The sequence below is a fragment of the Abramis brama genome (assembly GCF_963993115.1).
Source record: "Abramis brama genome assembly, chromosome: 1".
In the NCBI taxonomy this organism is placed as follows: domain Eukaryota; kingdom Metazoa; phylum Chordata; class Actinopteri; order Cypriniformes; family Leuciscidae; genus Abramis; species Abramis brama.
The window spans coordinates 7,440,848-7,508,339 of NC_139963.1; the positions used below are offsets into that span (position 1 = coordinate 7,440,848).

General features: G+C 35.9%; 5 protein-coding genes across 5 annotated transcripts in view; 2 read left to right on the top strand and 3 right to left on the bottom strand.

The window, feature by feature from the left end:
- Positions 1–615: 615 nt before the first annotated feature.
- Positions 616–4,433, bottom strand: LOC311066733 (uncharacterized protein). Its single transcript, XM_084088063.1, has 6 exons — positions 4,381–4,433; positions 4,224–4,279; positions 3,908–4,004; positions 3,578–3,715; positions 3,004–3,104; positions 616–788 (listed from the first exon to the last, which is right to left on the bottom strand). The coding sequence occupies exons 3-6, from the start codon at positions 3,959–3,961 to the stop codon at positions 698–700; spliced, it is 384 nt and encodes a 127-aa protein (XP_083944189.1). The 5' UTR covers positions 3,962–4,004; positions 4,224–4,279; positions 4,381–4,433; the 3' UTR covers positions 616–697.
- Positions 4,434–17,988: 13,555 nt separating this feature from the next.
- Positions 17,989–28,435, top strand: LOC311079378 (5-hydroxytryptamine receptor 3A-like). The gene is made up of 10 exons (XM_084108752.1): positions 17,989–18,071; positions 18,171–18,233; positions 18,361–18,497; positions 19,008–19,052; positions 20,862–20,968; positions 21,436–21,608; positions 21,726–21,850; positions 25,565–25,775; positions 27,498–27,653; positions 27,859–28,435. The coding sequence occupies exons 1-10, from the start codon at positions 18,059–18,061 to the stop codon at positions 28,206–28,208; spliced, it is 1,380 nt and encodes a 459-aa protein (XP_083964878.1). The 5' UTR covers positions 17,989–18,058; the 3' UTR covers positions 28,209–28,435.
- An 18,260-nt stretch (positions 28,436–46,695) lies between these two features.
- Positions 46,696–50,586, bottom strand: LOC311090424 (Golgi apparatus membrane protein TVP23 homolog B). Its single transcript, XM_084125678.1, has 7 exons — positions 50,498–50,586; positions 50,145–50,215; positions 49,874–50,018; positions 48,708–48,797; positions 47,734–47,859; positions 47,494–47,622; positions 46,696–47,422 (listed from the first exon to the last, which is right to left on the bottom strand). The coding sequence occupies exons 1-7, from the start codon at positions 50,507–50,509 to the stop codon at positions 47,396–47,398; spliced, it is 600 nt and encodes a 199-aa protein (XP_083981804.1). The 5' UTR covers positions 50,510–50,586; the 3' UTR covers positions 46,696–47,395.
- Positions 50,587–52,549: 1,963 nt separating this feature from the next.
- Positions 52,550–53,980, top strand: amn (amnion associated transmembrane protein; the record flags this gene model as incomplete). The annotated part of the gene is made up of 1 exon (XM_084138199.1): positions 52,550–53,980. One exon carries the CDS (start codon positions 52,550–52,552, stop codon positions 53,978–53,980), a length of 1,431 nt encoding a protein of 476 aa, XP_083994325.1.
- An 8,318-nt stretch (positions 53,981–62,298) lies between these two features.
- Positions 62,299–67,492, bottom strand: part of ush1ga (Usher syndrome 1Ga (autosomal recessive)) — a gene marked incomplete at its 5' end in the record, with an annotated part of 7,928 nt that continues 2,734 nt past the window's right edge. The window contains 2 exons of the mRNA XM_084135198.1: positions 62,299–64,055; positions 64,606–65,056. Of these exons, the coding sequence (XP_083991324.1) occupies positions 63,246–64,055; positions 64,606–65,056 (1,261 nt within the window). The 3' untranslated portion in view covers positions 62,299–63,245. The remainder of the gene's footprint in view (positions 64,056–64,605; positions 65,057–67,492) is intronic.

Below are 67,492 nucleotides of genomic sequence, written 5' to 3' on the forward strand. Positions count from 1 at the left end.
TTTAGATTTATATTTAGATTTAACATTTAGATTTAACATTTAGATTTAGATTTAGATTTAGATTTAACATTTAGATTTAGATTTAGCATTTAGATTTAACATTTAGGTGTAACATTTAATATTTAGATTTAACTATTTAAAATATTTCTAAGTTGACAAATATTGTTGTAAATGTGGTAAAAAGTGACCGTCAAAAATTCATACCAGTTTTTTAAACATTGTTTGAAGCTAAATGTGACAAAATGTTGCTGTTATTTTCAGCGTGAGCCGCTTTACAAACGGCGCCCCATATGTGAAACCCATGAGCTCACATGTGAAACGTAAAATTCCCATGTGAAACCTATAATCACATGTGAAACCTATAATCACATGTGAACCCCATGAGATCACATGTGAAACGTAAAATTCCCATGCGAGACCCATGGAATAACATTTGAAACCCATCAACAATCTATGTTAAACCTACACCCCATGTAAACCTGCAACTTCATGTGAAACCCATGTAAAAATCATTAAGCAATATACCACAGACAACGGTAGGCCTACCATGTTCTTTTGTAGGGCCTATAGCCATGTTTCCCAACATTAAAACAAATAATTCAAATTAAGCTTTTATTTCATTTCAAAATATGCAATACAAATTGAATGTTTAAAACAAAGCAAAACCAAATTAAAATTATACATTAAAAAAAAGCCTCTAAAACGATGATGTATAAGGGCGTGTGTGTGTGTATTGTGTGTTTGTGAACGTGTGTTGTCTCAGTCCTCTGTCTCCTTCAGCAGGCATCCTGTTTTGGGATAGAAAAACAATCAAAGATTAGGGCAGTGCAAACACTATCAGTCTATCCTGATAAACTAAAATTTTCTTTCTTTTCTTTCTGGATTTCAGGATTGTATCTGTTAATTTCAAGTGATGACTGGTCTATGTATATTGGCTGTAGCCAAATATATAAACAAGCAGATCCTACAGCATGCCCTCTAGAAGGTTCAAAGGATTACACATTTATTAGTATCTTTGTAGGTTGGTTGGTGTTTTAACGGCATGCCAGCCAAGGTTCCTTGGCATGTAAGTTGAAATGCTATAAAAGAGCAATAAAAAAAAAATAAAAAAACGTATATAAGGTCTTAAAAATTTCCTTTGGATAAAAACCTTAAAATGGATTTAGTGTCATCGGTATCTTAGCAATACCCAATCCTGTGCCCAATTATCAAGCATTTCTGAAGATCTTAATGAGTTGGTTCAATAAGTTCATAATGAGTTCATAATCGCATTAAGAACATGGATGTAAACGTGCTCTTATTCCCTAAAAGTGAAAGCAAAATGGTCCTAACTTTTGGCATCTGTCTCTTCATTAAAGTCTGCGTGAATCGGAAGTTGCAACCGACTTTATTTCAGTGTTGTGAAGCATTTCCAAGTGAAACGGAATATTGAACAGAGGGCAGGGTTTTACTTTAGCGCTCCTCCTCTCCATCTCTGCTCATAGCAGACTAACGGTTGGAAGGGAGGGTTAAGGATGTTCAAACCCAACTCGTCAAACAGACGTCATCAGAGAAGGGACGCCATTCCAGGGCGAAAGCAAATTTTCAGATTTTGATTAATGATTACCACGACAAACAATTTGTTTTCTGTGTATTAACTTAAACAGATTAATTGTTCACCTCAAGACAAAGTAATGTGCGCTAACAAAGTAAATAGGGTCCATTTTGATTTCATGATATACATTTTCTTTTAAGGCGGTGTTTGAAGCTGCTTTTGATTTTCACAGATGACTGTGTTGCTGTGTTCGGATCTAAAGACCGTTAGCTATTAAGCCTATATATTTTTAGTGATATTATTATTATTATTATTATTAATAATAATTTGTAATTGTATTGTTATTAGTCAGTCATTAAATGTTTTGTGAATATGCTATGGAAACAAAAAATGCTGGCGAACAGCAATGTCGTTTTCATCTTGGCTTAAACAACTGTATAAGAGTGATGCGTCTTTTTTATAAAAAGCACTATTGACAATTTGTGAATAGATCACAAAATAGACTGAGGAATAGACTGATGTTGGATCATCTGAAGATTACCTTTCTGCTCGTCTCCTCAGATCTTTTAACTTTTGTGCCATGCAGACCTTGATCTCAGTGCCTCCGATGTGTCTTTTTGACATGGTCTGTAAAGAAATGAGATTGATCATTTTAAAATTTGAAAACAAGTTTGGAATTAGCTGCCAAAGAGGCCCTAAATAATCCAATAATCCATACTGTGTAAAAAAGATGTCAATGATTCATCAAAAAGTGCAAAAGTATTATTTTCATTAGAGTATGACCTCTCTTTAAATTGGAGACGTGAAAAAGAACATTTTTGTGTGCTAAAGGAGTCATGAAATGGATAATCAAAATATTCTTGATATTTACACATTTAAGAGGTGAGATTAGAAAATGATCACATTTACAAACATTGGACATTTTTAGCGCAAAACACTTCACAAACTTTATGAACTCCAGGAACAAAGTATAAAATACTGAAACGGCATTTAAAGCATCAACGATTTAAAGTGCCAACGATTTCGATTTTGCAGCTGACCACTAAGGAGCGAATGTACAGTGAAGTGACAACGTGACATTAGGGGTGTCGAAATTAATCGTTTCAACGATGCATCGCGATGCAAACGAGGACGATTCGGTATCGGTATAGTAATAGACCATAACCAATTATAATGTACTGACACTTTTCTGACGTCATTTGTCGCGTACATGCTTTGTCGCGGTAGCACTGAGGGAGGCGAGACGCGAGTGTAAACGCAGCCATAGTGTACCTTTAATTAAAGTTGTATATTATTTCCATGAGGATAAAGATGTTTATGTCAGTGAGTAGTCAGTGTGAAACAAAGCAAAAGGCGATACATGTTTGAATGATCAAATTAAAATTGTTCACCCAAACATCTAAATTTTCACATCACTTTTTTTTTTGCAAAATGCAGTACAGGTGGAACTGTAAAACTGAAATGCTTACCCTCTTGCATTTGAAAGTTTAATTTTCGCAAACGCCTTATCTCCTTTTCCTTGGTTTTTCAGCCTCTCCTCAAGCTCCTTTACATCATTTTTGTAGTCTCTCTATCAGTGTAGAAAGAGGAGAGGTATACAAGAGAAAGAAAATAGATAAAGCCACTTGAAGTGCTGAAGAACTTTCTAGAATCTCAGATAGAGACAACTAATGAATTGTGTTTTGTTTTCTCTCACCATGTACTGCCTTATTTGGTGACATATGTATGAAAAATACACTTTTGCCAAATACTCCCCTCTTCAGTTACAAATTGTTCGCAATGCATTAAAACAGATCCTTTTAAATCCTGTGGAGTTTGTCTACTATGTTTGCAATTTTTGTGCGTTTTAAAAGTTGATAATATATTTGTTTCAAATGTACGGTTTGCAAAAGGGCATGTTACAGTCTCATGTTGCTTTAGATGGCTAAACTATGTCTTTTCCTCACAGATGTCACTGAACTCACAAACTGAACAACTGAATGTAGAAAACTCTCTTGCTTTTTTTTCCAGAGTGAAATCTTGCCAGATGAGTCTTTAACGCACCTTTGGTTTTGAATGTATGTAAATGCAGTGAAGTGTTCTGGTCACGTGCCAGTGTTTCATTAGATCTTGCTGTAGGAGAATTGACTGGCTTTTGTCAGAAAACTTGCAATGACGACAGAGCATCACTTTGGCCACACCCTGATGGAGAAATAAAAGTACAATTGATCACAAAAAATAAAAGTACAATTGATCACAAAATAATAATAATAATAATTTGACGCTTATAAAATAATTTAACATAACTATAATAGTTAGGCCTGTTTCCTTAAATTTGTGATGAAACCGGAGTTGCAACCAATTTTGCTTCTGTTATTTAATGAGCTTCCTCACCTCACCTGTGTTTCCCACTTCTCTGGCTGCAGCTTTCTTCAGAAATGTTGACATTTTGGAGCTTTCCTCTGTTGTAGAGGGATTATTTGTGTTGCTGCTGAAATCACAGAACAATTTTTATCAATATTTGTTTCAGCAATTTTTAAGCACTCCATGTAAGTGACGTCACCGATTAACAGTACGTTTACGTTAAATAAATTAGCTCACGTCCAAGCAAAATCTTTACAAAACTATCAAAACCTCTCATCTACACATAAGATGTGATTAAAGGCCCAAACTTTCATAAACAAAAGCTCAAGCTATAAAGTTAGCCTACCTCTTCTGAAAACGGTTGAGATAATAACGGACTTTTTCGAAGACACTAAACCATTTCTATAAAGTAAATATTCAACAGAAGCGTGTCAATTACAAGTAAGATAAGTGTCAAGAACAGTTGTGTGTATTATTTGTGTGATTTTAGAGGCTAAACTCACCTGAAAGCAGTGAAAACAACAGCGAGAGACTGAGTTTTGCTGACAGTTGCAGTAAACAGTTGCCGTTTCCATGGCAACTCATCTCCGCTCCAGTGTTTGAACTTGAAGGCGGCTCGAGTGTTCACGCGCACGCACATTAAAACGCGTCAAAGTCACACAGCATTTACAAACATAAACATCTAGAATAAGAACCTTACTTGAATAAAAATCTCATTATTAAATCATGAATTTAAAACTCATTTTGAAGTTCTATGACCCATTCATAGGTGCAAATTACCACTACTGCACGTGATAGTATTAGTGGGACAATTGTGGCTTTTTTATCATTTCAAATTTTTTTATTGTTGTTTTTACGAACACTCAAGCCCCATATTTCATTTGAACGCGTGCTAAAAATGCTCATAGGCAGTATTTTTTTTATACCACCAACACTTTGCTTTTGATATTGCTACAGCTATTAGGTCAGTTTCACCATTTTTTTTTTAATTCTGTGCTTTCAGATTCTTTTTAACTGTAAAAAATAAATTAAAACAAATATACATTTATAAATTAAAGATGTCCTGTAAGCGCTCAGAAACACGTGGACCGACTATCGGCTTGCCACCGGTGTGTTTCAATTAAAAATATTTGACACACATTTTCATTATAAAATGGATATTCAATAATCCATATTCACCTTTCAGATTTCACTTCCAAAATATTCATTCTGTTTAAACAATACAACCTATAATATTCGACAGGAAATTTTCGGTCCATTTCGGTTCATTTCCATTTCATTTTCGGTTCATTTCGGTCCAATTTTTAAATATATATATTTTGGAGAACTTGGATAAAGGAGAAGAGGAGAAAAGTAGTAAAGTGGCCTTTGCTTACCGCCTAGACCGATTCTGCTTTGGCTTTTTTCTAAGCATCTACATACTTTATGTCATAGTCATTATTAGCATCACCCGGACAGATATTTGTAAGGTTAATAATCTAAACTTCTGGGATAATTCTAACCAAGGAGATGACAACTTTGACTACTCGGACACAGACACGACCTCCATCACTTTGCTGTAGTTTGAACAGAACCTCTCAGATCTGCTCTGTTTGCTGCACGTCATCTGTAGAAAACTGGCAATGATCAGAATAAGTTCATATATTATGCATTTAAAAACCTTGGGGATGAATGAAAACAAGGCAAACCACACAAGATAGCAAAACTTGTAATTCTATAAGTAAACTTAGTGCTTGCTGTATGAGATGAGATGCCAAACCACTATATTCAAAGATAGAAGCATGAATTGTAAACAATAATACAAATATATTATTTTGATGATCTCCTCTTAAAACTATTATTAATGTGTCTTAATCTAAACTGGCATGAGGAAATAGTGTCATATGTGACTACATAATGTACTAATGATGTAATTAAAATCTAAATTGTATGTTGTGGATGATTTATCAGTGCATGTTATTCCAAATAAATGACAGAATTGCTAAAAGAAGATCTGTTAGTGTCTTTAATTATATAAAGCAGTCTCTCTTAAAATCGGCCCACATTTCTCGTGACTTGTGTGCTGTTATGACCCTGGTTTCTGGTGGGCTGTTAGAAGTAATTGTCTTAACGTCTGAGGACATTATTCCTATCCCAACCACAGCTTTATCAAGCTAGTTCACAGTCCATATATATATATATATATATATATATATATATATATATATATATATATATATATATATATATATATATATATATATATATATATATATATATATATATAATTGACTATTTAACCATAATTTCACTGTATATCATTAAGTTGACATTAAGCACTCTGGACAGAACATGCTTGAGGCGAAATCTAATGTACACAACTCTCCAATGAGTATGTTTTCTTATAGAGGAAAGCATGTGTAATCTGAGAAGATTGATTGTTGTTGACAGCTGTCATAACACGATTAAATGCACTATTGTTCCCTTCATTATCATCACACACAGGAAAAACACTCACTGACATAAAGAGTTAGCAAATATCAATCACCTGTTCTGATCTGTCCTGTGAATCGGCTCTGTTTGGAGGAAACGGCTGCTTGGCTGGACTTGGATGTGGCCAAATGAGCCATTATTGGCATTTACAGTGAAAGCTTGATTCACCCTTGAGTCGGTCCAAACTTGAGACTTTCTTTTGGACACACAAACAGAATTTTTTAAAGAATCAACTAGTGTTTTTTCCCCTCTTGCAGTTATAATGAATAGGGACATATTTTCTCCTTGTGCATTCAGAGGGAGGCATACACCATTTTTTTTTAGTTGAAATATTCCTTTAACAGAGACCTGAAACTACTATAAAACAGTGTATAAATTAAGATTAAGAATATGCACAGCAAAATCACAAGTCTTAAATTAACTCTGCTCAGAGTACATATGGTCCCACTCTACAAAATGTTGAAGTAGCACTGAATCAATTTAACTGAGTTAAAGTTAATGAGATAATTAAGTGATTATGATTGAGAATTAGTGATGAACACCTGCTGTTAACAAGCAGAATCGCTGAAGGAAAGAGAAACACAAGAACTACAACTGACTTCAACCACAGCCTTAGATCAAATCAACTGAAGAGAAAAGAAGACATTAAATCTGTGAAGATCTCAGCAGAGGAGGATTAAACAACTCCACAAACAGTGTTCCAGTTTCACATATTATTAACCAGATCGGCTTTATTTCTTTCAGATGTCCACAGAAGGTCTTATTGAGTGTTAACCGAGGTTTAGATATTGATGTTTTATCGAAAATGTTTGGTCACCATTATTGTGATCAGTGTCTGATTTAGTTGGTCAGTTTGACTTTTGACTGTGGTCTTTCTAATAGTGTTTATCAAAGCACATAATTTGTTACAAAGAGAACCAGGAACAAAGATGGCCAGGTGACAATAATTTTCAGCATCACAAAGAAGAATAAAGCACTAATCTTATCCCTGACCAAAAGTGGTTATTTATTTTTAATTGCTTATATTCAACTAAAATACTTTATTGCAACAGATCAAGGCAAGGCAAGGCAAGGCAAGTTTATTTATATAGCACATTTCATACACAGTGGCAATTCAAAGTGCTTTACATAGAAGAAATTAAAATAATAAAAAGAAATAAGAATAATTAAAACAGTTTAGAAAAATAAAAAATAAAATACAGTACAGTACAAACAGTCGGACGAACATTGGCACAGTGCTCATTCATTAAATGCATAGTTAAACAGAAGTGTTTTGAGTCTGGATTTGAATGTGACTACTGTAGGAGCACGTCTGATCTCCTCTGGAAGCTGGTTCCAGCTGCGGCTGGCATAATAGCTAAAAGCGGACTCGCCATGCTTAGAGTGAACCCTTGGTATTTCTAGCTGATATGATGGGAAAAACCATGGGTTGACAAAAATATTCGTGCTGCAGTGAACAAACGCACGGAGACATACAACGCTGGTCTTCTGTCAGGGAATATGAGCGATTACAAATCAGCGTGCTATGCTCTTCGCCACGCAGTAAAAGACGCCAAACTCCGCTACAGGGATCGTGTGGAGTCTCACTTCCAACTAAATGACTCCCGACGCATGTGGCAGGGACTGAGGACCATCTGCACCTTCGGAACCAATTCCTCCACAGAGGTGAGAGCAGATCCGTCGCTGGCTGATGAGTTAAACTCTTTCTTTGCTTGCTTTGATTGCAATCGCGGAAGCGCAACTCTGCCTCTCGGCGCGCATGAAAGCCAGAGCGGCGACAACCCTGCAATCACCGTGTCGGAGGACGAGGTTAGGCGGGCGCTAAAGCGAGTGAATGTCAGGAAAGCAGCCGGTCCTGATGGCATCTCTGGTCGCGTTCTGAGGTGCTGTGCTGACCAGCTCGCTGGATTGTTTACATCTATCTTCAACGAGTCCCTTGCTACCTCCGTGGTCCCCTCATCTTTTAAAAAATCTGTCATCATTCCTGTGCCGAAGAACAATAAACCCTTATGCCTGAATGACTATCGTCCAATCGCCCTCACATCTACAGTCATGAAGATATTTGAGAGACTGGTAAAAAACAACATCTGCTCCTTCATACCTGATACACTGGACCCTCTTCAGTTTGCCTATCGGCCAAACAGATCTACTGAGGATGCCATCTCTCACGTCCTACACTCCTCCCTCACTCACATCGACAGCAAAAATGGGAACTATGCAAGGCTGCTTTTCATCGACTACAGCTCAGCCTTTAACACTATAATTCCCAGCAAATTAACTTCCAAACTCCTAAATCTGGGTCTGAATTCTTCCCTCTGCAAGTGGATTCAGGACTTTCTTTCATATAGACCCCAGGTAGTGAAAGTAGGCCGGTTCACCTCCGACTCCATCACCCTGAGCGTAGGAGCACCACAGGGCTGCGTTCTGAGTCCCCTACTTTACTCTCTCTACACACATGATTGTGTGGCTTCTCACAGCTCCACTTCTATTGTCAAATTCGCTGACGACACAGTGGTTCTGGGCCTTATCTCCAACAACAACGAGACTGCATACATGGAAGAGGTTGAAAAATTAACATCTTGGTGCCAGGACAACTGTCTCTCTCTGAATGTGACCAAAACCAAAGAGCTGATTGTGGACTTCAGAAAGAGACAGCAGGCCTTTACTCCTCTCATGATCAGTGGGACACCTGTGGAGAAGGTGAGCAGCTACAAGTACCTCGGTGTGAACATCTCTGAGGATCTTACTTGGACTTCTCACATCCATACACACGTGAAGAAAGCAAGGCAAAGACTATACCATCTGAGACAGCTGAGAAAATTTAAGGTATCACCAACGATCCTAAAAACGTTCTATACAGGGGCCATAGAAAGCGTTTTAGCTCAGTGTATCACAGTGTGGTATGGGAATAGCTCTAGTCACGACTGTAAAGCACTTCAGAGAGTTGTGCGCATCTCTGGGTCCTCTCTTCCACCCCTGCAAGACATCTACCATAAACGCTGCAAGAGTCGAGCCAACAAAATTATTAAAGACTTCAACCACCCACATAACTGTCCCTTCAATTTGCTGCCATCTGGTAAGCGCTACCGCAGTGTGAGGTCTAAAACAGAGAGACTTAGGAGAAGCTTCTTCCCCCAGGCCATTAGGCTCCTAAACTTGGTCTCTTAACATCGTCTGTACTCTGAACATTGATACCTGCACTCAGCACATTAATATCTGCACTCTGCACTAACTGCTCTTTATTGTAATGCAGCTACAAAACTGCATCTTCTTGCACTTTACATTGCTGCCATGTAACCCTCGTTACTATTTGTTTATATACTAATATTTATTTTTGTAAATATTCTCTGTTTAGCATACAGATTTTTTATTATTAGAATATGTTATCTTTATATTGCTTATATTGTTAATTATTTCTTAGTGTTTTATAATATTGCACTATCTTGGAGTTGACCCTATTTACATTTCACTATTGGTTGTATATTCTGTATATAACTGTGTATGTGACAAATAATAAAATCTTGAATCTTGAATCTTCTTGAATGATCCTAATGATCTGAGTAATCTGTTGGGTTTATATTCTGTGAGCATATCTGCAATGTATTGAGGTCCTAGGCCATTGAATGATTTATATACCAGTAATAATACTTTAAAATCAATCCTAAATTTAACTGGGAGCCAGTGTAAAGACCTGAGGACTGGTGTGATATGTTCATATTTTCTGGTTCTGCTCAGAATCCTGGCGGCAGCGTTCTGTATGAGCTGCAACTGTCTTATGGTTTTTTTGGGAAGGCCAGTGAGGAGTCCATTACAATAATCCACCCTGCTGGTGATGAAAGCATGAACAAGTTTCTCTAAGTCTTGTCTGGAAACAAAGCATCTAATTCTTGCAATATTTTTTAGATGATAGTATGCTGATTTAGTTATTGCTTTGACATGACTACTGAAACTAAGGTCTGACTCTAGTGTCACACCAAGATTCCTGACTTGATGTTTAGTTGTTTGACCCCTAGAGTGAAGGTATGCGTTCACCTTGAGAACTTCATCTTTGTTTCCAAATGCAATGACTTCAGTTTTGTCTTTGTTTAACTGAAGTTTAACTAGTTCCATATTAAAAGCATGGATGCAGTCTTTGTAGATGTTATAATGGACTACAAGTTTTGTCTTCCGCCACATGCGCTCTGCTTTTCTGCATTGTCTTTTCATATTTTGCACTGCTGTTGAGTTTCTCCAAGGTGCTTTTTGTCTGCCACTCTTCTTCCTGACTTTAACAGGAGCAATATCATCAATTACAGTTTTAACTTTTGAGTTAAAGGAATCAAGGAGAAAATCAACAGAGTCTGCAGATATGCTTGGTGTTAAGGATATAGCCTTCATAAATAGTACACTAGTGTTCTCATTTAAGCATCTCTTCTTGACAGACACAGATCTAGCTTCAGTGGCAGGAGAGATCAATATATCAAAGAAAATACAGAAATGATCAGACAGTGCTACATCCTTAATAACAATCGATGAAATGTTTAGACCCTTACTGATGAGTAAATCTAGAGTGTGTCCACGATTGTGTGTGGGTCCATGTACATTAAGGTGGCCCTTATTTTTCAAGTTTTGATTTATAAATGTCTGACCCCCTCAAGCTCAAGTTGTTCCAATACATGAAAAAATAATTCAGGCAAAATATGAGCTCATTTGAACAATATTTAGAGGTGGCTCGATGACGTTGAAATTTTGTATAATCAGTTATTATGCTCAATTTGTGATAATTACCACTTGCCTAATTTTATCTAAACTATTTAAATTACATACTTGCTTATTTAATGGCAATTCTGAATTTACACCTATTTTGCACAAAATATATTCTATGCATTTCTTGAAGAAGCATAAATTGTGTTAACGACGGGCTAACGAAGCCACTTTCACAGAAATGTGTGGTGTTAAGAAACTCTGAACTATTGACTTTGAACTGTGCAAACTTAGTCCAGGCAAAGTAGCGTTTTACGACAGACTAACTGTAAAATAATGCAGCTTAGATCATTTCTATGAGGTGTCCAGAACAACATACTAAGTCCTAAGAAATCCTAGTTGAGGAAATATGTTAAATTCTCACCAATCCAAGATGTGTGCCAATAAGGCCAGGCAACAATACACCCCAATGGGGTTATTTTTTCTTTACTCCTATCAAAATGAAACTTTACACAATGAAAGTACCCACCAGGGGTATACTATAACCCCCACTGGTATAGTCTTCAGGGTCGGTAACAACAGGTAACAACAACATGGGGAGGTTTCTTTTTGATTTTTTTTTTTTTTTTTTTTTTTAACTAACCTAGATATTGCTGTTGCTAGCTTCTCATAACAACTGCAAAGCTACTTTACAAACGGTGGAAGTCTGATGTGTGGCCCGCCTGGTCTGAAATACTTGCTAACTACAAAAAGAGAAGCAGTTTTGGTGTCTGGCAAAATTATTTTAAAGAGCTGTAATGGAAAGTGTGTCTATCTGGTTTTTCATCTGTCTTCTGTGTGAGAGTGAATCGTTTAGTTGGTAAGAATGACTTCTGCCTGTAATCTCGTAATCTTACCAACAATACCAATCATTTGTAAATATACCAGCCCAAAATTTAATCTCACCACATAACTAATGACTAAGATGGCTATTCTGACTTTCTTCTGATGTTATCTGTGGGGGAATGTCATTAGGTAAGGCTTGTTCGCAAAAAAAAAAAAAAGAAAAAAAAAAAGAATTTAGAAAGCAACTGGAGGCAAGATTGTGCAATCAATTCTTAAGGTCAATATAAGTCTTTTTGTGGCAAGTGACCCAGGTAAGTGTGGCAAGTGACTTCAAATTTATCGTGTTTATGCATAAGTTAACTTACTGAATGGACATGAATGTGTTAGTTATTTGGCCCCTGTTTTTTCTACTTGTGACTGTTTTCTTGGCCATAAGTCAATTAGGCCTAGTGTTGAGCTCATTTGCATATTTAAAATAGATTTTTCAAAGAAACTTGTAAAACAAAAATGTTACTTTTCATGTACACTTTCACTGTGTAAAGTTTTATTGTGGTAGAAGTAAAGGAAAAAATTAAGCCTATGCGGGTGTATTTTGGGTAGCCTATATTTGATTAGTGTGTTGCTCATTTGCATATTCAAATTCATTTTCAAAGAAACTTGTAATACAAAAAAATTGACTCTTCATGGGTACTTTCATTGTGTAAAATTTCATTTTGATAGGAGTAAAGGAAAAAAATAGCCCCATTGGGGTGTATCATCTCGGATGGATGAGAATTTAACATATTTCCTCAACTAGGATTTCTTAGGACTTTTAGTATGTTTTTCTGGACACCTCATAGAAATGATCTAAGCTGCAAAAAATTATTTTACAATTAGTTCTATTTTTGGCTCCAAAATTAGTTACTTTGCCTGGACTAAATGTGAAAAGATGCGTATCATCAGTTATCTTACAATAGTCAAATGTATGTTGTGTAAGATATATTTGGTTAAATAATTAATATAGTACTCACGTTGAACTGTGATCAAGTAATAGGCTATGTGATTTGATGCATTCTGCAAACTGTGTATAGTATTGAATACAATGCTCAATGCTAAACGTTTTAGAATTAAGAATTTTGCTGACTTGTAGAATTGCCTACAAAAACAGCGAACTTTGATGTGCTTGAGCTACCTCTAAATATTAATATTTTTGCCCCATTTTTTTTCTGGGGTGTTTTTAGCATAAATGGAACAAATCTAGCGGGTCAGGCTGCAGAAAAACGGAAAAAAAATGTTTTCGTACATTTAAGGGCCACCCTAATGTACATGCTGAGTCAGATCAAAAGTTTTTAAAACAGTATTGATTTCTTTTGCCATATTGGTTTCTGCATTATCTATGTGGATGTTTAAATCTCCAGCAATGGCAAAACAGTCAAACTCTGAGGTAATTGTTGATAACAGTTCTGTAAAGTCCTCAGCAAAGGCTGGAGAGTATTTTGGAGGCCTGTAAATAATGATAAGTAAAATGCGTGGAGCACCTTTTAACACAATACCCAGATATTCGAAAGACAAGTAATTCCCAAATGATATTTGCTTACATTGATAGATATCTTTAAAAAGAGCAGCTAGACCCCCACCTCTCTTAACAGCTCTGCAGACACTCATAAAAGTAAAGTTCGGGGGGCTGCTTCATTGAGGATTGTTGCACTGCAGCTGTCTTCTAGCCAGGTTTCATTCAGAAGCATAAAATCCAGATTGTTTGTGGTTATTAAGTCGTTGACTAGAAGTGATTTATTTTTAAGTGAGCGGATGTTAAAGAGTGCTAACTTAACAGACTTACTTTTCCCCACATCAATCTTACTTTGACGTGTAAGAGGCACCAGATTAGTTAGGTTTGCTACACGGCTATTGAAGGCCTTAGACTTTCTATCTTGTAATAGAACAGCAATAGAGAAAGATACAGGCACACTGGGTTCCCGTTTGTTCTGTAAACATTTGAGAAAGTTACTGTTATCAAAACGGGGACCCGACACATATCACTGAGAGCTGGTATCAGTTGTTTTTGGTTCACCTCGAGCTGATGGAGGAGGGTGTGGGCCCTGGCGTTGTGGCAGAGGCCGAAGAGCTCTCACAGAAGGAGGGGGAGGGCGAGCTGGGCCCGCAGGCTTGGGTGGTAATGGTGCCTGTCTTTTTTTTGGTTGGTATCTGGGGGCTCGCAGCAAAAGAGTGGGATAGTCTGGTTCCAGCATGCACTAGTTCTTCCATTTTCTGTGAGAAGCACAGAAGTGGCGATGCTGATGCTGGGGAGAGGGAGAAAGTGTCTGGTGAAAGGGCCTGTTGGTCTGGTGTTATCGGAGGCTGTAATATGCTGTCCTGGCTTCCCTGGCTGTTTTCCAGGAAGTCGTCCTTGGGTGTTGAATCTTCAAGCAGTTCTGATATGTCTGTCTGTGGTGAGCTCTGTTGGCAGAGCTCAGCTGAGATTGTGTCCGTGAGCAGAGGTTGTTGTGGCGGAGTGGTGTTATCATGTCCATTTTGCTGCTGAAGTGAAGTCCCGTCGTCATTCATACTGTGTCCAGGTGTGTGTGTGCCGTTCAGATTGAGTGGATTGGCACACACTGCAGAAGGATGATTGAGGGAGAAGTAGATATTGTCCTTTAACACTCTTGAACCAAGTTTGTTTGGGTGATGGCCATCCCGATGAAACAGTTGTCTCTGACTCCAGAAAAGATTGAAATTGTCAATGAAGTTCACTGCTTTTATATTGCAGGTTTTTTGCAGCCACGTATTAAGCCCAAGCAACCGTGAAAACCTGTTTGTTCCTCTTGCTGGGAGTGGTCCACTGATGAATGTTTGAACTTTCAGTCTTTTAAGTGTTTCAAAAAGTTCATTGAAATCCTTCTTAAGGAGTTCTGACTGCTCTTTATGAATATCATTCTTCCCCACATGAATGATGAGTCGATTTGCAGTCTTATGTTTCATCAGAATGTTCTGAAGTTCCCTGTTTACATCAGAAGTTGTTGCTTGTGGAAGGCAGCATGTAGTTGTATCCCTGCCGCTAATGTTTCTGATTATGGAGTCCCCCACTATCAGAGTCCTGGGCTCGGCTGCGCTCTGAGCTGAGTGCCGCTGTCTGCTCGACCTTGAGCGCCAGTTAGCATCAGTGTTAGCCACTGGCCCATTCAGTCTGTGTTCGATCACATTCATCACATTTGGGGATTCCTCATTTACATTCATTAGCACTTCAAATCTGTTCTCAAGATGTATAGGCGGTGGTGGGAGACCAGTGTTTGCAATCCTTGTCAGAGCTGTATCTGGGGTAGAGGATGCTACTGCGGCAATATGTGATGCTCGTGACAATCTGATGTCTCGAGTGCCTTTGGGTCTAGCTCCCTGTGTGTGCCATCGATTAGTAAGTCGATCGGCTTGTTTCTCTACCTGTCGAGGAGCACTAGTTTCATGGGACTCACCGGAATGCTGAGGGTGTCCATGACGAAGCTCTGTTGTGTGTTCCGTCTGGTTTGGTGGTCCCGTAAGTAACTTTGTTTCAAGAACTGCAATCCTTTGTAAAAGTCTGTGGCAGTTAGTGCAGCAAGTAGATTTCAGAAGAGGCATTTTCTCTCTTATACTTGTGAGTGTAGGCAGTTGTGTTTTCCTTTCCCGGAATATAAGCTGGTTGGGTAAAAGAATTCTCAGTTTTTGTAGTAATCCAAACTTTGTCGTCTGAGCACTGTGCTGATTTGCTGAAGTTAAAATTAGGTGATAAAAGGAAATAAAATAAAGGAAATAAAATATATAAAAAAATAGGAGATAAAATGTAAAAGCGATAGAGCAAAGCGCGGAGCAGTAAGCAAGAGCGTCCGAACAGTAGCTGAGCAGGAAGTGACATTCTCAGACATTCTGAATGTGATTTTTTTTTAAAGATTATGGGAAAGAAAATCTTTAGACACACAGACATCAAGAATCAGCATATGAATCTCAACAAAGGTGACATGTTTTATGCTGCAATGCATGCTTGGAGCCACCATAGTATAAAACTCTTGGCTCCCAGCATGCATTGCGGCATGAAGCATGTCACCATTGTTGAGATTCATATGTTGATTCTTGATGTCTGTGTGTGTTTTTAAAAAATAATTTGCCAATATCTATTTAAAAATCTAAGTTCAGAGTGTCTGGTCTGTTGCAAGAAAGTATTGTTGTTGAATACAGTATATTAAAACAAATAATCACTTTTGGTCAGGGATAAAAGCTACAGCACCTGATCATCTTTGTTTCTGGCTTCCTTTGCAACAAATTATGTATTTTGTTAAACACAGTTTTACAAAGACCACAAACTTACATAAAAAGTCAAGAGTCAAACTGCCCAGCTAAAAGAAACACTGAACACCATAATGGTAAACATTTTTAATAAATCAACAACTAAAACTCTATTAATTCTCTATAAGAACTAGCAGATGAATGGCAGAAATAAAGTCAAAATGTTTATTAATAAGTGAAGCTGGTAATGCTGTGGAGTTGTTTAATACTCTGCTGAGATCTTCAGAGATTTAGGGTACGTTTACACGACAACGATATGCTTAAAATGGAGAAGTTTTTCCTTTGAGTTTTCCGCGAACAGGCAACACCATTGTCAAAACAATCCCCATTCACATGGATCCACGAAAACGACTAAAAACGCTGTATTCTGCTGCCAGGCCAGTAGATAGCGATGAAACACTATAGACTGAACACGTAATACGCATGTGCATGATGTCATCGGAGATTCTTCAGAGATTCACGTTTTTGTTGTTTACACGGAGGCCGTTTTCAAAAATGTGCACTTTGAAACCGTTTTCAAAAGTTTGTGTGTTCTTTGTGTGTTCAGTCACCCAAAATGCCGTTATCGTGTTTAACGAACGTCCAAAACGCATAAAAAGTTTTTAGTTGAAAATGGTGTCGTGTAAACAGCCCCTTAATGTCTTCTTTTATCTTCAGTTGATTTCATCTGAAGTCAGTTGTAGTTCTTGTGTTTCTCTTTTTTTTGTTCTTGTTGTTCCTCTTTCCTTCAGTGATTCTCCTTGTTAAAAGCAGGTGTTCATCACTAATGCTCAACACATAATTAATCACTTAATTATCTCATTAACTTTAACTCTGATTCAGAGTTACTTCAACACTCTTTAGACGGGGCCATATGTACTCTGAGCAGAGATAATTTAACTCTGGGGATTTTGCTGTCTAGCATAATTAAACCGCACCATTGCTAATTTGCAAAAGGATATTTATTTTAAATGTATCCAGCATGCATAAACCTAAAGTTTGCAAAGTTGATCATACTTCACATGGATATAGATTAGCTTTGTGCATAATGTTTAAACTCGTTTGCATGAATATTGTTTCATTATTTCATACATGTGGCTCTTATAAATGTAAAAAGGAATGGTTTCATATAAATTAAAGGCAGTTAATGCTTTGTCATTATGGCGTGTAGATTGATGTTAAAGAAACATGAATATTAACGCATGTAATCATAAGGTTGCAACCTAACAAAATATGAAAAAATGAAGGGGGTTGTAAGTGTTAACTTAGTTATCGATATGATGTAATTGATTAATTAATGTACTACTCATTTGTCCTGCATTCATTCCCGTAGAGTTACTGATTATGTATGAAACTGAAAATATAAGATTCTGCATCTGTGCAATCTATGTAAGATTGAAGATCTATGTAAGAATCTATCTACGCAATTTAAGCATCTTCAGGTAATAAAACCTCTTCTGACTTTTAAAAACAGTTGGGTTTACATACAAGTATGGCTCAGTGATTATTGTCTTTGTTAACATCAGGCACATCTAAAAGCTCCGGCAAAACAAAGAGCTTGCAAATGAGGATTACAGACTCTTCTGAATGAGTTGTCCTTCATGAAGCTGCTAATAGATTGGTGTGTTTGTCTGAGAGGAGGATGAAGGGCCTGGTACAGTACAGTAGCTGACGCTGCACTGCAAACGGCTTTTGTACTCATTGCCTTGAAGCTCTTTCAGGAGCTCATCAGAATCTCAAAAACTAAAGTTTACACAAAATGTGGGCTGAAATTGAATATGAGCTGGCTCAATTTTCTTTGTTCTTCTGTACTTTGACGTAGTATTCAAAGAGCTCCTAGCCTTTAAAAAGACGACTGATGCTTGTTCATATAAAGTGGTGACAGCTAAAGTTTGTGAAATTCTTGGAGAATATAATAATTCATTCACAATGGCTAGCAAAGGTAAAGTTTATCAGTTTCTTAATTGTTTCTTAAACTACTATAGATATACATACAGTATGCCTATTTTCTTTCTCTCTTTTTTGTTTTTGTTTTTGGTAGTGTCTGAAATGGTTCTTCAACACCGGATCTCATTGTTGTTCCTCATCTTTTCATGTCCGATTGGTAATCTACTGTATTTCTATAGACTTTCTAGTGTAATTTTGAGGATTCTCAAATGCTTTGTCGACGTCTACAATGCCTTTTAATTTAATAAGTAATGTTTTTAACATGTTTAAATCTGGTCTAACAGTCTTGACAGATCCATGTAACAGTAGATGTCTGGCAAATATATTAATTGCTAAGAAATTGAAGAGCGCGCCACAGCAGGGTGATGATTGTTCTGTCAACGTAACCATCACTTCAATGAAGTATGAGACAATGTCTTTTGTAAGTAGCAGATTGTTTTTATTGTTTTATCATTATAATTTCTGTCTTTTTTCATGCTCGAAAAACAAATCTAATTAATAATAAAACACAAATAAAAATTGTATATATATTGTAACACTTTATTTCAATGGTTTATACTTTAAGCATTCTACAAACTATAACTTTGCAAATACATGTCAACTTATTCTACTATCCCGAATCCTAACACCTAATAACCTAACAGTCTACTAATACTCTAATGAGAGTTAGATGACATGTAGTTGCAAAAATAATTATAGTTAGTACAATGTCTAAAGTGGACCATCAAAATAAAGTGTAACCAATATATCTTATATTAACTCAAATGCTTTAAGAATTACTCGCTTTTTTCCATATGACAAAAAAGTTGATTTGACTTATTTCTATTATTATACAATTAAAATAAATTCGAAGTAAATCTTACTATTCATTTTTTTTTCAATGTAATAATTTTTACATGTTTAAAATGTATAACCTTGTCACCATGTTTAGGATACAAAAAACATGCAAATGAGCAGCCGTGTCAAGGTAAACATGGTAAGTTTAGATACATTTTTGATGTTCACTTTCAAAAGAAAAAAAAAACACTTGCATCTCCTCTAAAAACTCATAAAGCAGCAACAGAAGTATATTTAGTTACACTTTATTTCGATGATCCATTAGACAGTCTCCTAACTAAGGCCCTGTTTACACCTGGAATTAACCCAGCTAACAGACTTGTGTTATAAGAACGTTCTCCAAATATAAAGCGTTGGTTCTGGGAACGTAAAAAATGTCCAGTTTTCTTGACGTTAGAGGAACGTTTTTTAAAAGGTATAATGTTCCTCAAACGTTCTTTCAACTTAATTGTGATTTAAAAATTCAACATTCTAGTAACGTTGATTTGTAATATTCCAAGAACATAAAAATGTCCAGTTTCCTGAATGTTCATATAATGTTATTTAAAGGTTAGTGTGATGTTCCTGAAACATTCTTTCAATCATTCAAACACCGGCTGTGAACAAGCACTGAAAGAAAGAGAAATAAGAAGACAAAGGACTTCTCTCGCAATACAAGGAAAGCGTTATTGGAAACCCAGTCGTGTCAGCATAGATAACTGTGTATGTATATATGATTTTTAGTGATGTTTTAATGTAGTAAATTTAGTATGATTATATTAGGACTGGTGGCTGTAATGGCTGTATGGTTGATTGAATGAATTAATAGTTGCATTTGAGTGGTCAAATACATTTTACATTGTATATTTTGTATTGTAATTCACCTGCTCAGGGACTGCAGATGGAAACTAGCTTAGGCTAAATCTGGTGCAAGGCATCTTTAATTAATGTTTTTTGCACATTGTCCCTGTTGAAATAAATAAACAAACAAACAAACAAAACAAACAAACTAAAACTTTCTTCAGCCACAGCCTTAGATGAACTGAAGATAAAAGACATAATCTCTCTCAAGATCTGATGAAACAACTCCACAAACAGCATTACCAGCTTGACTTATTACTAACCAGACTGACTTTATTTCTGTCAGACGTCTACAGAAGATCTTATTGAGAATTAACAGATGTTTGATTATGTTTGGTTGAAAATGTTTCGTTTGAGGTCACCATCATGGAGATCAGTGTTTGCTTTAGTTGGGCTCTCGACCCTTGACTTTAGTTAAGTTGGTGCTTTATCAGCAATTGCAGGTGTTTATTGAGAACATTTCTACATTGATAAAGCAGATCAACATGTCTGGAACATCATACCAACCTTTAAATAACATTATATTAACATTAAGGAAACTGGACATTTTTATGTTCTTGGAATGTTTGAAATCAACGTTATTAGAATATTGAATTTTAAATCAAAATTAAATTGAAAGAACGTTTGAGGAACATTATACCTTTTAAAACACGTTCCCCAAAAGTTAAGAAAACTGGACATTTTTTACGTTCCCAGAACCAACAATGGATTTTTGGAGAATGTTCTTATAACAAAATTCTGTTAGCTGGGTTAAGTAAGTTCTGTGATGGTTCATTTTTGTTGTAAAAAAATTATAATTTAGTTAATTTATATATCTAGCCGCTCTGGAGAAAACCATGAAGTCATCGTCCAGCTCAGTTCAGTTCTCATATAATGGTGTCAATGCAGGCAGATCAATAATATTGTTGAATAATACATTAAATGTAGAATGTAGAAGTAGAATGTTTGTCGGGAGAATCAAAATAAAGAGTTAGCAGATATTAAGCAGACAGTCTACTAATACTCTAATGAGAGTTAGTTGATATGTAGATGCAAAGTTACTTATAGTAAGTAGAATGTCTAAAGTGGACCATCAATAAAGTGTTACCATTTATTTTTTTCTCCATAGGTGTGGAGGGATCTTGAACTAGAGTGGAATGCAACAACATCTAATGCTACAGCCGTTATGTTACCATTTGACAAAATCTGGACTCCTGCGTTGGTTTTGGACAATGCGTAAGTGACCTCAGAACAGTTTTTTTTTTTTTTTGGCATGGCATGCATTTTTCCGTTTAGTATAAGCAAACACAGCCTGTCCAGTGGGGTAAAATGAGCCTGTCCAGTAGGGTAAGATGACCCTCCACAATTTTTACTCTTGACCATAGACGGCACAAAATCTCATCTCAACTCTTTTGATGGATGTCCATTATATTTTTAATTTTGTAATCTGAATATCAACATTTGTGAGAACATTTGTAGCCAGTTTTGAGGTTAATTGATATAATTTTGTTTCTCTGGAAAATAGTGATTTGTGACATTGTATTATGTTGAATATCAATTTGTGGACAACTGCTCTAGAAATGACTGTTACCATGTAGAGTATAAAGAGTGTATACAGATAAACCAAAGCTAAACGTGACAACAGACTCATGATTGGTTCCCATCTTGGGTGAAAGTCATATTCTCTCTCTTTATGAATTCAGGATAGATGTAACCGTGAAGCCTTACACTGAGGATGTACAGGTGAGGAAGGATGGAACCGTGGACTATGCCGTTATCTTGTTCATAACAGTGAGCTGTGATGATATCAACCTTTTCAACTACCCCTTTGTGAGTGGAGAATGTTCTGTGGCCATCAATGGATGGAACCAAAGCCGTAAGATAACATTTTTAAGAGAACAGAAATTGATAATTTGTTGTTAACCATGTAAAACAACATGTAAAAGATATCTGAATAAGTGCTAAACATTCTTTTGCATGTGTTGATCTATAGAATGTAACATTAGCCTCAGCCATCCACCTAACATATCTAATGTTGGAGGCATTCAAGGAGAGTGGGAGACTGTGAATGTGACAATAATGCAAGACCAATCGTTTCAAAACAGCAGATATATCTCGGTAACTACTGACTTCATTCTGATTCTTATTGCTATTCTATGGCTTAAGCTAGTCCCAGGCTAAAATGCATGTTTGAGATGTTTTAATTGAAAGAAACTTGCACTGGCATATCTTAAAATATAAAAATATGTGATTTTTTTTTCCGCAAGATGCACACCAGTAATGTTTTATTCGAAGGCATGTTTAAAAAAGCTACTTGCATGTCCTTATTTAACTAATGCCTAAACCTGGCTTAATCTAAACCCTGTCTGTGAAACCAGATGTCAGTATTAACTTAAACTCTTCAAGGCAACATGACATGAAATACCTTATTTACTGTCTTAACATATGTTTGGTCTTAGGACATATACACACTGCAAAGTTTTAGAGATGAATTCCACTCTTAAGAATGGGAGTGGATTAAAGTGCTTATTATGCTATTTTAAAGGTTCCTAATTTTGTCTCCTACACTAGGTTAACAAAAAAGTCAAAAACACTTTTCAAAAACAATTTTCTCATAATATACATTACAGCATCAGCGGTTTTTTCACAGTGTCAGAAACTATTCATTGTTCATTGTGATTGGTCTACTCTGCTCTGATTGGTCAGATGGCCCAGTCTGTTGTGATTGGTCTACTCTGCTCTGATTGGTCAGATGGTCCAGTCTGTTGTGATTGGTCTACTCTGCTCTGATTGGTCAGATGGTCCAGTCTGTTGTGATTGGTCTACTCTGCTCTGATTGGTCAGATGGTCCAGTCTGTTGTGATTGGTCTACTCTGCTCTGATTGGTCAGATGGCCCAGTCTGTTGAGACTGGTCTACTCTGCTCTGATTGGTCAGATGGTCCAGTCTGTTGTGATTGGTCTACTCTGCTCTGATTGGTCAGATGGCCCAGTCTGTTGTGATTGGTCTACTCTGCTCTGATTGGTCAGATGGTCCAGTCTGTTGTGATTGGTCTACTCTGCTCTGATTGGTCAGATGGCCCAGTCTGTTGTGATTGGTCTACTCTGCTCTGATTGGTCAGATGGCCCAGTCTGTTGTGATTGGTCTACTCTGCTCTGATTGGTCAGATGGCCCAGTCTGTTGTGATTGGTCTACTCTGCTCTGATTGGTCAGATGGTCCAGTCTGTTGTGATTGGTCTACTCTGCTCTGATTGGTCAGATGGTCCAGTCTGTTGTGATTGGTCTACTCTGCTCTGATTGGTCAGATGGCCCAGTCTGTTGAGACTGGTCTACTCTGCTCTCATTGGTCAGATGGCCCAGTCTGTTGTGATTGGTCTACTCTGCTCTGATTGGTCAGATGGTCCAGTCTGTTGTGATTGGTCTACTCTGCTCTGATTGGTCAGATGGTCCAGTCTGTTGTGATTGGTCTACTCTGCTCTGATTGGTCAGATGGTCCAGTCTGTTGAGATTGGTCTACTCTGCTCTGATTGGTCAGATGGTCCAGTCTGTTGTGATTGGTCTACTCTGCTCTGATTGGTCAGATGGCCCAGTCTGTTGTGATTGGTCTACTCTGCTCTGATTGGTCAGATGGCCCAGTCTGTTGTGATTGGTCTACTCTGCTCTGATTGGTCAGATGGTCCAGTCTGTTGTGATTGGTCTACTCTGTTCTGATTGGTCAGATGGCCCAGTCTGTTGTGATTGGTCTACTCTGCTCTGATTGGTCAGATGGTCCAGTCTGTTGTGATTGGTCTACTCTGCTCTGATTGGTCAGATGGTCCAGTTCGTTGTGATTGGTTGACTGCTTAAAGCATGTGTCGGAAATGAAACACCTATTACCATATTTGAATTTCAGCCCTTCATCAGTACAACGGTCCCAGGTGGAGTCGAGGGAGTTAGGAGCCATCGTGGTGCCAACTCGACGGGTCGAGGTAGAGTAATATGGTCAGCAGCCATATCACCCTGTAGCCCAAGACTGGTTGCCCACTGAAGCTAAGCAGGGCTGAGCCTGGTTAGTACCTGAATGGGAGACTCCTGAGAAAACAGGTTGCTGCTGGAAGAGGTGTTAGTGAGGCCAGCAGGGGGTGCTCACCATGTGGTCTGTGTGGGTCCTAACACCCCAGTGTAGTGATCAAGACACTATACTGTCAAAAGAGCACCGTCCTTCGGATGAGATGTTAAACCGAGGTCCTGACTCTCTGTGGTCATTAAAAATCCCAGGATGTCCTTCGGAAAAGAGTAGGGGTTTAACCCCGGCATCCTGGCCAAATTTGCCCCTTGGCTCCTGTCCATCATGGCCTCCTAATCATCCCCATGTACTGATTGGCTTCACCACTGTCTCCTCTCCACCAGTAAGCTGGTGTGTGGTGGGAGATCTGGTGCAATATGGCTGCCGTCGCATCATCCAGGTGGATGCTGCACATAGGTGGTGGTTGAGGAGATTCCCCCTTCCATGTAAAGCACTTTGAATACCTAGAAAAGTGCTATATAAATGTAACAAATTATTATAATTATAGTAATGGGCTCGGAGGCCGACAAAGGAGACCTGGAGCTGGGTGGAACTAGTGGCGACAAAGAAGAATGGAGATAGGAGATTGGACAGGACCAGCGAAGACTGGAGGCTTTGAGATATGACAAAAATTAAATTCATCATACCATATTATGGGGATCGGGCAAAGCACACCCTCAGTGACAGGAGTATGGGTGGGGCTCCACTTCATGCAATTGTGAATACCCTAGAATGCCCTCAATGATGGATGTTGGTGCAGACTCACGCACCTGGTCAAACTCTAAATCGCTTGGGCTCTGGCTCAAGGTCCGTGGTGGAAGTGGCTGAAGGCTGGCTGGTCACTGGACATCTCCATGAATAGGAAATACAGATACTTTGATGAACACAGAGAACACATAACACACTACAGATGTAGTATTAACAATGACAAACATAACTGGGAAAACTAAGGGCTTATATACACAGTGAATGATCATTAACAAAACAAGGAACAGGTGTGCACTGATTAGAAACCATAGTAACAAACAAGGATGAGAACTCAGGCAATCGGAAAAGTGAAAACAAAACCAAAATAGAATATGACTATTACAAATGTGGCCTTTATGTGCACAATTTATTAACAAAACTTATTTTAAATTCATCATGTCCTATGAATTTCCATGTTTAAATTTAAAATGACATGAGCATTTTCTACCCTGTCTTTTACCTTCTGAATGAAATGCTTTTAAGACTTCAAAATAAACACCCACTATTGTTAGGCATAATGCTAGCCAAAGCATCTTTTACAGCTGGATTACATCCATATATGTTTAAGGGAGAACCTGATCCCAAATCAGTGTATGGATTCCTTCAAAAGCACTTAATCCCTAGAATTAAAGCTTGCATGGCAAAATACTGCAAATTTAGTGCTAAAATAACTACAATGAGTACAAAATAAAAGATAGTATCTTTATTATCTTTAAATGAACTTTTTCTTCTTTTCATATAATATAATAATATTACCCCAAACAAATATGCCATATCAGCTTATGTTTTTATTTGATAATCACTGTTTATTACTTTCTTTGCCTTATGGCTGACTCTACATTATGCCTAACAAACACTGGCAAATTAATTATTATTAAAAATATTATTTTTACTTACTGCCATTGCTGTTACTGCAGAGTGGAAAAAAATGTTTTTGGTCTACAGATGACCTTTTGAGTGTTAAAATGTACTTTTTTTCTATGTTTAGAGGACATAAATATTCAACTGATACGTATTCTTTCTCCTGTCATCTGTTAACAGGTCTCTTTATCCGTCAGTCCTTTCAGTGCTTTTGTGACCCTGATCCTGCCCAGTGTGTTAATAATGCTGGCTGACCTGGTGACCTTTGCTCTGCCAGTTCAAGGTGGAGAACGCAACAACCTTAAGGTCACCTTGGTCCTGAGCTTCACCATGTTCCTCCTCATCCTCAATGATCACCTAGGCAGTGGTGGACGATGTAGCCCCATCCTTCGTAAGTGAAATAAAAAAATAAAAATAACAGGCCTCTTGCACACCTGTCAGTGTAGTCCTGGGTGGCAGTCATATTGTGATGCAGTACAACAGAAATGTCCTTTACGCATACTTTACGCAGGTTTGCTCGTTTCACTTTTGCTTTCTTTGCTGCTGCAAATATGTTTGAAAATCACACTGTCACAACAGCCGAAAAAGACAAAAGACTTAATAAGAGTTAAAAGACCAACTAATGGAAACACTAATCACTGTTATGGTGACTTCACATGAACTACATTAGAGTTAAACCTCTGTTAATTCTCAATAAAAACTTCTGTAGACGTCTGACAGAAATAAAGTCAGTCTGGTTAGTAATAAGTGAAGCTGGTAATGCTGTTTGTGGAGTTGTTTAATCCTCCTCTGCTGAGATCTTCACAGATTTAATGTCTTCTTTTCTCTTCAGGTGCACTGATGGTGTTGGTTGTGTTTTAACATAATCATTTTTGACCTGACACCAACAGGTCAAAAATTATTATGGTCAAAAAGTATTACGGTTAACCAACACCGCCAGATCACATTTTCTCTTTGTTCATCTGGCAGTTATTAGTCTGGATTCGGACGGCAATAAAATCTCAGATTAACCCCTGTAAAGGAAAATATCGTACAACCCCCTGAGAAACAATTACTGTCCGAATAGGGCTAATGATAACCTTTTCTTGTTTAGGATTAGTTGGAAGTAGTGTTATTTCATAAAAGCCTAGATGTGTGCACTCTGAAATCAGTGGTAGAACTGTTTGTGGTAACACTTTAGAATACTGTTCCTTCGTTAATGAATAACTACTAATTATTTGGATCAGTATCTAAAGTGAAAAACATGATAACTACCTAATATTGACTAAAGTCATTGTAAGCTTTTGAGAATTTTGTACAATTTTGGATAGTAATTGCTTCTGATGGATTTGGTAACACTTTAGTCATTACTAGTGTGTTCCCATGATCGTCACTTTAGAATACTGATCCAAATTATTAGTAGTTAATTTAGTAGTAACGTAGTAATGTAGTAACACTTGAGTCAGTACCATCCAAAACCTTACAAAAACCTCAAAAGCTTACAATGACTTCAGTCAATATTAGGTAGTTATCAAGCTTTTCACTTTAGATACTGATCCAAATTATTATTAGTTGTTTAGAAGGATGTAGTAACACTTGATTCATTACTAATGGGTTACCATTACCTTATATTATATATTATGCATTATTAATATTAATTATGAACCTGTATATAGTAGTTCTTAGTAGTCTTCAGTGAGGTATCAAAAATAGTAGTTATTGATTAGCTAATAGTGAACTACCACATTCGACTGAACGCTATGACTTACTAATTCATTAATCAGAGTTCCTTGTTAGTTAATAGTAGTTACTAGAATGTTAATAGTGCGTTACTCATTTTTTCCAGTGTAGTTATTCATTAATGAAGGAACAGTATTCTAAAGTGTTACCCTGCTTGTTGTTGGCATATCAGTGGTAAGAAGAACTTTGTGAACAGATTAAAGGTCTTAGCGATGTTGTATTCTGAGAAGAGGAGGGTCCCCAGCAATGAACCTTGAGGTACCCCAGTGGTTAGCTGATGTGACGTGACAAAATATGATTCATCATTAATAATATTGTACAGTTTATTTTTTATTCTTCTACAATTATGCAATGCACAGGTAAATTATACATTTTTCTGTATTTTGCTCCAAAGATTATCATTTCTGCTTCTGTCTGGTCAATCTGGTGTTGAGCATGGTGGTGTCTATTTTGTTGACACATCTGGCATTGGGTGACAGAATCCTGCTCTGTAAATGCTCAAAGAACATAAAAAAACACAAAAAAACTGCCAGCCTGGGTCAGGATGAAGGTAAGAGAATACTAAATACAGCAAACATAAATACATAATAGATTGATACAGACTTGTAGTGTGTTCATATATATATATATATATATATATATATATATATATATATATATATATATATATATATATATATATATATATATATATATATATATATATATATATATATATATATATATTTGTTTAATTTTTTTATTTTTTTCATTAGCAGATGCTGGTGTGATTGCAACAACAAAGTCCAGCGATCTGCCTTCAGAGGTGGCTTCCCTCCAAAAAATAGTGAACTTTTTGGAAAACATTGACCAAAAAGAGCAAGTGGCAAACAGCAACCAGGCTTTTATAGATCGCTTGGATAAAATCATTTTCTGTTTTTTTTTATTCATTGACATAATTTATATCATCATTGTTGTCGTTATCACCAGAACAGACTTGTGCAAAGAAAAAAAGAAGGTATTTTGGGATACAGAAGATTTGAATTATTATTTTATTGGTAGTGCTGTATATTATTACAACGGCACAGAATATGAAGGTGATTATAACATAACATATTATGATTAGATTTTGCAAAATTGACATTGGTGATTTGGATCTACATCATTTCTGTATGCGATTTCCATGAAACAGAATTTGATTTTATGTCGTCTTTAAACCTTTGCATATTTTTATTTTATTTTCAAACAATACACTAGCCAGGCTAACAATATACTATATTGTGCATATTAATTTACACATTTGAGGATTTTTTATTAACTCTGTCATCAATAAAGGCTATAACTAGGAGATTTACTTTTATTGTTTTTATGTTGGAAATTAAAAACCTATATGTCGTCATATGTTTATAGGGGATTTGGGGTAGAAGGCTCCTAGTAGCTTATTGTTGCTCGAAGAAAGTGTGTGTCTGTGTAATGTAACGCATTACTTTTAAATTCACAACAATTTGTACTTTTTAAATAAGTAGCACAAGTTACTTTGTTTTCCCACACTCAAAAAAATAATCTGTTGAACGAACTTAATTAAATTAAAGAAAGGTTTTCCACGAAATTGAATTACATTTTTCCAACAAAATCGAATTAGTTTGAAATAATTTGTTGTAATCTTGTTGTATGAATTTAAATTCATTTAGTCATTCCTGCTAGATAAAGTTTTGTCAGGTTAACTACATTTAGTTTTTGTCCTGCCTTAAATCACCAACATTATAATTTTAGTTAATTTGCCTCTACGGTCACTTCTAATGATAGACACTACTAGTGTTCAATTGAATTAAAACCATTTTTTACATAGTAATATAATATTACTTGTGCAGGTCTGCGAGTGAAGTTTACACATAGTGTATACTGAGTGCCCACAGCCTGAACACAAGGTTTAATGCACATATAGTGTAGTACTGAGCCCACAGCCTAAACACAGTCGCCACTCTTCTGCATAATGGTAACCACAAAATTCAAAAACATTACAGGAAGTCCTCTAAGTTTCTAACATAACTGAACATTAAACACTAACATTAACTAACAACATCTTTCCATTTACTGAAAAACACATAAAATAACACTTTTTCCCTAAATTGACCCTCTTAATGCAGTCCCTTGCAAAGCATGCTGGGAACTACAGATCCACTGCCCAGTTAGATGTCAACAACAATGATTCATGTAGTTTTCACACAAATGAATTAAGTTGATTGAACACAATTAAATTAAGTTGTGACAATATTAAACAATCGTGTTACTTTTGCTTATTTTAATTAATTATTTTAACAAGAGGCCAAAATTCATTTTTTGAGTGACATCCGGTTAAGACGAACGAAAAATATTCATGTTGACTCAATTAAAAAAAATTTGGTAAACCCAATTTTTTAAAAATTACATTGATTACATTTAATGAAATTAAGCTGGAATCATTTCTATGAAGGGTTGTGTCGTATATGCTCATTTTAATTAATGAAATTGAACAAAGAGCTAAAATATTTTTTTGAGTGCATGTATTGACTGACACTTCTTCAGTCCACGTGTTGAGAGAAATCAGTAGTGAGTGCAGAGGCGTTGTGAAACGGTAATTTCAGGCTATGTCTTTCAACACTTTCTATGGTGGACAGAAGGGACAGTGTCAGTTTATTGATATATAAAAGCCTGGTGTAGAAAATATGATACTCAACAAAAAACATATTAAGCTAAGTGAATATATGTAAATGTACATAAATGTATTATAATAGGAGCATACTGATGAATATAGTTAAAGGTGCAGTCTGTAAGAATGACTAGTGGTTGAAATAGGTACTGCAGTCCAAATTCAAAATATCGGAGATCGTCGTTTCTCCCGCCTCCTCCTCAGACTCCTCAGGCCGGACGGTGCTCACACGGGTCGCCAGTTTGAGCTCACGCAACAGGAACGCAATAGACAATGAAAATTGGCAACGTGCAATATCACAGACCAAAACAAAAACAAACATTCCAGCCTGGAAACACACATTTCAAAGTAAAATAACCGGCTGTAGAAGTGTTTTCCAGAGAAACAAGAATGTGAACTTATGTTTCCTCAATATATGCAAACATATTATGGTATTTGTATGCTTTAGTAGAGTGAGAAAGTTACATACAGCACCTTTAATCACAATTCAGTGTTGAATTCTGTCTGGTTAGTGTTGATTTCTATACTGGCTGCTGTCGTGACTGCAGATGGCAGTACAAGCTCAAAGCTGTGTGTGTAGAAATACCTGGAGAGCTGTAAATGAACAATCCCATTCATCTCAGGAAAATCATGGATATCATGACAACACTGTTTGGCACGCCACAAACACATGTATAGTCTCAAAGCCCATATATTGTCATTATCCTCTGAAACAAATGTTTCGTTAGTTCAACTTGTACTTGATGTGGTAACGTCTACAATTACTGGGTTTGTTGAAATGAAATACAGTCGTCAACATTCGAAGTGGATCAAAACCTTTCATCAAAGTTATACGTGAATTTTGAACAATACCCGTTCTTGTCTAAGGACAACTTTGATGAACTGTTTTGATCCACTTCACTGTATTTGATTAAAGATTACTGATTATAACTGAATTCAACTAACCTGGAAAAACAAAGTTTTACTGAAGCATAACTGTCAGTAGATATAACCTAATTTCCCAGATAAGTCAAATTGCTTAAGTTTGTAACTTCTTTTTTGTTTCATAATATGAAAATCATTTTCCACCTTAATGGAAATAGACTCATTACCTTTGTGTCATTGAAGACATTTTTACACACAACTTAATTTAGCTTACTCTAAATTAAATTAGTGTAGTTTGGTCAACAGTGTCATTCAACATCATGGTCAGTGTATTTAATGAACTACTAAGTAAAGACTCGGGTCAGTAATGAATTTAAATCTCTGAGTTCCCACAGTCTGAACACAAGAGCTACTCTTCAGCACGATGACCACAACATTCAATAAAAGAAACTGAACTTTAAACATCAACATAAACTACCAACACTGAAAAACACATAAAATAACATTCAATCCCTAAATTTACTCTCCTAGTGCAGTTCCCAGCATGCTTCGCAAGGGATTGCATTAGGAGAGTAAATTTAGGGATTAACCCAGCTAACAGAGTTTTGTTATAAGAACATTCTCCAAACATTCAGTGTTGGTTCTGAGAATGTAAAAAACATAGTTTTCTTGACGTTGGAAGAACGTGTTTTAAAAGGTATAATGTTCTTTCAACTTCATTTTGATTGAAAAACTCAACATTCAATTGAACAATTTTAAAAAATTCAAATATCAAATAACATTTCATCAGTTATGAGTTTAGTCGATCATTTTTCTTTACGATAATTAAAACTTTTCATTTGATCGTTTCTGTTCATGGTTTATTTTGCAACAGATGATGTGCTTTAGCAAACACTGTCAAAAAACCCATTAAAAGCAAAGACTTATAAACTGCCCAACTAAAGGATACACTGATCACCAAACATTTTCCATACAATCAACATCTAAACCTCTGTTAATTCTCAAAAATAACTGTAGACGAATGACAGAAATACATTTTGCCTGGTTAGTAATTCGATTAGTCTGTTAATCAGATATTTTTGTTAAAATTTTAATTAAATTAATTTGATTCATTCTTACTCAATTCTTATTTGTTACATTTAATTAATAATATTGCTTGTAATCTGTTGCCACAATTTTATTGAGTACATATAGCGTATTCATTTTTACAGTAGAACCCATGAAAGTTTAACTTATATAAATCTAGGTCTATTTGGTAATAGAGATAATTAAAAAATATTTGTGTTATTATCACAACCTAATTTATACATATCAATTTTCATCAAAAGTCTTTGTCAGTAAAAAAAGTTGCGTATGTGTCAACTATTTCTGGAGGTTGGAGAAGAAAATAACCTTAAAAGGCAAAGAAAGAACAGCATGATGTAAAACTTCATTGATTTTCTTCTATTGTTGCAGAAATAGAGGTGCAGTAACAGTGTGGACTGCGTTCAAAGAAAGAAACCTAATTGTTATTCTTAAACCACGGTAAATCAGACAATTAAAAACATCTTAAGGCTGAATACGCCTTTCACAAGAGGACAATGTAAGCATTATCCTCTCGAGAAAGAACGGGATCAAACTAAACTGAATGTTGGCAAGTTCATTTGTGTAACAAAAGGGGAAAGAATCAAGATGGTCTTTACTTACAAACATAATTTACACAAAAATATGTAGTATTGCATCAGTCTCCTGTTGTTAGAGTATTACCCAGAAGATTTTATGTGGTTATAGTATAACAAATGAGCATAACTTTATTTTATTTGCCTATATACTTGGAAAGCAACAAATAATCATTTACAGTGAAATAAAAAAAAAGGCTTTTTGAAATGACTGTATTTAATGGCTGTGTGACTGTACGTGTTGCAATACGAACAAATGTCATAAAAGCAGGTTAGTGGCGCATTTTGTCTGATAAAAATGAGGAAATTGCAGCAATGTTGGAATCATCCTAACTCTGACTGTGAGTGAAGGAGCTGGGCATGACTGTCTAGATAATATTTTATGAATAATAATAATAATAATGATAACAACAACTATAATAAAAGTTTAATGGCTCCACAAAGGATCTGTGTCAAGAGAAAGAAACGCAGATATTCACATAATTCTGCACATCATCATCCTCAGTAGTAATGTAAGAATGTAAATCACTTTGGATAAAAGCGTCTGCCAAATGAATAAACGTAAATGTAAATGTAAATGTAATAATTAAGACTTGAATTCAGGTTGATTTAGGACACTTTTTGCCATTGAGATGACTGGAAAAAGTGTCCCAATCAACACTTTAGCATATATTTTTTAATTTTGTAAAAAGAGTGCGTATTACAGAAATAGTATACTTTAAAAGAATATGTAAGCAAAAAAATTGAAATTATTTAAAAAATGTAATTAATTAAAAAAGTTTAAATGTCTATTAAATGATTTTGAACTTACCATTGACTTAAGTACATTTTTACATGACAATTATTTCTATAGTATTTGAAATATTGTTAAATGTGTACTGTTGAATGTACTGACAAGTGTTTATGGTAAAGTAAAATAATCAAGTGCTTCACGTCGACACATTAAAATAAGTGCACTTCTTTAAAGCATGGCAAAGGTTTATTAAAACATAATGATTTAACATGTAATTTAAGTACAGTATAACTTTTAATTTGACATTATTATGAAGTGCACTCTTTAAAAAGTGTATTAAGCAACAGTCATAAAGTGTATGGCCGTTTATTTCATTAATATTATATGACAGTTTTAAGATTTGAAGTACACTGTATGTTGAAGTGCACATTCAATACACTTAAGCACACTTGTTTTTCACGAGGGCTTGCAAATTAATTTATTAGATATTTTGACTAAGTTGTTGAAATTTTCAGCTACAAATGCTTGTTTTAACACATTGTATCTTCTTTTTTTTTTACTGATTCCATATAAAACTTAGGTAACACTTTACAATGAGGTTCATTTGTTAACATTAGTTAATGTTTTAACATAAACTAACGATGAGCAATACAGTTATTTCTGTATTTGTTAATCTTTGTTAATGTTAGTTAATAAAAATCCAGCCGTTCATTGTTTGTTCATGTTAGTTCACAGTGCATTAACTAATGTTAACAAGATTTTAATGAAGTATTAGTAAATGTTGAAATTAACATTAACAAAGATTAATAAATGCAGTTCATTATTAGTTCATGTAACGAACCTTATTGTAAAGTGTTCCCAAAACTTCCTAAATGCAGAGCAGAAAATGTGAAAAATCTCTGTTTGACCCCATTTATGACTTGATCAAATGAAAAAATATTACATAATGTAGTCAGGTTGATTCATACAAATAGCCAGAGATTTCAGTGTCGCACACAGACATAATCGAGCATCACTGAACAAGCTTCGGTTGAAAAGCAAGACACAATAGCATCAGACCTCTGATGTTTCCTCAGCTGTCTCTCTCTTTCCCCACAGAACACACCCTCAAAGAACACTGTCATCGTGACCGCCATCTTTATTCTTCCAGCTCCATCTTGAACAGCTCACCATTTATTAATGAATTATTAACCGAATGCAAACACACAAGCTCACCTTGAGCCACAGCTGTGACCTCAGTAATATCAATTACTTTATGACTCCAAAATAATAACTCTTTAATGTTCCTCAATAAAGATATTAAGTGGGGTTGTAGTGCTTCCTTGTTAAGAACAATCAAAATATCTTTATGATTATATAATTATGAGTATTTGTCATTTAGCACAGTTTTTTAAGTCAACAGATGCTTATACAGACCCCATGAAATCAAGGTTTGAAGCCTCTATTTTAAGATTTGCAGTCTTTCTCTTTGAACTTGACAAACACAACACCCCAAAAATATTCATCACCATTTTTTTTCTTCAATGAAATTCTCATTGAGAATGAAAATGTCCCTTTCCCCTATAGCAATAGCAACAATCAAAAAAGTTCCCGCCCCAGATCCCTCTCTTTTAAGAGGAACTATGTATGTCAAGAGAAAACTCGTCAAGCCATTCTTTGTGTTCTTTCGAAGAATTTTCTTTTTCAAAACGTATTTTGAAATCGGTATAAATTCAGTGATTCTGCTTGTTAACAGCAGGTGTTCATCACTAATGCTCAATCATCACTTAATTAATCACTTAATTATACAATTATCATGCTGGGATCTATAAATGTTCTATAACTAATTCAGTTTGAGTTCTGTTTCAGTCATTGTGTCCACATAACTCTCAGTAATATTTGAGTGCAGTGAACTCAGTTTTATTACAAATAACTGTTATAGGTTTTACAGTGTTCTTACCTCCGAGACTGTGTTATGATCTAGATGACCTTATTATTTTTATTGTATTAGGATTATCATTATTGCTGATCACTGTTGATATGCTATATTTTTACTATAAAACTCTTATTATCTTCAGTTGTTGTGTATACCGAGTCTCAGCGGACACATTTGTGAAGGACTCTTTAACACCGTGTGGGTTATACACATGTTGCTGCTGATTGGCTGACATTTTTGACACTCCCACCAAACAAGAGAAAACGCATCTCAAACCCCGTTGCACACCGTTTCTAGGAAACATGTCGTGCAACCCAGAAATCATAGCAAAACGTTGCGCACCGGTTTGAGCTTGAACGTGGCCCAGGTGTTCATCACTATTGCTCAACAATCACTTACATATTCACATAATTATATAACTTCAACACTGTATCAATGTTAATTTTACTCTTGTGGACACTATAGGATTTTCCTGTGGGGTTGAAAGGGTTAACAGGGTCAGGGGGGTCACCATTGTGCTGAAGAGTAGAGCCTGTGCTTCAGTCCAGGAGAAGATCTACAAACATTGATGATATGCTGCATGTTGCTTTATTTAACAGGCGGTGACTGTGTAGTTGCTGATCCAGTGTAAATCTCTTTATTTAAGATATTTTTTTAGTGATCTCAAATGAAATAAGTTCACAGTAATAATATGCTTGCATTATTAGTGCATTATAAATATTAGTTTAGAAACTTAGATGGTTTTTGGTCAATTGAAGGCAGATGAGTTTTGCAAATGAAATGAGTGCACAGTGTTTTTACAGTAACATACTGTAGATTACAGTAAAGAACTGTACAATTAACAGTAAAATACTGGAAACAGTGTTGCCAGTATTTACCATTAATTTGCAGGACAATGTTTTACAGTGAAGTATCAAAGACTCTACACAGTCTACAGCATAATCTGTTCATACCGCATTGCATACTGGGTTTGTTCTGTAGAAATACAGTATGATGTTGTTTGTTTACAGTAATTTTTGTGTTTTCCAAAACTGTAAACTCACAGTAAAAGCAAGCTCTGTTTACATTACAACTGTATAAACCAGACTAAAATGGCCAGTAAATTACTGTAGATTTTACAGTAGATTTCTGACAGTGCAGTTCAATACAAGATAAGTACTGTGAAATTACCGCAATTATTAACCTGGAACATACTATTATTTTACACAAATATTTTTTTTTAACAGTGCAGCCATGATCTATCATCACAGTTGTGATACAGTTCACATATTCATATTTTCGTTAATTTAACTATAGATTTACAACTAAAACTGGATGCATTCTCATACAACAAATCATTCAAGTTCTATAACACAGATTGTTTCAAAGCAGCTTCACAGTGATAAACAGGAAAATATCAATCAAAGATGCAAATACGAGAAATTCTAATTCAATACAATAGAAAGAATACAGTAGAAGACAATAGTGTCATTGTTTAGCTCAAGTCAGATCATTGCTGAATCAGTTCAGTTCAGTTGTGTAAAGCATTATTGAAACACGTTTTAATAGAATATATACACCAACAATACTTTTTTGCCACACACTCCACCACTGCACTCCACAAAAAAAAAAAAAAAAAAAAATGGAGGAGAGCATTGCCAAATATTATGTAATCAAGATTCCCGTATTTGGAAATATATATCGGAATTGCCCCAACTGGAATGACATATAGATATATACAAGGAAAAGGACTGTTGTGTAATTTTGCAGATAAAAAGTGTTTGCACCCTTAACATTATTTTTTAAAAAAATCATAGTAAATGCACCTGCAAATGTGTGCAAACAGTTTTATTGTTCATTAAGTGTGTTATGTCACCGCGTCTACACTGTGTACACACAGCTTAACAGAGCACACACAGTGAATGAATAGCAGGCTAACAAGCCCCAGACTTCTAACGTTTCAAAAAGTCAAGGTTGTTTCATATCTAATTTTTATTTCAATAAATTAATTTCAACTAAACTCGCACCATCTCACCATGTGACCTCTCCGACGTCTCTGTGCAGCCCAAATGAACCCAAAGGTCCTGAAACGGCTCAACTCAAAGATAAGGATGCGCTGCAGATAAGCACATTATCCAAATTGGACACACCCATGGTGATCTTATAAGATTGTCTAGAGATAATCCATATCATCTCTGATCAGTAAACGGGATAAGATATCAAAATCATCACATATAAATATCTAACAGACCAGAAGATTGGATTGAAATTCCATTACATGAATGCATTTGGCAGATGCTTTTATCCAAAGCGACTTACATTGCATTTCAAGGAACACATTTACATTCTTATCAATTCTTGCTTTCCTTGACAATCAAACCCGTGACCTTGACAATCAAACCCGTGACCTTGACATTACAAGTGCCAAAGCTCCACTGTTTGAGCCACAGGAAGGCTTCACTAAATAAACCTGTGATAAGTGTGCAGACTAGCCCGCGATCCCTTATGTAACAATATACTGCAAAGTATAATATATATTACATAATACATTTCCATATATGGGAAACTAGTCCTTATATTTTTCAATATACTGCAATATACTGTATGCATTGGCCATGTATGGCTATATATTAATACATATAAAATATTTATAAATGAAGACATAAATAGCATTACATGTAATATTCACAAATTGTATCCCTTTTTTGTGTACATATATTGCACTTACATGTTCCCATATAAATGTGAATGTATGTTCACACATATATACAGTCGTGCTCAGAATTAATCATACCCCTGGTAAATATGATCAAAAATGGCTGTAAAAAATAAATCTGCGTCTTTTATCCTTTTGATCTTTCATTCAAAAAATTGGCAAAATCCTAACCTTTCATTGAAGTAAAAGAATTGAAAGTGGGGGGGAAATCACATTATGAAATAAATGTTTTTCTCCAAAACACGTTCATACCCCTAGAATTTTTTATGAATAAAATATCTCTGAAGTATATTCCCATTAATATTTACCTTTATTTAGCACACCAGGGTGACCAGGAACATGAAATTGTCCAGCCATGACTTCTTGTTTCACAGGAGTTTAAATATGAGGAAACACAAAGGCCAAATTCCCTTAATCATCCATCACAATGAGTAAAACCAAAGAATATAGTTCTGATGTGCAGCAAAAGATTGTTGAGCATCACAAAATAGAAAGTGACTGTAAGAAAATATAGCTAAAGAATTGAAAATCCCCATTTTGACCATCAGGGCAATAATTAAGAAGTTATAATCAACTAAAGATGTTAGGAATCTGCCTGGAAGAGGACGTGTGTCTATATTGTCTTAATGCACAGTGAGGAGGAGAGTTTGAGTGGCCAAAGACTCTCCAAGGATCACAGATGGAGAATTGCAGAGATTAGTTGAGTCTTGGGGTCAGAAAGCCTATTAAAAAAAAAAATCAAACAACCCCTACATCACCACATGTTGTTTGGGAGGGTTTCAAGAAAAATGCTCCTCGCTCATCCAAAAACAAACTCCAGCATATTCAGTTGTCAGACACGACTGGATCTTCAAAAGGGACCGGATTCTGTGGTCAACAAAAACAAAGGGCTTTTTGGCAGCAAACCCAGCAGATGTGTTTGGTGCAAACAGGGATGAAAGTGCCCCATGTGTACAATTTAATATACCATTGGATCTTTAATGTTGTGGGCATATTTTTCTGCTGGAGGTCCTGGACTTCTTATAGAGCCCTGCACGGGCCTCAAATCTAGGCCCGAGCCCGGCCCTGGCCCGAGACGCTCAGGCCCTAGCCCGACCCGTGTCCGACAGCTCATCAGAATTATCAGCCCGAGTCCGACCCGAGCCCGTTTTTTTTTACAGCGGCAGACTGCCATTAAAATATGTCCGTTTTGTTAGTTATGTTTCTTTTCTTTTCATTTCTTTATTAAGTTAATTTAGACAAATGTTTGGAGCATTTAAAAAAAAAAAATAATAATTACCAGCAGCAAGCCGAGCCAACAGCGAGTAAAACATGTTTGATCAATTTAGCCTCTCAAATCAACGCTAATACTTTACTTAGCTACAATAAAATCCATAGATATAAAAACACTTCAAGCATATCACACAGACAGTTAGTTTAATGTTTATTTATTAAACCACAGTGAGTACAATTTTTTGAAATACTGAGGCAGGCTCAGGCTGCTCGCAACAGCGCTCGCAAACGAAATGAGCAGCAGCCTACAATCTAAACAAATTAAATTAAATAAATCAAAAACAAACTTGCAGGTTATCTTACCTCAAAAATGCACCACAGAACATGGCCATTCTTTTTTCCAGTAGTTTCCAACAGTTAAACGAAAATAAAGTCCAATCAAACGAAAAACATCAGTAGTTTCCAACAGTGTAAACGAAAACCAAACGAAAAGTTAGAACAGTCTCTTACAGAGCATCGTGTAGAAAAAGAATAGCATCCACAGTGGAAGATTTTAACCCAGTTAACCCTCTTCTATCACTCGCGATTTTTCTCATATTCTCCATTATTTGCACATGAGGTGAATCGTGGGTCGCGCTGACGGGAAACCTTCTGTGTGTGCGTGCGTGCGTGCGACTGTCATGTCAATCATATGTCAGTGTAATTATAAGATTATGAAAGTTATGAGGTTATTAAACGTCTTTCTATGTTTGTTTTTCTATCGTCGACGTCAACTTCTCATATTTTTTTAATTAATGTCTAAAAATATAAAAAGAAGGATATCCCAAAAAAAGCCCGAGGCCCGGCCCGCATGTGAACTATGACGTGAAAATTGGCCCGAAGCCCGGCCCTAGGGGCGTAAAAAAGTCGGGGCCCGTCGGGCTCGGGCTGAAATGCAGGGCTTTAACTTCTTATTCAGATACATGGCATCGTGGATTCTATCAAATATCAACAGATAAAAAATCAAAACCTGACGCCTTCTGCTAGAAATCTTATAATGGGCCGTGGTTGAATCTTCCATCAGGACAATGATCCAAAACAAACATCAAAATCAACACAAAAATGGATAACTGAGCACAAAATGAAGCTTCTGCCATGACCGTCCCAGTTCCCTGACCTGATGAGTGGACTGAACTGAAGAGAAGAAGCACCAACATGGATCTGGGAATCTGAAGGATCTGGAGAGATTCTGTATGGAGGAATGGTCTCTGATCTCTTGTCAGGTGTTCTCCAAACTCATCCGGCATTATAGAAGAAGACTCAGATCTGTTATCTTGGCAAAAGGAGATTGCGAAAAGGTATTTAATAAAAGGGTATCAATAATTGTGGCCAACGTGTTTTGGAGAAAAACATTTACTTTATAATGTGATTTCCCCCCCACTTTCAATTATTTTACTTCAATGAAAGGTTAGATTTTGCCAATTATTTGAATGAAAGATCAAAAGGATAAGCGATGCAGATTTATTTTTTACAGCCATTTTTGATCATATTTACCAGGGGTATGATTAATTCTGAGCACGACTGTATACACACACACATTCACGGAATGAGTTACAACAGATTTCTAGTTCCCAGCATGCTTTGCTTCTGACTGTTAAAGTTAAAATTAAGAGTTATTTGATGTGTTTTGCTCAATATTAATGTAGCGGGGAGATCTGTTAGTGTTTAATGCTCTATTATTTTGGAATTTAAAAGTTGTTCTGGTGTGTGTGAGTTTTTGGGGTTATAATTCGGCTGACGACTGGCCATAAACCTCTAAGGTATAATTACTATATTTTAAAAGTAATGGTTGGGCACGCTTCAACACAGTGAAAGTCTTGAAAAAAAAACTGTGCTTTTGTTAGCAAGCTTGAAAATATGAAACATTTATATTGTAAATAATTAAAAAAATATAAGAGATTTGTCACATTATATATTTCTCTATATATGTGTGTGTTTATAATGCATATAGCTGCAATATATTACACATGCAGTGCCATGTCTGATCACATATGCATCTATATATTATGAAGAATATATAATTCTGTATATTTTCAAATATACTGTTAAACCATTTAATACATTGATCGTTCATATATAGGGAAATATATATTTTTTTCATAAGGGATGGCTGGATGATTTTAGAGTCAGGAGTGATTACCTCTCAAACCAAGTCATTTTATCTGTATATTTGCAGATTCAAAGCAGAAAATCAGTGTCTTAAAGCCACAAGTGAGCAACTCATCTGTCCATCCTCCTCTGGTGTTCATAAACTCAGTCATTTAGTTAGTCCGTTTAATACAATTGCATGTTAAATCAATAAAATAAGTGGATTTTCCTTTCTAAATTTTTAATATTAATAAAATATTGCTCAAAACGGTCAATGAAGAGGTAAAGATCATGATGCAACAATTGTACAAATGCAAAAATGTAATGTCATTAAACCAGTTCAGACTGTGGGATAAAAAGTGGATCTGTAGGTCCGTTGATAAAAGAAAGCATGCATGACTCATTTTAAGGGTTATTGCCTTTATGACGCAAGCTAGTAATTCTTTTGCAAAAAATGAGAGTCTATTATAGAGTGAAGAAAAATGGCCTAGTGTATTGAAGGTCATATAAACAACCTGTGTTGTAAAAGAGTAAAGGGAGCAACCCAATGAGATCACTTCTGGGAATGTCTGTGTTTGCCGAAGAGACGTTCAGAGATTGCAGAACGGATTTAACGCTGGTTTTCTAAGAATTTCGACTGACCTGAGGGTCAAAGGTGGCTTAGGAAGTCTGAGACTCACCTATAAGAAGGCCTTTACTCTGTCTGGGCGTGGATTTTGACACTTGTCGGCACACGGAAGAGTTAAGTAAGTACGTTTTAATTTATTTGATTCCGGTCTCTGATAACTTGAGCCTGCTTAGAGCTAAAATGACAAATGAGTGTTTTAATGTTTGTTGAAATTAAGACGCGTTACTATTAATGCCATTACATAATTGGATGAGAGAATGCTTTCAAAGCAGCAGATTAATATTAATGACCCAATCAGTACTTTTCAATGCTTTCGAAGAAAATCTGTTGTTGGTTGGTTGGTTGGTCAGCGAAGTTAGCAATTAAATTGATTGAAAACTTATTGATATGGATTACCCATCCATTTTATTGGTTCGTTGTTTAATTTTTTTTTATTATTGTGCCTTTTGTGTGTTTTTGTTATTTTATTGTAAAAAGCACATTGGTCAACCTGGGTTGTATTTAATGGTGCTATTTGATCAAAATTGCCATTGCCAATTGCTTTCCAATGCAAGTGAAAAACAGTGTTGAACATTATTGGGGTCGTCATCCCTACATAACCCGTTCTGTCCTCAACCTTTTCTTTGATGCTAACAACACACACACACACACACACACACACACACACACACACACAACAGTTATGGAGTAAAGTCTGTGATTTAGGGTTTTACAAGACAGCGATGTACTAAAAATGAGTTTTTCGCATACATCTTTGCGACAGTGTTGTCAAAATTATCGTGATTTTAACAGTAAAAGACTGTAAAAATGCTACAGTGAAAAACTGTTAATTGGTTAACAGAAAGTTTCTGTACTATATATGGTGAATAACTGCTAAACGTACATGTAAAGTATTTTACAGTTTTTGGAAATAACAAGTCATTGTATATTTTACAGTGAAAACAACGTAAATTGACATTCCCACAATTCTCTGCATGACACTTCACATTTATTTTTGTTAAAATAACTATGTTTCCTCATAGTTTTTTCTAATCATTTACGTACATTAGGGTTTTATGTTACATTACATTAATCTAAAAATGTCATGTGTGATCACATGACACTGTGAAGCTTCATTGATTGTTTATGATGAGCTTTGATTCATCATGTGATTCTCATCACCAATGTGATTGTCCGTGTATTACATTGGTACAAAAGATTTATTAGTACTTCAACAGGTGGGTAAATTAACATTATATCAGATTGTGATATGTTTGTTTGTTTGGTTTTACTATAAATTGAAGTTAAGTCTGAAAACCTAAAATGTTGCTATGTTTTATACATGAAATGTATTTTTACATAACATTTTTACATTAAAAAAAACAAAAAATTTTCAAGGTCAGAGTCTAAACAGACTCTGAAAAATATCTCTGAAAAACACACTCTGAAAATGTTTTTAAATAAAAATGATCATTTCTTTTGTAAAAAAACTTTTTTTTATTACTTTTTTTACATTTACATAAAATACAATACAATTTCTTTTTACATAATTTGATTTAATTTAATAATGTTTTAATTACAAAAAAACATTTTTTTTACCTAAATTTAATGAATTTTTTTTACAGTGCGTTCACACAAATCCGTGAAAACGACTAAAAACGCTGTTTTATTCATGTCAGGCCCAGTAAATGGAGATGTCACTTATGTAATGTATGTACATATGTCACTTATGTAATGTGATGATGTAATGTGTTTAATGTAAGGCTGGGATCTCCACCACCATCACTCCCACCTAATCTCCATCCCAGCTCCTGGAGAGTTAGGCCGAATCCGAAAAGTAACCCTGAACAGCTCGATTAGCTGGTCCAGACTAGTGGGCATAGTGTTTCTTTACAACAGGGAGCTGCAACTGAACACGTAATTAAATTAAATTGATGACGTTGACCTTGACTCTACTGTTTAAACTATAGGAAAGATTACCTTTATTGTCCACATGGGGAAATTGTTTTCCACGGCACTGCACTTGTTTAACACACACAACATAACCAATTTAATACAAAAAGACATAATACAGATAAAAATAATAATAATGATTACATTTATGTAATACACATGCGCATTAGAGGTCACGGTTTTCACAAATTCACGTTTTTGTAGTTTACACACTGTGACGATAACGGTATAATTTCCAAAAACGTGCACTCTGAAACCCGTTCTCAAAAGTTTGTGTTTTCAGGCTCCCCGAAATGGCATTGTCGTGTAAATGCATGGCTAAAACGCATAACAAGTTTTCTGATTTTAGTGGAAATAGGTGTCTTGTAAATGTTCCCCAAGTATGGTGTAAAACTGATTGGTGGAGATATATCTTTGCGTTTGCAGGTTTGCTTTTATTGAGCAAGTTACTCTGTGCACATATATAAAATGGACTCTTTCACACGACTGGATCATATGGAAACTCAAAAGGGTCTGAGGTTAAACACCTGACGATGCCGTTTCAAGATAACAGTCCAATAATCATCACTGATGTGTTATCAACTTGTTGAGTCTGTGAAAAACCAGTTCAAGGTCTAGATTTTCCACATTTTGGTAGGAGGGTGCCACACATTGGTGCTTAATTGGTGTTTGTCCCGTAACTATATTATCAGTTTTTCATTGAATTATCTCACTATATAGATATTGTCTTATTTAAACAGATATGAGAGATAGACATCAGCTATAATAGATAAAAGGCAATCGTTATTGTTGTATGCAATGGAGCGCAAGGTGATTAAAGTGCTGTTGTAATGGGATTAGACAGCAGTGTTGATACCATGATAGCAGACGCTGTTGATACCAACAAACACTTGATTATCTTCTGGCGTCGAGTGGGGTGATGATGATGATAATGGAGGAAGATGGCGTGAGAATATGCCATGCACTTTCTACATCTAAACTGAGATTTGAGGAAATTAATAGGAATGCACAATAAATCGGCCGCCATTTCAGTATCGATATATGTTCATTTTTAATGTTATCGTTATCGGCCCGATAAGATGATTTGGCCGATATATTAAAGCCGATAAATAATGTATTATTTTCTTCAGATGAGACACTTCAGATGCGCACCGTTCAACATTGAGTTGCTTGAAATATGATTGAAATCACTTTGAAAAAGGAAAATACAGTAAAGTGCAACACAAGTCTGTCATATCGACTACATAAAATTATAATGAGAACATCATTAATTGTGTGTTTGGGACATGGATTTTAATGGTGAGACTTTTGTTTTTTGTAATCAGGCTCTCAAAACTTATATATAAATTTCGATTTAGATTTATCAGCCAATATATCGATTATCGGCTTTCAAATATAAAGAATTATCGGTTATCGTATCGGCCAAAATCGGTGCATCCCTAGAAATTAAGGAAAGAAATTGATATAAGGATAGTTGATATTCATGTTTGCTCATTTTCATCTAACTTGAATTCATTGGCTATGGAAATGTGGACATGTTTAATATATTTATATATAAATGGACTCAAATTTAGAGAAATACATTTAATCAGTTGAGAGACAATGTATACAGTATCAGGGAATAAATTATTGAAGTAATGTTGAAAATCGTTGTGGCTCCCAATTTAATTTGCAATTAATTAATTAATTAAAAGAGAGCCAATTCTTCAGTTCTGAATGTTTTTATGTAGTTTAGAAGACATACAAGCTTTTAAAATGTACAGTAGGAAAATGATTATTGAGATCTTGCTCTTGGACATACATACATTTTTGTCCAAAATACACGGCAAAGGAGACTATGCTTCTCAAAACTTTTAGGATCTTTAGGATATTTTTGCTTCATGATTTAGTCATCTAAAATAGCAAACACATTGTTACAATTTATTTATTTTTGGTCTCAGTTGTGATATTGTTAATGCTGGTTTAGGTCTATAGAAAATGTCATTGTGTCTGTGTTTGGTGTGCTCACATGAGACAAACAATACACGGGGACAATAAAGGTTCTGGTTCACTGGAATAGAGATTACTAGAAAGCCGAAATGCTTTGGGCAGAGAACCAGCATGTCAACACTTGGCCTATAGCCTATACTTCATGACTTAAACCTTTCAAGTCTCCCTGTAGTCAATCATTTTATCCCTTAAAACTCATCTTTGATCAACAAAACGAAAAAATCCTTGGAAAAAAAACCTCTTCATGCCTTAAAATATCTTGAATGTAACTCGACACCCTTGCCTCATTTAGTATGCGTGGTTCTATGAATATGCAAATGAGCCCCGCCTCCACTCACTCACTCAGCTCAGAGATCCACTGGTTGATGATCACACGTTGATCTGATTGGTTACAAGGTAGTTTGTGATGTCAGAAACACCAGCGATTTCAAAGCATGTTTTTGAGACTGTCTTTGGTTCACTGCAGTTTTAAGGAGAAAATACTCAGCAATGCTGTCGACTTATGAATTTACACATGGTTTGTCTTAAAGCACACCACATAGATAAACGACATTAAAAGCTGGATTTTAACCACAGATGCTCTTCTCTCCCGGAGCTTAGATGTTTTCGCTTTGGTAAAAATAGTGAGGATCAGCAGTATGTCTTTTTGAAAGTATGTCTTTTTAACAAAAAAGACTTGGTTAGAAAGTATAATATCTACCAAATGTGTTAAAATAAAGCAAAAGCTTCATACACAATTCATTCTGCTTATGTTTCAGGCTCATTTATACATGAGCTAGACTCAGTGTCTGAATTACCACGGTAAATTAGCTTGCGTTGGTGTCTATTAGCATTGCATAATTCAATATATTTATAGATGTGACAGAATAGGTCAGTTTGATTAGTAGAAATCACATGGTCTAAAAAAGCCAGTTTCACTAGGTTCACAAGACCAGGACAGTGGACTGATTTCTCAAATTAAACTTCCCATCTTAAAAAGCCTTAGACTTTCGATTGATCCGTACTATTAGTTACTATAAAACCTCTTGTAAGTGGCTGCACATAATGGCTGTTTGTTCATATATTCTCTGAATTCATAAAACCATGTGTACGATCTGACCCACTTCTGATTGTTATATTGCAGCTATCGAACAAAATTTGTCATTCGAGTCGTCATATTTTACTGCGCACAGATGTCATAACTCAGTTTATAGACACAATTAAATCAGGCAAACTACTGTGAGGCTTATAACAACTCAGAAAACAGTCACATGACCTAAAAGCTTTTCAAAAATTGATCAGTCACAACCTTATGAGAGCAAAATTCAGCAGGTAACAAACAATTTAGACTTCTATCCTAGCAGTGACTAATCATCCAAAGTTATTAAAATGATTTGTAATGTAAATAAACATATTTATGATTATTCATAATGAAAATGATTGTGAATGTTAAGGTGTTTTACTACGTGCCTATTCTGTGGACGGTATCATTTTAAACACAGTTTTATTCTCACTTTTAGTACTTGAGATCTTAATATACATTTCCTCAAATATTGATTATAGAAAAAAAATACAGCATTTTTCATACAAGAGAGACACCTGGAGACCAACTGAAGAAACACCACAAACTGAAGAAGACTTCATGACGAGAATTATTATTCTCCAGCATTATCTGAAATTATATATTTAATTTTAATATATACAACTATTATCCAACAAACAGTCACATACTGTTAGGCTAACACAACCCAGTTTGACCATTTAAGCAAAAAAGAAAATATTTTCACTGGAAACATGAAGAAATAATAATTTATCATAAGAAATGACAATGATTAGAGAAACAACCAGACAGAATTCTCGCTAGTCAATAACATTGGGTCAGCCACATCACGTCAGGGTCCTTCCGGTTGGTTTAATACCTGTAAGAGAATAAAGCACGGTTAAGAAGTATTTATGAATGCGTTATGTATGGGATAGTATTTCTCTTTACCTTTTTGAAGAGCTTAAAGCCGAAGTAGTTCGTTGCCATGTTCCTCAGTTTAGTTCCACCGCCGACTTTACATCGAACGTATCCGTAAAGGTTAGCCCACTGCAACACGACTCCCATTACCACAACCGCCTGCTCACACACACACACACACACACGCGCGTCAGGAAGGTTACAGCTCTCAGAGGTTTTTCACAGTAAAAACTGATGTATTTATTAAAAAAGAATTAAAAAAAAACTCACCAACCACTTTATGTTGAAGGACAAAAGCGAGCTGAACACAAAGAAACCCCAGAACACCGGACACACGATCAGACCGAACCAGAAAATGCGGGAATCTGAGTTTGAGACCACCTTTTTACTGGTTTCCTGTGAGAAAATACATCAAACAGGAATTAAAGGAATAGTTAAATTCTCTCAGTATTCATTCTCCCTTATACGTTTCAAACTAGAAGTAACTTTGCAACCACATGTCAACTAACTCTCATTAGAGCATTAGTAGATAATAGACTGTTTTGGTAAGTCGAATAAGTTGACATGTAGTTGTGAAGTTACTTATAGTCAGTAGAATGTCTAAAGTGGACCATCGAAATAAAGTGTTACCAAATTATTGTTTTTTTAAAGAATCTTTGCACAGCTTTTTTTTTTCTGCATAAAATGATGGTTCACAATGACAAGCTCCAAAAAAAAATGACAAAATAACTCCATAAATGTATGCATGATCAGCATGTTCGAATGTGCAGATTGGAGAATAATGTTTTATTGTTCACAGTAAATATGTATTTAAACTGTTCTTCACACAAAGCTCTCATGTGACTCAAGAAGACTTTAATGGTGTTGTTTTACTCTGTTTCGTGCTTGACAGTCCTTAACAAGTTTCCTTTAGTGCTTCATAGAACAAACAAAGTTCAGAATTTAGTTTTCCTATGAATTGATTGTTCTTTTAATATTTGAACACTGTGACGTAAAAGTGAAAATTCCTCTCTATAAAATAATTACACAACTAAAGGTGTTGTGCATTCACTAACAGTGACAAAACATGACCATTAAACTTTGATCGCGCGGCGATAGCTATAGCTATATATTAAAGTTGTACATTACCTCAGGATTGTTAGTGACGATCATAAACTTGATTTTTATTATATGATTGCCCATCCAGAGTTGCAAAAATGCTTAATTTCCTGTAGTATTGTAAAGTTGTGGGTGGCGAGACTCACTGATCTGGATTCAAACATCCACTGACTGCGACCGTCTTCATCAACCTGATTCCACCATCTCAAGCCCACCAACAGCCGTCCCGTCACGTTCTCAAATAAAAACAACACACACACACACACACACATATAGAGAAGAACAGGTTTATTATACATTCTTGAAGTCTCATCACAACCCGTTTTTCTTCTATAAACTGGTGCATTTCAACTTTTCAACTTGGGACTTTTATTTTGACAGGCTAATTGTCTCCGCCCATTCCGACATGATGATGTCAGCAAAAATGGAAAATTGATTCAAAGACAGAGCAAGTCATTTTAATGAAAGATTAACGAAGACTAGCACTTTTAAAATTTGAAACAACATGCATAATAAGACCAGGAACATGGTGCGTTTCGATCATTTTTAATAATTTTCTTCATCGGAATGGTACGAAACTTGGTAAAGGTTTTGGCACTTGCTATGTGAACACACACACACACACAAAAAATCATGGACATGATTCGAACAGGTTAAATAATCCTGAAAAAAATAGTCACATTGTACTCGTCGCGGTCAAAAACGAGCACGTTGGAAATTAATTTCATCTAGTGGAAACTTTTGGTACTGCAGCCAAACAAAATCTGACCGAAAGCTCTTTTTTTTCCCGCTTTTATATCAAAAAATATATCAAGCTAAAATATATCAGATATCAAGCTATAATTTTGAACAACTTGTTTAGATTTATGGCTTTGATTTTCTCACAGTTTTAGAGTAAAACATGTTTTTGAAAATATATATTTCATATAAAAATTTTCACATTTTTCATAACAACAAATGTAATATTCTGTAACTTTTTTTTAAAGTTCACTTTTTAAACTTTCCCTTATCTGCCGAGTGTCGTCTTCGAAAAGACATCGAACTTAAGTCTGTTGCTCTAAAGATATTCTAGATTTACAACAGTTTAAATTGGAAGTTTAATTTTCAGGTTAATGCTCAAAAAGTGAATAAATGGATTATAAATACAGCGTAAATATAATTGAGTACTATAAAAATCACCTAAAAATACAAAATATTAAATAAAAAACATTATCGAACAAAAATAGTACTTTAATTTCATAGAAATAAAAAATAAATGTCGGAAGGGTTAAGAAAGTAAACGTAAGATTTCGTGTTGATTCCATATGCTCACCTTTACTGTCCAGAAGTCACATGACAGAAGTAAAATGATGGTGACCATGTTGGCAATAAAACTTCGGCTGAGAAACTCACAAAAGAGGTAGACCAGGACTGCACTCGTGCGGAAGAAGAGATGAAAGAAACAGGCCAGAGGATGTCTGACAACAACAACATATGCTTCTTTATGGGAAAACTGCTCTATGAGATCTAGATAATCACAGTTTTAAATGTCACTTGATGTCAGTTTCTCAAGTCCATTTGTTTTCCCAAACCTAAAAACTCACTTGATATTTGATTTCTTCTCCCTAAATGCAGTTTCATCCTCGTGAAATAATGGCACTTCACCCAGAGAGTCCTTCAAAACAAACGATCCCAGTTCAGTTTTTACCACTACATCTTTTAAAGTGTCTCTGAATAAAATATATAGTGCTAAAAGATATATATTATAAAGTGTCTCTGAATAAGTTTTTTGTATATATTAGTGCAACGGTTATTTAGTTATCCTTCATCCAAAAGTCATGCAGAAATCTGCACTTAAACTTGACAGCACATCCAAAAGTATGCATACGATAATATTTAAGCATTGAGAGCTCTTTAATAAAATATTTCTTTAAAGGGAATATAAGTGACAACTCACCTGTCTGATCATGTTGGCGAAGGTAGTCTTATTTCCTGCTTACGTGTATGTAAACACACGCGTCCACACACACACTCGATGAGAAGCAAAAGTTCCTGATATTTCATTTGAGCTTTACTTCCTTTAGGGGGCGCTTGGTGGCTCAAATAATGATCCTCAAATTGAGTCACAGTCTATGGTCACAGGGCAAATCTCACGACGTTTTAAACTTTTAAAACATAAAAAGATTGTTACATATAATTAAAAAAAAATTAAATCTACTGTAGAAATAATAAAAAAATAATAATAATTTTTAAACATTATTCTCCAGCATTCATAAACGATTGTGATTGGCCGATTATCTGAATAGCGGCGGTTAGAAAAACACCATACATCACGTGACAACGCCGTCTTCATTCATGCAGTTTCAGCACCGGTCCTGCCCAAACATAAGGTTTTGTATTTTAACTAATACATATACAATAAAGCTGATAAGCTGTTCTGAAACTAAAGTAAAAGGTCAACAAAGTCCAAGATGAAAAGAGTTTTGCTTAAATCTTGGTACGTGGTTTAAAGTCAACATTCCCTCTATTTTAGTCAAGTCCACTTCATTTGTATTGTGCTTTTCACATTGTTTCAAAGCAGCTTTACAGAAAACCATGATGTTGAAGTTCATATTATTTTAATATTTTAATGATTTATACATTTCTCTAGAGCTGGGTGATAACATAGTTTACATTTTGCTAAGATACAAGCAATCAAGCAGTTGAGATATGCTAGGCCAGCATATTTTTCGCCCTAAGCAAGTACTGTATGCCGATAAAGTTAGACATACTTATATAATATAGTATAATATAATATAATATTGTTACATTTTGCTACAAAAAATCAAGAAGTTGAGATTTGCTAAATTAGGCCTATTGTTTTTCATGAGTGTAAACTGTATGCATTCATATGAGTGTACTGTAAGTTGGATATAAATTATGTACAACTTTACATAGAGTAGGAAATATACATTTTATATAGATAGTATAGTTTACATTTTGCAACGATAAACAATCACACCAGGCAAGATTTTCAGCCTAGATATTTAGCTTAAAGTGAGTGTACTGTATGTATGCAGGCAAGGTTGAATATAGCCTACTTAGTTTTATAATTCATTATTAGTCGGTAAATTAAATTAAGGTAGCTATTAATTGATTATGTTGTAATTACGAGAATTCTGTAACCTGAGGTTTAGTTAAATTTGATAACAATTTGGTGTAGTGACACGGTTAAGTGATGAATGACAGGGTTACAACATTTTGATCGTATCACCCATCCCTGAATTTCTGATTATACCACCTACATCTGTGTAACAGAGAAGCTTTTTAGTGCTGAGTAATAAGCAATATAAGAGAGGGAGAGAAAATGTTTTTTGATTTACATGTCCCAGGTAGTACTAGGGTAACTTGGAGAACTAATCATAGTAAATGCTTATCCTGAAAGGTGCTGTATGTTTTTGTTTTATTAAATGGCTTGAAGAAACACTTCATCTCTGCCCTTTTCAGCCAATCAGAAACACAATTTGCCTGTCAATCATTTTGCATGTTTGGGTTTTCTGGCATGGAATTGGCTGTCGTGTCTTTGGTGGTTGTAGTGATGGGATTTACTAGTCTAATTCAGTGGCTAATCTGGCGAAATTAGCAAAATGGTGGAAATGGCTCACAGCGTCTTATAGTACTGAAGTAGCATGGCATTGTAATCTGGCAACATGGCATCATTTAAGAAGAAATGAGAGAGAGAGAGAGAGAGAGAGAGAGAGAGAGAGAGAGAGAGGGAGGTAAGGTAAGAAAGCATTTTCTCTCCTTCCCTACGTCATGTTTTTCTGCTAGAAGTACGCAATAGAGGTCCAACAGTTGGCCAATTAAATATTCCACAGTCATCCCAATGTGTGCCTTTGTCGTCATCGTAGTAGATGTTTTACTGACAAAACAGCTCTTGTGAATTTTTCACCAAGTTATAGCTTGGACTCTCATGTGACGGTCAGCGTCAGAGCAAAGGTCGTTCTGTGTGTTTCTCATTCCTCTCACGATGGCTCTTCGACACAACGTCCTGCTTTTCCTTTGCATTTTAAATCCATTTGCCAATGCTCTCTACAAGCAATGGATCCCCGACACCAATTTTGAGAACGCAACCAACTGGGATAAAGGCTCTGTTCCCTGCGGGAATGACCAAGTGGTGTTTCTAGCTCAGAGGAAAGTGTCGGTGTACGTGGGAACGTCTCACACTCTCACTGGGATGAGTTTGCCGGTGGATGGACAGCTGATCCTGGCGTCTGGTTCTGGGTTTTCCGTGAGAGAAGGAGGAGATCCCGGATGTGGATCTGGAGTCACGGCACAGTTTAAAGACCCTGAGTCTCTGAAATGGTTCGACCCGTCACTGTGGTTAGCCGCGACTTCTATCGACGACCTGCACAGAGGAACATATCAGTTTTCCGTCCACGAGGAGAGTGTCCCGTGCCAGTTTGATGACGTCGTGTTTCGAGAGGCCTCCTCTTTCCGTGTGGACGTCTCATGCGATCATGATGTGCCGGTGAAAAGCGTGTCTGTTCTTGGGAAGAAGTTCACCAGCAGCTCTGAGTTTTCCCAGTACTTATCATCAGATTTCGGCCGGCTCCAGTTCCACGGATCCTCACCCGTTAGGGTTGGCGGATCAAGTTGTGACGATATAACGGGATGCATCTGCGACAACTCTAAGCATCGCGACGAGATCTGCGTGAACGTGAAATGCGAACCATTGGAGTGCAAGAAACCCCTGCATCCAGTCGGACATTGTTGCGATGTTTGCGGCGCCGTCGTGGACATCCGCTTCTCTTCGAACTTCAACTTTGAGTCGTATCGTAATCGGCTCCTGCATCTCTTTCTCAGCCTGCCTAAATACAAAACGATACAGATGGCCCTGTCGAAAGTATCAAAGGAGCAAAGGCTGCTATCGTTGATTCCTTTCGGATCCACCCAGGAGATACAGGTGCTGCTTCTGGATCGGGAAACTGGTCAAGATGCCGGGAATCTGGCTGAGAGCCTCGCTCGTGAGATAGTGAAGGATGTGCACGACCACGGATTGAACATCGGCGTCACCAGTGCGGATTTCCAGGCGTCATCGGGAGCGAGTAGCAGTGAGATGGCGGGAAACAGTGCGGGAGTGGTGGTCGGAGCCGTTCTGGGATGCCTGATCGCACTGGGTTTACTCGCAGGCGTTGTTATCCTCTATCGGCGTGGCTTTGTTTCGATGCCCAAAATGCCTAGCATCCCCTCTTTCAGTAAATGGAGGAACAATGGCGACGTCGGGGAGCTTGGTGGGCCGTTGGACCGGGGCTACGACAACCCAATGTTCGACAAGCCCACGATGATGCCAGAAGTGCCGGGGCTGTACGGGACAGAGATGGTGAACTCAGTGACCCTAACCCAGTCGGGAGTTCATTTCGTCAATCCTGTTTATGATGAAACTGATTTTAATGCATGAATGGCGTGGTTTCAGCATGTCTGATTGTGCATGTGTTGACAAAATAACCAGAATGTGATGATTTCTAAAATCACTAATGTTTAAATCTGCAAAGTTGAATCAGTTACTAAATGAAAATGTACCCTAGTAAAAAAAACTATACCAAAATGTATTTAATATACATTTATTTCACACTAAGTACAATTGCAAGGTATTTAAAAGTACAAAAATATGTAAATGTATTTGTAGTGTACTTAGCATAACATAAATGTATTTCAAATACATTTTAGTATGTTTATTTTTCACTAGGTTTGCTTAAAAGGAAAATTCACACATGCTAAATTTTCTGAACTTTCATCCCACAAAATGGTATTTCTCGTGATTAAGAGAATTAAATAAAAGCATGGTTATCTTATATTTTTGGCTATAATATTGTGTTATATTACTCTTTTAAATCTGGGAGTTTAACTCAAACCTGCATTTGAATGGATGAATGCAATTGCCAGTGTTTATAAAATAATTCCATGTGAAGTTTGTTGCCTCAACATTTACCTTTCCTAATATCAAAGAGAACTCTCCTCAGCAGAAGCGAGCCAGTACAAACAAGTCATTAATATCAGGTTAAATCTCTGACTTAGAGGTGACAACTCATGTTTGATAGATAGCAAGACTGACTCTGCTTATGACGAAATATATTATTCACTATTATTACATTGCAGGCTCTTTAGGTCTGTGTTGTACGGAAGTGTATTGCATTCACTTGAGGAAAAATAATCGACTCTGTTTTTATGAATTACCGAGTTAATTATCTCAGAATTACGAGATAATTTTTCATGAATAAAAAGTTTTTGCTCTGTTTTTCTGAATTAACGAGTTAATTATCTCAGAATTACGAGATAATTTTTCATGAATAAAAAGTTTTTGCTCTGTTTTTATGAATTAACGAGTTAATTATCTCAGAATTACGAGATAATTTTTCATGAATAAAAAGTTTTTGCTCTGTTTTTCTGAATTAACGAGTTAATTATCTCAGAATTACGAGATCATTTTTCATGAATAAAAAGTTTTTGCTCTGTTTTTCTGAATTAACGAGTTAATTATCTCAGAATTACGAGATCATTTTTCATGAATAAAAAGTTTTTGCTCTGTTTTTATGAATTACCGAGTTAATTATCTCAGAATTACGAGATAATTTTTCATGAATAAAAAGTTTTTGCTCTGTTTTTCTGAATTAACGAGTTAATTATCTCAGAATTACGAGATAATTTTTCATGAATAAAAAGTTTTTGCTCTGTTTTTCTGAATTAACGAGTTAATTATCTCAGAATTACGAGATAATTTTTCATGAATAAAAAGTTTTTGCTCTGTTTTTCTGAATTAACGAGTTAATTATCTCAGAATTACGAGATAATTTTTCATGAATAAAAAGTTTTTGCTCTGTTTTTATGAATTACCGAGTTAATTATCTCAGAATTACGAGATGATTTTTCATGAATAAAAAGTTTTTGCTCTGTTTTTCTGAATTAACGAGTTAATTATCTCAGAATTACGAGATAATTTTTCATGAATAAAAAGTTTTTGCTCTGTTTTTCTGAATTAACGAGTTAATTATCTCAGAATTACGAGATCATTTTTCATGAATAAAGTTTTTGCTCTGTTTTTCTGAATTATTGACTTAACTATCTCATAATTATGACATAATTAAGTCATTAATTCAGAAAAACAGAGCAAAAACTTTTTATTTATGAAAAATGATCTCGTAATTCTGAGATAATTAAGTCATTAATTCAGAGCAACAACTTTTTATTCATGAAAAATTATCTCGTAATTCTGAGATAATTAACTCGTTAATTCATAAAAACAGAGTAGATTATTTTTCCTCAAGTGAATGCAATACGCTTCCGTAGTGTTGGCATCTAGTCCTTCAGTTGTTTTAATCCTGGAGAACCATGCACAGCAGCACATTTTTATGTATTGTTTTTAATCTGACATGCTCAGTTCAGTTCATAAGGCTCTCTTCTAACGAGCTGATGATATGAATCTGGTCAAATTGTTAAATAAGTAAGACATACAGATACAAAATGTTCAGTGCTGTGGGTCCCCAGGAATCACCAGTACAAAGATGGTTTTCTAAAGAACCAGAAAGAAAGAAATTATTATAATATAATAAAAGATTATTAGGAGTTTAGTTCTTATTGGTGATGTCTATATATATATATTTTATACTGTATATTTAGCATAATTATCATCCTGTTGGGATCATGGAGGTTATTGCTCATAACATTAAACATATTGCTCTTAATAAATGTGTTCATTTTTACAGTCATAATAACATTTACAGCCTTTTCGTTCGGGAGGCAGGGGATCATTAATACTTACCAAAATGATTATTTGATAGCATCACCAACCCCTCTATTTCTGATTATACCGCCAATGTTATATACAACCCAATGTTCGACAAGCTGACGATGATGCCAGAAGTACCGGGGCTGAACGGCACAGAGATGGTGAACTCAGTGACCCTAACCCAGTTGGAAGTTCATTTCGTCAATCCTGTTTATGATGAAACTGATTTTAATGCATGAATGGCGTGGTTTCAGCGTATCTGATTGTGCATGTGTTGACAAAATAACCAGAATGTTTCTAAAATCACTAATGTTTAAATCTGCAAAGTTGAATCAGTTACTAAATGAAAATGTACCCTAGTAAAAAAAAACTATACCAAAATGTATTTAATATAGCCTACATTTATTTCACACTAAGTATACTGCAAATCCATTAATATCGCTTGAGACTTACTGAATATAAATATTATAGTTAAACTTTATTTGAAGTACTTCTTTATATTGCACAATGCACATTTCTTAATATCAACCCTTAAAATGTTTAACATCACTATTAGAAAAGATAGTATGATCTTTATAGATCATAAGATAGATATTTAAAGTGTACCTAAACACACCTTAGCACAAATAACAAAAATAACCTGAATAGGAAAATTTCTTAAAGATAAATAAATAAGGCTTTTTATGTTTAAATCTGCAGAATTGAATCAGTAACTAAATGAAAATGTACCCTAGTGAAAAAAAACCTATATCAAAATGTACTTAATATACATTTATTTCATACTAAGTATATCCATTAACATATTTACTGATATGTCGCTTGAGAGAATATAAATATAATTCAACTTTATTTAGAGTACTTCTTTATTGCACAATGCACCTTTATTAATATAATGTGCACCTAATGTAACTTGCAATAGTTCCACTTTAGTGTATTATCAAATACACTTAAGTTTATTTTTAGTTGAACTTCAGCACTATTTCTGAATAACTAAAGTGCATCAAGCACAAAATTAGTTGTTCCAATTTAGCAGACTTTAAGTATAACAATTTAGTGTACCAAAAGTACAATTGCAAGTACATAAATATATAATATAAATGTATTTGTAGTGTACTTAGCATAACATAAATGTATTTCAAATTTAATATTGTATTTTAAATGTAATAAATGCAATATTATTTTCATTTTAGTATATTTATGTTTCACTTAGTGCTTGTGGTAAAAGGAAAATTCACACATGCTAAATTTTCTGAACTTTCATCCCACAAAATGGTATTTCTCGTGATTAAAAAAATAAAATAAAAGCATAGTTATCTGATATTTTCCCTATAATATTGTGTTATATTACTTTTTTAAATCAGGTTTAAATTCTGTGAGTTTAACTCCAACCTGCATTTGAATGAACGAATAAATAAATGAATGAATAAATAAATAAATAATGACATGTGCAATTGCCAGTGTTTATATTCAATAATTCCCTGTGAAGTTTGTTGCCACAACATTTACCTTTCCCATATCAAAGGCAGCTCTCTTCATAAGAAGCGAGTCAGTACAAACCAGTCATTAATATCAGGTTGAACCTCCGATTCTGAGGTGACAACTTTTAATGCAAGACTGACTCTGCTTATGACAAATACTATTATTCACTCTTAAAAATAAAGATACCTAGATAGAAACGTAGTGTCGGCCCAGATCCGGAGAACCACAGCTGCACATTTTTATGTAGGCTATTGTTTTTAATCTGACATGCTCAGTTCAGTTAATGAAGCTCTCTTCTAATGAACTGGTGATCTGAATCTGGTCAAAGAACTGTTTAGGTGGGGTTGGGGGGATGTAAAAATAATAATAATTGCATCACAATAAGTGTATTGTGATTGTCACTAACATGTTAGTAACTAAACTGAATTGTATTAGGTTTAGTGACAACATGTTACAATGTTTACATGGTAAAATTTCTGGTAAGCTACGCTTTTTTATTATTTCAATTCAATTCAGTTATTGTGATTTGATTTAATATTGACTCATTTGGATAAATATTAGGTACACAAATTAGGCTTTAATTTTTCTCAAGAAAAAAACAACTCCCCTAATGCTGTAAACATACAGAGAGCCCTATCAGCTGGCAGTATTAAGGCAGTAATAATTAAATATAATGCGTTTTTTATTATAATAACAACTTTATTTAATGATATAAGTAAAAAAAATAATAATAATAATATAGTAGGCTACACACATTTAGCAAAATACTCTCTATAGGCTAGCTCTTTTTTTCTAGCCAATCTATTATGGTCATGAAATGGCTTTCCTGAGGTAAATGTTATGTGACATAATTGTTCTCCAGCTGTTTTATTGACCCCTTTGTTTGACTGATTGGTCGATATTATGTATGAGAAATACATTTCGGTAAGTTGTACTGTATCTTTAAACTATTAGCTAGATGATAGGTTCACTTGTCGCTAGCGATCTGTCACGTAACATTTACAAGCGCCAAAACGGTATTTATTGTTTGAATTTCGCAATAAAATTGACAGAATCTGAGAGCTGAGATTTTTTTATATCATAATAACCTGCTCTGTCAAGTCTAGTCGGTCGCCGTGTCCTCTTTGCTTCGCGATTTTTCGCGTGAGAAAATGGATCACGTGAGAGCGTGTGAGAAGCGTCAATCGCGTCAGTCTCACGGTGAATGCGTGAGGGTTGGCAGCTCTATATTATATACTGTAAATTTGGCATAATTATATATCCTGTAGAGATCATTGTGGTTATTGCTCATAACAAATTTGTTACTTTTTACAGTCATGACATTTACAGCCTTTTCGTTCGGGATACTGTAGTAGCCTATGAAACAATAGATAAAGTTCATTAACACTTAACAAAATGACTATTTTCCATTTTTAAACGTTAACACATTATTCAACAAATGATCAGACAAACAAAACCACACTTCACACAAAAAAAATATCGCAAGTGTATGAATTTGTTTAATACCAGCAAATGTCATCATAAATAAAGTTGACATGTGTTATAAAACATGGCTGTTATAAATATTAAAGGAAGACATCATGTAATAATTCAATCACAGACGGACTTTAAATAACCTGCTGTACTGCAGACCTGTGCATGAACCTGTTTACTGACAATATAAAAAAAAAAAAAAAAGTTCACAGTTCAACAAAAGAAACTGCGGTTGTGATAAGCGAAACGACTCGTGGTAATGAGTTCTGCAAGTTAAAGCTGAAGGATCAACAAAGGGCTCTCTGTGTAAGCCAACTCAACCATGCATCACACACAACTCATCCAATTACTCGTGTTTCAAAACGTGTTATGGCCAGATACATGTAAACATTATGTGTAACATAATGTGAGGGTGCAGACAAATGCTTGTATCCTACATACAGTCCCCACAACAGCAACAATGACATCAAGATTGTATTAATCCATGTATTCAAATCTCCCTGTGTGTAAATAAAAAGACTAGCAAAGCTACAATTACCACCATGTACTGATCTTCGCCGGTCTAACAAACAACTATGAAACATTTGTCAAATTATATACACAAAGTTATGTCTTAAATGACATTTTGCATAGAAATGTGCAGGCACTGAGAAATATGCCCCATGGGGGCAGAGATATTATAAGATTAAGAGTGCGTGTAATGAGATGTGACCTCATTTTCGCTCTCTACATTTGCCACATGACACGTGATAACCATTACATTTGAAGTTAATTACCATTTTTATGCATATTGCGCTGTTTGTGTCAGTTAGAGGTAATATAGTCTTTCAGCTACTTCAACATCGGCCCACTATAAACCTTTACTTTAAAAGTTTTATTGCATTATTACAAGAGACTCTTTCTTCATACCACCGGTTGTTTTTTAGTTCTGCCTGATTTTGAGTTGATTTAGGCCAAGGGTGTTCAATCCTGCTCCATTTCCCTAATTAAACATACCTGAACTAGTTAAAATCAGTTGGGATCACTAGAAACTTCCGAGCAGGTGTTTTCAGGTGTATCCAGTTAAGTTAATAACTAATGATCTTTGCAACGGAAGTGAATCAACCAAAAACTAACTTTAGCTGGACAATAACTTTATTCTAGAGCTGCTGTAAAGCCAAAACCAATCTCTGTTACTTTAATATCCTATTATCACTGTAAAGCTGCTTTGAAACAATCTAAATGGTTAAAAGCGCTATATAAATGAAGGTGACTTGACTTTTGGTGTGACAGAAGCAAGCTAGTAAGAGCTGTGCATGTAAACTTCACTATACCACCTGGGGCCAGTTTCACAAAGATAGACTTTGACTGTGGCTTAGATATAGATAGTCAGACTTCAGATAGACCTCTAAATCAGACCGTTGCACAAAGCACTTAAGACTCTGACTATCTTAAGTAGGACTACACTGCAATGCATTCTGGGTAAAATAACACACTTTTCAAAACAAAAAACATGGTGGATCGAGTAAGCACATTCAGCCGCTCAGTGCAGTTTACTCCAGTGGAAATTATGTGTTTGTTGGAGGAGTATAACAGTTACAAGGACATTTTACTTGGGAAATTTAGCAGAGAATGTAGTAACAAGAAGAAATGTTTAAATTATGAGCCATTTTCCGGTAACACTTTAGAATACTGTTCCTTCATTAATGAATAACTACACAGGAACAAATGAGTAATGCATTAGTAACACTCTAGTAACTACTATTAACTAACAAGAAACTCTGATTAATGAATTAGTAAGTAATCGCGCTCAGTCGGATGTAGTAGTTCATTATTAGCTAATCAATAACTACTATTTTTTTCATACCTCCCAGAGAACTACTATCTACAGGTTCATAATTACCATGAATAATGCATAATTTATAATAAAAGGTAATGGTAACCCACTAGTAATGACTCAAGTATTACTACATAATTTTAAAGGAACTACTAATTATTTGGATCAGTATTCTAAAGTGAAATACATGATAACTACCTAATATTGACTGAAGTCATTGTACGCTTTTGAGATTTTTGTAAGATTTTGAATATCAATGGATTTGGGAACACCTTAGTCATTACTAGTGTGTTCCCATGATCTTCACTTTAGAATACTGATCCAAATAATTAGTAGTTCCTTTAGAAAGATGTAGTAACACTTGATTCATTACTATCCAAAACCTTACAAAAGCCTTACAAAAGTGGTAGTTCACTATTAGCTAATCAATAACTACTATTTTTCATACCTCACTGAAGACTATAAGAACTACTATATACAGGTTAATAAATATTTATAATGCACAATGTTTAATATAAGGTAATGGTAGCCCATTAGTAATGGATCAAGTATTACTACATCATTTTGAAGGAACTACTAATTATTTGGATCAGTATTCTAAAGTGAAAAACATGATAACAACCTAATATTGACTGAAGTCATTGTAAGCTTGTAAGGCTTTTGTAAGGGTTTGAATAGTAATGAATCAAGTGTTACTACATCTTTCTAAAGGAACTACTAATTATTTGGATCAGTATTCTAAAGTGAAGATCATGGGAACACACTAGTAATGACTCAAGTGTTACCAAATCCATTGGAAGGAATTGATATTCAAAATCTTACAAAAATCTCAAAAGCGTACAATGACTTCAGTCAATATTAGGTAGTTATCATGTTTTTCACTTTAGATACTGATCCAAATAATTAGTAGTTCCTTTAGAATGATGTAGTAATACTTGAGTCATTACTAGTGGGTTACCATAAATTATGCATTATTCATGTTAATTATGAACCTGTAGATAGTAGTTATCTGGGAGGTATGAAAAAATAGTAGTTATTGATTAGCTAATAATGAACTACTACATTGATCTGAGCACTATTACTTGCTAATTTGTTAATCAGAGTTTCTTGTTAGTTAATAGTAGTTACTAGAATGTTAATAATACGTTACTCGTTTGTTCCTGTGTAATTATTCATTAATGAAGGAACAGTATTCTAAAGTGTTACCCATTTTCCCTTTTCTTTTGGCTGTTTGTAATGTAACTGATTGTTACTGCTGGTTGCCAAGGTAACAGAGTCTTAGACCTAAGTTAGCCTGAGGTGTCTAATTTTTTTGGTCTAAATTAAGTCAGTCTTTATATTTGTGAAACAGTCTAACTTGCATTAGACTAGTCTATGAGCAAATTTTAGACTTGTCTAACACTATAGGCTGGTCTAAAATAGCTTTGTGAAACCGGCCCCAGGTCTCAAAAGGCCCACTAGCGGCTGTTCTTTAGTGTCCTTGTTAGCGCGCGTGCCTCCCATGCCAGAGATGCCGGTTCGAATCCCGCTTGAATTGGGTCGTGTAAGACCGGTTACACTGGCGCTAAACTCTGCAGGAAGGTGATTGTCCAGGAGCAGGATTGGACACTCTTAGGGTTTACACGACACCGTTATCAACTAAAAACGTAAAACAAACTTTTTATGCGTTTTGGCCATTCGTTTTCGCGACAACGGCGTCTGAAAACGCAAACTTTTGAAAACGGGTTTCAAAGTGCAAGTTTTTGTAAATGGTCTCCATGTAAACACCAAAAACGCGAATCTCTGAAGACGATGACGTCATGCGCATGCGCATTACGTGTTCAGTCTATAGTGTTTCATCGCCATCTACTGGCCTGGGAGCAGAATACAGCGTTTTTAGCCGACTTCGCAGATCCGTGTGGATGGGGATCGTGTTTTGACAAAAGTGTCGTCTGTACACAGAAAACTTTTTCCGTTTTAAGCGTATCGTTGTCGTGTAAACGTACCCTTAGTTTAGGCTTCTGTCTCTTTAGCATCTCTGCTGCATTGTTTCATTGGCCAAATGTTGACAAAGTAACGTTTCCCATCTTCAAAAAAAAAAAAAAAAAAGTGTACAATGGTTCTGTAAACTCTTACCAATTCTTCAACTTTAAACATTCATTGAGGTAAAAACAAGACTATAATGGAAGAACTTCACAACTCAGTGTCTTCTATGCAACCTGGCTCCTCAATGGCCTCCAGTCGGCGCTGGCATGCGTCTATGATCTTCTTTCGGGGTCCCAACGGGATGTGAATGCTCTTGAGGTCGGCATCGGAGCACAGCAGCAGGGCATCCAGGTCGATCTTTTCTCTTTTGAAGACGGGAATGAACTCGTTCATGTTTTGAGTGGCCAGGAACACTTCCAGTGGGCTTGTTTCCGGCTCGTCATCGTCATCCAGTCCCAGCTCAACCTCGTCCCAAGGCAGCTCTTGCACGTTCCTCTCTTGAAGGCTATGGGCGCTACCAATGCTATCGTCATCTAAACTGGGTGCGCGATGCATTCGACTGCGCAGGCGCACATTATCGACCCGATCGCTGCCTGCAAGGCTGCCTTCATCTCTTCTACCAATGCCAAAAAGTCCACCGCTCACGTAGTTTCGCCGGAAAACCATTGTGCCCAAACCGGGACGGTTAAAGAGCGAGTCGTGGCCCGAGTCGGTGCTGATCTCTGAGTAGTCCACATCTTGACCATGCAGGTCGGGTTCACTGATGGCACGCGAGACGGCATCGTCGTTGTCGTTGGGGAACATGTCACGTATGTTGCGACGAGACCGGTCCTTAGGGTTGACGTACGTGCCCTGCTTCAGAAACATGACGTCGTTGCCTAGTTGTAGGCCGGACAAAGAGCGGACACTCTTCCGGCCATCTTCGTAAATCTTGAATGTCCCGTCACCTTGCTGCTTCTTCTTCTCAAGCTTCCTCTGGATTTTAGTTTTGCCCCTGGCTGTGGCGTGGAGAGTAGCCTAGAGTGACAAAGTTGGCGAAAGGGTTAAAAATCTGCTTCAGTGACTGTGGCTTGTAACTAACATCAAATATTTAAAGTCCCCCTGTAGTCAATAATCTTATCCCTTAAAACTTAACTTTGATCACCAAAATGACATATTTAAACTTTTTTTTTTCCCGTAAAAAAAACTACATGTCTTAAAATAGCTTGATTGTAACCCTTGCCTCATCTAGTAAACGCGGTTCTATGAATATGCAAATGAGCCTCGCCTCCACTCACTCAAACCGTGATTTTGAGACTGTCTTTGGTTCACTGCAGTTTTAAGGAGAAAATGCTCAGCAATGATACTGACTGATGAATTTACACATGGTTTGTCTTAAAACACATTAAAAACACCACATGGACGTATAAACAACATTAAAAACCTTTCACCACAGGGGGACTCTTTAAGTATTGAAAATCGATAGCCTAGAGTGATAAAGTTGGCAAAAGGGTAAAAATCTGCCTCAGTGACTGTGGCTTGTAACTAACATCAATAACCATCAAAGAGCAATCTGAGAGTTTCTGACCTGGGAGTATGGCACATTAGTGGCAGTGCTGAAGTGGTGTAACTTGCGACTCAAGGTGCTGCTGGCGTAGCTGGAGAAGCTCATGGCGTCCGAAACCGAAGCTTCGGTTGTCTCTCTCTGAAACTTACGCTCCATACGCCGCCGGTGTTTCTGCTGCATTTTAACACACTCCTTGATGCGCCGCTCGGCGTCACGGAAAGCCCGGTCCTTCAGTTTGCTCACGAGCTTGGGGTTGAGCGCCGTCTGCTTGGCAGCGATGGAGTCCAGATAGCGCACACTATCCATGTGGTTCTTGGTGGCGGCCATGTCCAAAGGCGTGTGGTAATCGTTGTCCAGGCACCAAACATTGGCACCAAACGACACCAGGAAGGACAGGCAGTTGAGATGGCCGTTGGAGGCGGCCAGGTGGAGTGGCGTGTTCCCCCATATGTCACACTTGTCTGGGTTCCCCCTGAAAGTAGAGCCGGGATAGAGATCCATATCAGGTGTGGCATTTAACGGTGACCTTTATGAAACTAGTAATCCTGTTACTGGAGATCTACCTTCCTGCCAAGTTCAGCTCCAACCCTGATCAAACACAACTGAACCAGATAATTAAGATCTCCAGGAGCACTTGATAATTACAGACAGGTGTGCTGGATCAGGGTTGGATCTGAAGTCTTCAGGTAGTGAGATCTCCAGGAACAGGATTGGGCACCCCTGACCCTATGATATAAGTTATATACAGGGTTTGAAATTAACTTTTTCACTCACCGGCCAATTTGGCTACTTAATTTTTAAGTTACCGGCCATTCAGAACTTCTACTAGCCAAAAAAAAAAAAAAAAAAAGTATATATATACCAAAAATTATTCAGATAATTTTTTTATATTTTTTGACTAGTAAGTACAGGAAACTATAGTTCATTTATGTAAGTGAGGAGAGCAAAATAAAGTAAACTGTGACATATTATACCCAAAAACTCTTCACACAGTGACTACCAGTAACATTTATACAAATTTGGGACTAAAAATGATTCATAACTTTGACCTGATCATGTTTTGCTGAAGTGTTTTTTCTTTAATTGCTAATGCTCTTTTTACACACAGACTGAACAAAATGAAGCATTGCTTGGTAACTGGTTGATCTAAACTGGTATTATCTAATTGTGTAGTTAAATTTAACAGCTGACAGATATTCAACATAATTCATCCGTGAGACAGTCTAACAGAAGGACGGACAAAACCAGTGAAATATCAACTGATCTGTCAATCTGATATTTTATTACCATTTTATAAACTATAGCGCACCTTAAATTTTTAAGGTGTCTGAATACATTTTTGGTTTGACTGTATATATAAAATATATTATAAATTTGGATTTCATAAATTCTTATTCAAACAAAATCCTGTCATCCAGCATCTCCTCTCTTCCTCTTTCATCCTCATCCTTTTCACCATAAATGTGTTTTAAGTGGACGGATCAACAGTACAAAAAACATCAGACGAATGTAGGATGTTGGAAAATAACAATGTCTTTTCTGTTCGCCAAATGCTCTTTAATCTTCGCTATTGCTTCAATGCAAATGAACATTGCATTGCATAACATCCGTTATCTGTTGCGTAGTGACGTGTGTGTTCAAGTAAGCCAGATATGAGCAGATTCTGCGCAATATAATATTTAATATATCATGAGGACTCACAAGTATTTGCGCTAAATCTGGCAGATTTGGCTACACAAACTTCCCCAGCAAAGTGAGTAAACATAATAAGTAACACGCCAAATTGGCTCGTGATGTGACAGCGTTACCCGCCACAGTTGATTTTTACTTGCATTTTGCGGCTGTTAATTTTAAACCCTAGTTATATTTAATACATAGCATGGCAACATAATTCACACTTTCATGTGTTAGGTGAAACTGGATACGTCTGTCATTATCACTTGTTTTATACCCCCAAGAATAGCTGAGACCACACTGGCAATCCCATGATTTTTTGATCATGTTTTCAGCACTGGCCTGTCATCCATGAAGGCCAGTGAATAATGCATAGGTCTATGAAACCGAAACAACCCGCTCAGCACAATTGATATATCTAAAATCATCAAATGTCATAAAAGAGCAAACAGGTGTGTTATATAACGCAAAACAATCTCATAAAGCAAATCTTAGTATGTTTTCTTATATAAGCCAGTAATCCGGAGACTTCTCTGTTAATGCCGACCAAGAGCACTGGATCTGTAATACGATCTCCTGCCTGAATAAGAGTAACTAACTAGGTGTCTCCTTACTAGGGGGAACGATAGTTGCTCAGGTGATGTCACACTAAATTCCTGCATAACCACAGGCCTGATCTACAAAGAAGCTGATTTCTGAATTAATGTCACAGCATGCCATCATTTGACCGCTAGAAACAACATACTTTTCACTATTCCTTCCAGAAAAGTGTGCATTTTAAGCTCACAATTAATCAAATCTGGTTCATTGAAGTGTTTTGTTGAAACATCTACAAACACATACAGAGTACAACTGTATAAAATGATAATTTGCATCAAGTTCTCTGTTAGATATGATCACACATTTCCATTAGAGCTCAGTATGTATGTTATAAGTACTTGCTATATGATGCACTTTGCATTATGACTCAACACAATGGGATGCATTACGATATGATAATTGGATTGCTTGAAATTAAACTCAGATTGAAACTTTGCTTTGCTTTACTTTCGGGCAGTAAAACCCCTCCTAGGCGACTTAGACTGCAAAATGCAGGTTTTAGAGTTTGACTTGATCTATTTCTTCTTCTTTAACTGAGCTGTTGAAATATATATGAATGATGCACACAAATACATTTTTAATATATATTTTTTAAAAGTATCAATGCAATATAGGGAAATTAAAAAGCATGATA

Bases quoted from the DNA above. Each gene is read 5' to 3' on its own strand.
- LOC311066733 (XM_084088063.1), bottom strand. From the start codon at position 3,961: ATGTCAACATTTCTGAAGAAAGCTGCAGCCAGAGAAGTGGGAAACACA. The intron at 3,105-3,577 runs GTGCGTTAAAGA...CTACACTGATAG, and splicing joins ACATACATTCAAAACCAAAG to AGAGACTACAAAAATGATGT. The intron at 789-3,003 runs GTAAGCATTTCA...ATCCCAAAACAG, and splicing joins AAACTTTCAAATGCAAGAGG to GATGCCTGCTGAAGGAGACA.
- LOC311079378 (XM_084108752.1), top strand. The intron at 20,969-21,435 runs GTAAGTGACCTC...TTATGAATTCAG, and splicing joins GCGTTGGTTTTGGACAATGC to GATAGATGTAACCGTGAAGC. The intron at 27,654-27,858 runs GTAAGAGAATAC...TTTTTTCATTAG, and splicing joins CAGCCTGGGTCAGGATGAAG to CAGATGCTGGTGTGATTGCA.
- LOC311090424 (XM_084125678.1), bottom strand. The intron at 48,798-49,873 runs GTGAGCATATGG...TTTTTATTTGAG, and splicing joins GTGACTTCTGGACAGTAAAG to AACGTGACGGGACGGCTGTT. The intron at 47,860-48,707 runs GTGAGTCTCGCC...ATTTTCTCACAG, and splicing joins GGATGTTTGAATCCAGATCA to GAAACCAGTAAAAAGGTGGT.